We start from the raw sequence: 72,089 nt of genomic DNA, 5'->3' as shown, positions 1-72,089 counted from the left end.
ACGAGTAATGATGAGAGTTCAGAAGAAACGAGTTCTGTTGAGAGTTTAGATGAAATAAGTAAAGGTGAGAGTTCAGATGAAACGAGTAATGATGAGAGTTCAGATGAAACGAGTAATGATGAGAATTCAGATGAAACGAGTTCTGATGAAAGTTCAGATCAAACGAGTTCTGATGATAGTTCAGATGAAACAAGTAATGATGAGAGTTCAGATGAAAAGAGTTTTGATGAGAGTTCAAATGGAATGGGTTCTGATGATATTCCAGATGAAACGAGTAATGATGAGAGTTCGGATGAAACGAGTAATGTTAAGATTTCAGATGAAACGAGTAGTGATGAGAGTTCAGATGAAAAGAGTTTTGATGAAAGTTCAGATCAAACGAGTTCTGATGAGAGTTCAGATGAAACAAGTAATGATGAGAGATCAGATGATACGAGTAATGATGAGAGTACAGATGAAACGAGTAATGATGAGAGTTCAGATGAAACAATTAATGATGAGAGATCAGATGATACGAGTATTGATGAGAGTTCAGATGAAAAGAGTTTTGATGAGAGTTCAAATGGAATGGGTTCTGATGATATTCCAGATGAAACGAGTAATGATGAGAGTTCGGATGAAACGAGTAATGTTAAGATTTCAGATGAAACGAGTAGTGATGAGAGTTCAGATGAAAAGAGTTCTGATGAAAGTTCAGATCAAACGAGTTCTGATGAGAGTTCAGATGAAACAAGTAATGATGAGAGATCAGATGATACGAGTAATGATGAGAGTACAGATGAAACGAGTAATGATGAGAGTTCAGATGAAACAATTAATGATGAGAGATCAAATGATACGAGTAATGATGAGAGTTCAAATAGAATGGGTTCTGATGATATTCCAGATGAAACGAGTAATGATGAGAGTTCGGATGAAACGAGTAATGTTAAGATTTCAGATGAAACGAGTAGTGATGAGAGTTCAGATGAAAAGAGTTCTGATGAAAGTTCAGATCAAACGAGTTCTGATGAGAGTTCAGATGAAACAAGTAATGATGAGAGATCAGATGATACGAGTAATGATGAGAGTACAGATGAAACGAGTAATGATGAGAGTTCAGATGAAACAATTAATGATGAGAGTCCAGATGAAAAGAGTAATGATGAGAGTTCAGATGAAACGAGTAATGATGAGAGTTCAGACGAAACGAGTAATGTTAAGAGTTCAGATGAAAAGAGTAGTGATGAGAGTTCAGATGAAACGAGTTCTAATGAGAGTTTAGATAAAACGAGTAATGATGAGAGTTCAGATGAAACGAGTAATGATGAGAGTTCAGATGAAACGAGTTCTGATGAAAGTTCAGATGAAACGAGTTCTGATGAGAGTTCAGATGAAACGAGTAATGGTGAGATTTGAGATGAAACGAGTAATGTTGAGATTTCAGATGAAACGAGTAATGGTGAGATTTGAGATGAAACGAGTAATGTTGAGAGTTCAGATGAAACGAGTAATGATGAGAGTTCAGATGAAACGAGTAATGATGAGAGTTCAGACGAAACGAGTTCTGATGAAAGTTCAGATGAAACGAGTAATGATGAGAGTTCAGATGAAATAAGTTCTGATTAGAGTTCTGATGAGAGTTCAGATGAAACGAGTGATGATGAGAGTTCATATGAAACGAGTAATAGTGAAGGTTTAGACGAAAAGAGTAATAATGAGAGTTCAGACGAAACGAATAATGATGAGAGTTCAGATGAAACGATGATGATAAGAGTTCAGATGAAACGAGTAATGATGAGAGTTCAGATGAAATTAGTAATGATGAAAGTTCAGATGAAACGTGTAATGATGAGTATTTAGATGTAACGAGTAATGCTGAGAGTTCAGAAGAAACGAGTAATGATGAGAGTTGAGATGAAACGAGTAATGATGAAAGTTCAGACGAAACGAGTAATGATGAGAGTTCAGACGAAACGATTAATGATGAGAGTTTAGATGTAACGAGTAATGATAAGAGTTCAGATGAAACGATTAATGATGAGAGCTCAGACGAAAAAAGTAATGATGAGAGTTCAGATGAAACGAGTAATGATGAGAGTTCAGATGAAACGAGTAGTGATGAGAGTTCAGATGAAACGAGTAATGGTGAGATTTCATATGAAACAAGTAATGTTGAGAGTTCAGATGAAACGAGTAATGGTGAGAGTTCAGATGAAACGAGTAATGATGAGAGTTCAGATGAAACGAGTAATGATGAGAGCTTAGATGAAATGATTTCTGATGAGAGTTCAGACGAAACGAGTAATCATGAGAGTTCAGATGAAACGAGTAATGATGAGAGTTCAGATGAAACGAGTTCTGATGAGAGTTCAGACGAAACGAGTAATAATGATAGTTCAGATGAAACGAGTAGTGATGAGAGTTTAGATGAAACAAGTAACGATGAGAGTTCAGACGAAACGAGTAATCATGAGAGTTGAGATGAAACGAGTAATGATGAGAGTTCAGATGAAACGAGTAATGATGAGAGTTCAGAAGAAACGAGTTCTGTTGAGAGTTCAGATGAAATAAGTAAAGGTGAGAGTTCAGATGAAACGAGTAATGATGAGAGATCAGATGATACGAGTAATGATGAGAGTTCAGATGAAAAGAGTTTTGATGAGAGTTCAGATGATACGAGTAATGATGAGAATTCAGACGAAAGAGTTCTGATGAGAATTCATATGAAACGAGTAATGATGAGAGTTCAGATGAAAAGAGTTTTGATGAGAGTTCAAATGGAATGGGTTCTGATGAGATTCCAGATGAAATGAGTAATGATGAGAGTTCAGATGAAACGAGTTCTGATTAGAGTTCAGACGAAATAAGTTCTAATGAGAGTTCAGATGAAACGAGTAATGATGAGAGTTCAGATGTAACAAGTAATTATGAGAGTTCATATGAAAAGAGTTCTGGTGATAGTTCAGATGAAACGAGTAATGATGAGAGTTTAGATGAAAAGAGTAATGATGAGAGTTCAGAAGAAAAGAGTTCTGATGAGAGTTCAGATGAAAAGAGTTCTAATGAGAATTCGAATGAAAAAAGTAATGATGAGAGTTCAGATAAAACGAGTAATGATGAGAGTTCAGAAGAAACGAGTTATGATGAGAGTTCAGACGAAACAAGTTCTGATGAGAGTTCAGATGAAAAGAGTAATGATGAGAGTTCAGATGAAAAGAGTAATGATGAGAGATCAGATGATACGAGTAATGATGAGAGTTCAGATGAAACGAGTAATGATGAGAGTTCAGATAAACCGAGTAATGATGAGAGTTCAGATGAAACGAGTAATGATGAGAGTTCAGATGAAACGAGTAATGATGAGAGTTCAGATGAAACGAATAATGATGAGAGTTCAGATGAAACGAATAATGATGAGAGTTCAGATGAAACGTGTAGTGATAAGAGTTCAGATGAAACAAGTAATGATGAGAGTTCAGATGAAACAAGTAATGATGAGAGTTCAGATGAAACGAGTAATGATGAGAGTTCAGATGGAAAGAGTTTTTATTAGAGTTCAGATTAAACAAGTAATGATGAGAGTTCAGATGAAACGAGTAATTATGATTGTTCAGATGAAACGAGTTCTGATGAGAGTTCAGGTTAAACGAGTTCTTATTGTAGTTCAGATTAAACGAGTATTGATGAGAGTTCAGATGAAACGAGTAGTGATAAGAGTTCAGATGAAACGAGTAATGATGAGAGTTCAGACTAAACGAGTAATGATGACAGTTCAGATGAAACGAGTTCTGTTGAGAGTTCAGATGAAATAAGTAAAGGTGAGAGTTCAGATGAAACGAGTAATGATGAGAGTTCAGATGAAACGAGTAATGATGAGAGTTCAGATGAAACGAGTAATGATGAGAGTTCAGAAGAGACGAGTAATGATGAGAGTTCAGATGAAACGAGTAATGGTAAGAGTTCAGATGAAACGATTTGTGATGAGAGTTCAGACAAAACGAGTAATGATGAGAGTTTAGATGAAACGAGTAATAGTGAGACTTCAGATGAAACGAGTAATGATGAGAGTTCAGATGAAACGAGTAATGATGACATTTTAGATTAAACGAGTAATGATGAGAGTTCAGATTAAACGAGTAATGATGAGAGTTCAGATGAAATAAGTTCTGATGAGAGTTCAGATGAAACGAGTTCTGATGAGAGTTCAGATTAAAAGAGATCTGATTAGAGTTCAGATGAAACGAGTAATGATGAGAGTTCAGATGAAAAGAATTCTGATAAGAGTTCAGATGAAACGAGTGATGATGAGAGTTATGATGAAACGAGTAATGATGAGAGTTCAGATGAAAAGAGTTCTGATGAGAGTTCAGATGAAACGAGTAAAGATGACAGTTCAGATCAGAGTACAGATGAAACCAGTTCTGATTAGAGTTCAGACGAAATAAGTTCTAATGAGAGTTCAGATGAAACGAGTAATGATGAGAGTTCAGATTAAACAAGTAATGATGAGAGCTTAGATGAAATGATTTCTGATAAGAGTTCAGACGAAACGAGTAATCATGAGAGTTCAGATGAAACGAGTAATGATGAGAGTTCAGATGAAACGAGTTCTGATGAGAGTTCAGACGAAACGAGTAATAATGATAGTTCAGATGAAACGAGTAGTGATGAGAGTTTAGATGAAACAAGTAACGATGAGAGTTCAGACGAAACGAGTAATCATGAGAGTTGAGATGAAACGAGTAATGATGAGAGTTTAGATGAAACGAGTAATGATGAGAGTTCAGATGAAAAGAGTTTTGATGAGAGTTCAGATGAAACGAGTAATGATGAGAGTTCAGAAGAAACGAGTTCTGTTGAGAGTTTAGATGAAATAAGTAAAGGTGAGAGTTCAGATGAAACGAGTAATGATGAGAGTTCAGATGAAACGAGTAATGATGAGAATTCAGATGAAACGAGTTCTGATGAAAGTTCAGATCAAACGAGTTCTGATGATAGTTCAGATGAAACAAGTAATGATGAGAGTTCAGATGAAAAGAGTTTTGATGAGAGTTCAAATGGAATGGGTTCTGATGATATTCCAGATGAAACGAGTAATGATGAGAGTTCGGATGAAACGAGTAATGTTAAGATTTCAGATGAAACGAGTAGTGATGAGAGTTCAGATGAAAAGAGTTCTGATGAAAGTTCAGATCAAACGAGTTCTGATGAGAGTTCAGATGAAACAAGTAATGATGAGAGATCAGATGATACGAGTAATGATGAGAGTACAGATGAAACGAGTAATGATGAGAGTTCAGATGAAACAATTAATGATGAGAGATCAGATGATACGAGTAATGATGAGAGTTCAGATGAAACGAGTAATGATGAGAGTTGAGAAGAAACGAGTTCTGTTGAGAGTTTAGATGAAACAAGTAACGATGAGAGTTCAGACGAAACGAGTAATCATGAGAGTTGAGATGAAACGAGTAATGATGAGAGATCAGATGATACGAGTAATGATGAGAGTTCAGACGAAAGAGTTCTGATGAGAATTCATATGAAACGAGTAATGATGAGAGTTCAGATGAAAAGAGTTTTGATGAGAGTTCAAATGGAATGGGTTCTGATGATATTCCAGATGAAACGAGTAATGATGAGAGTTCGGATGAAACGAGTAATGTTAAGATTTCAGATGAAACGAGTAGTGATGAGAGTTCAGATGAAAAGAGTTCTGATGAAAGTTCAGATCAAACGAGTTCTGATGAGAGTTCAGATGAAACAAGTAATGATGAGAGATCAGATGATACGAGTAATGATGAGAGTACAGATGAAACGAGTAATGATGAGAGTTCAGATGAAACAATTAATGATGAGAGTCCAGATGAAAAGAGTAATGATGAGAGTTCAGATGAAACGAGTAATGATGAGAGTTCAGACGAAACGAGTAATGTTAAGAGTTCAGATGAAAAGAGTAGTGATGAGAGTTCAGATGAAACGAGTTCTAATGAGAGTTTAGATAAAACGAGTAATGATGAGAGTTCAGATGAAACGAGTAATGATGAGAGTTCAGATGAAACGAGTTCTGATGAAAGTTCAGATGAAACGAGTTCTGATGAGAGTTCAGATGAAACGAGTAATGGTGAGATTTGAGATGAAACGAGTAATGTTGAGATTTCAGATGAAACGAGTAATGTTGAGATTTGAGATGAAACGAGTAATGTTGAGAGTTCAGATGAAACGAGTAATGATGAGAGTTCAGATGAAACGAGTAATGATGAGAGTTCAGACGAAACGAGTTCTGATGAAAGTTCAGATGAAACGAGTAATGATGAGAGTTCAGATGAAATAAGTTCTGATTAGAGTTCTGATGAGAGTTCAGATGAAACGAGTGATGATGAGAGATCATATGAAACAAGTAATAGTGAAGGTTTAGACGAAAAGAGTAATAATGAGAGTTCAGACGAAACGAATAATGATGAGAGTTCAGATGAAACGATGATGATAAGAGTTCAGATGAAACGAGTAATGATGAGAGTTCAGATGAAATTAGTAATGATGAGAGTTCAGATGAAACGAGTAATGATGAGAGTTCAGATGAAACGAGTAATGATGAGAGTTCAGATGAAACGAGTAATGATGATAGTTCAGATGAAACGAGTTCTGATTAGAGTTCAGATGAAAAGAGTTCTGATGAGAGTTCAGACGAAACGAGTAATGATGAGAGTTCAGACGAAACGATTAATGATGAGAGTTCAGATGTAACGAGTAATGATAAGAGTTCAGATGAAACGATTAATGATGAGAGCTCAGACGAAAAAAGTAATGATGAGAGTTCAGATGAAACGAGTAATGATGAGAGTTCAGATGAAACGAGTAGTGATGAGAGTTCAGATGAAACGAGTAATGGTGAGATTTCATATGAAACAAGTAATGTTGAGAGTTCAGATGAAACGAGTAATGGTGAGAGTTCAGATGAAACGAGTAATGATGAGAGTTCAGATGAAACGAGTAATGATGAGAGCTTAGATGAAATGATTTCTGATGAGAGTTCAGACGAAACGAGTAATCATGAGAGTTCAGATGAAACGAGTAATGATGAGAGTTCAGATGAAACGAGTTCTGATGAGAGTTCAGACGAAACGAGTAATAATGATAGTTCAGATGAAACGAGTAGTGATGAGAGTTTAGATGAAACAAGTAACGATGAGAGTTCAGACGAAACGAGTAATCATGAGAGTTGAGATGAAACGAGTAATGATGAGAGTTCAGATGAAACGAGTAATGATGAGAGTTCAGAAGAAACGAGTTCTGTTGAGAGTTCAGATGAAATAAGTAAAGGTGAGAGTTCAGATGAAACGAGTAATGATGAGAGATCAGATGATACGAGTAATGATGAGAGTTCAGATGAAAAGAGTTTTGATGAGAGTTCAGATGATACGAGTAATGATGAGAATTCAGACGAAAGAGTTCTGATGAGAATTCATATGAAACGAGTAATGATGAGAGTTCAGATGAAAAGAGTTTTGATGAGAGTTCAAATGGAATGGGTTCTGATGAGATTCCAGATGAAATGAGTAATGATGAGAGTTCGGATGAAACGAGTAATGTTAAGATTTCAGATGAAACGAGTAGTGATGAGAGTTCAGATGAAAAGAGTTCTGATGAAAGTTCAGATCAAACGAGTTCTGATGAGAGTTCAGATGAAACAAGTAATTATGAGAGATCAGATGATACGAGTAATGATGAGAGTTCAGATGAAACGAGTAATGATGAGAGTTCAGATGAAACAATTAATGATGAGAGTCCAGATGAAAAGAGTAATGATGAGAGTTCAGATGAAACGAGTAATGATGAGAGTTCAGAAGAAACGAGTAATGTTAAGAGTTCAGATGAAAAGAGTAGTGATGAGAGTTCAGATGAAACGAGTTCTAATGAGAGTTTAGATAAAACGAGTAATGATGAGAGTTCAGATGAAACGAGTTCTGGTGAGAGTTTAGATGAAACGAGTAATGATGAGAGTTCAGACAAAACGAGTTCTGATGAAAGTTCAGATGAAACGAGTTCTGATGAGAGTTCAGATGAAACGAGTAATGGTTAGATTTGAGATGAAACGAGTAATGTTGAGAGTTCAGATGAAACGAGTAATGGTGAGAGTTCAGATGAAACGAGTAATGATGAGAGTTCAGATGAAACGAGTAATGATGAGAGTTCAGATAAAACGAGTAATGATGAGAGTTCAGACGAAACGAGTTCTGATGAAAGTTCAGATGAAACGAGTAATGATGAGAGTTCAGATTAAATAAGTTCTGATTAGAGTTCAGATGAAACGAGTGATGATGAGAGTTCATATGAAACGAGTAATAGTGAAGGTTTAGACGAAAAGAGTAATAATGAGAGTTCAGACGAAACGAATAATGATGAGAGTTCAGACGAAATCAGTATTGATGAGAGTTCAGATGAAACGAGTTATGATGAGAGTTCAGATGAAAAGAGTTCTGATGAGATTTCAGATGAAACGAGTAATGATGAGAGTTCAGATAAAACGAGTAATGATGAGAGTTCAGATAAAACGAGTAATGATGAGATTTGATGGAAAGAGTTCTGATGAGAGTTCAGACAAAACGAGTAATGATGAGAGTTAAGATGAAACGAGTAATGATAAGAGTTCAGATAAAACGAGTAATGATGAGAGTTCAGACAAAACGAGTAATGATGAGAGTTCTGTAAAGAGAATAATGGTGAAAGTTTAGATGAAACGAGTAATGATGAGAGTTCAGATGAAAAGAGTAATGATGAGAGTTCAGATGAAACTAGTGATGATGAGAGTTCAGACGAAACGAGTAATGATGAGAGTTCAAACGAAACATGTAATGATGAAAGTTCAGACGAAACGAGTAATGATGAGAGTTCAGATGAAAAAAGTTCTGATGAGAGTTCAGATGAAAAGAATTCTGATGAGAGTTCAGATGAAACGAGTAATGATGAGAGTTCAGACGTAGTGAGTAATGATGAGAGTTCAGATGAAACTAGTGATGATGAGAGTTCAGACGAAACGAGTAATGATGAGAGTTCAAACGAAACATGTAATGATGAAAGTTCAGACGAAACGAGTAATGATGAGAGTTCAGATGAAAAAAGTTCTGATGAGAGTTCAGATGAAAAGAATTCTGATGAGAGTTCAGATGAAACGAGTAATGATGAGAGTTCAGACGTAGTGAGTAATGATGAGAGTTTAGATGAAACGAGTAATAATGAGAGTTCAGATGAAACGAGTAATGATAAAAGTTCAGACGAAACAAGTAATGATGAGAGTTCAGATGAAAAAAGTTCTGATGAGAGTTCAGATAAAAAGAATTCTGATGAGAGTTCAGATGAAACGAGTAATGATGAGAGTTCAGACGTAGTGAGTAATGATGAGAGTTTAGATGAAACGAGTAATGATGAGAGTTCAGATTAAACGAGTTCTGATGAGACTTCAGATGAAACGAGTAATGATGAGAGTTCAGATGAAAAAAGTTCTGATGATAGTTCAGACAAAACGAGTAATGATGAGAGTTCTGTAAAGAGAATAATTATGAAAGTTTAGATGAAACGAGTAATGATGAGAGTTCAGATGAAATAAGTAATGATGAGAGTTCAGATGAAACGAGTAATGATGAGAGTTCAGATGAAACGAGTAATGATGATAGTTCAGATGAAACGAGTTCTGATTAGAGTTCAGATGAAAAGAGTTCTGATGAGAGTTCAGACGAAACGAGTGATGAGGAGAGTTCAGATGTAACGAGTAATGATAAGAGTTCAGATGAAACGATTAATGATGAGAGCTCAGACGAAAAAAATAATGATGAGAGAACAGATGAAACGAGTAATGATGAGAGTTCAGATGAAAGGAGTAGTGATGAGAGTTCAGATGAAACGAGTAATGGTGAGATTTCAGATGAAACAAGTAATGTTGAGAGTTCAGATGAAACGAGTAATGGTGAGAGTTCAGATGAAACGAGTAATGATGAGAGTTCAGATGAAACGAGTAATGATGAGAGTTCAGATGAAACGAGTAATGATGAGAGTTCAGACGAAACGAGTTCTGATGAAAGTCCAGATGAAACGAGTAATGATGAGAGTTCAGATAAAATGAGTTCTGATTAGAGTTCTGATGAGAGTTCAGATGAAACGAGTGATGATGAGAGTTCATATGAAACGAGTAATAATGAAGATTTAGACGAAAAGAGTAATAATGAGAGTTCAGACGAAACGAATAATGATGAGAGATCAGATGAAACGAGTAATGATAAGAGTTCAGATGAAACGAGTAATGATGAGAGTTCAGATGAAATGAGTAATGATGAGAGTTCAGATGAAACGAGTAATGATGATAGTTCACATGAAAAAAGTAATGATGAGAGTTCAGATGAAATTAGTAATGATGAGAGTTCAGACGATACGAGTAATGATGAGATTTCAGATGAAAAGAATAATGATGAGAGTTCAGATGAAACGAGTAATGATGAGAGTTCAGATGTAACGAATAATGATGAGAGTTCAGATGAAACGAGTTCTGATTAGAGTTCAGATGAAAAGAGTTCTGATGAGAGTTCAGATGAAACGAGTGATGATGAGAGTTCAGATGAAACGAGTAATTATGAGAGTTTAGATAAAACGAGTTAGGATAAGAGTTCTGATGAAACGAGTTCTGATGAGAGTTCAGATGAAACGAGTAATGATGAGAGTTCAGATAAAAGGAGTAATGATGAGAGTTCAGTAGAAACGAATTCTGATGAGAGTTCAGATGAAAAGAGTAATGATGAGAGTTCAGATATAACGAGTAATGATGAGAGTTCAGACGAAACGAGTAATGATGAGAGTTTAGATGAAAAGAGTAATGATGAGAGTTCAGATGAAAAGAGTAATGATGAGAGTTCAGACGAAACGAGTTCTGATGAGAGTTAAGATGAAAAGAGTTCTGATGAAAGTTCAGATAAAACGAGTAATGAAGAGAGTTCAGATCAGAGTTGAGATGAAACGAGTTCTGATTAGAGTTCAGACGAAATAAGTTCTAATGAGAGTTCAGATGAAACGAGTAATGATGAGAGTTCAGATGAAACGAGTAATGATGAGAGCTTAGATGAAAAAAGTAATGATGAGAGTTCAGACGAAACGAGTAATAATCATAGTTCAGATGAAACGAGTAGTGATTAGGGTTTAGAAGAAACAAGTAACGATGAGAGTTCAGACATAATGTGTAATCGTGAGGGTTCAGATTAAACGAGTAATGATGAGAGTTCAGATGAAACGAGTAATGATGAGAGTTCAGATTAAACGAGTAACGATGAGAGTTTAGACGAAACGAGTAACGATGAGAGTTCAGACGAAACGAGTAATGATGAGAATTCAGATGAAACGAGTAATGATAAGAGTTTAGATGAAACGAGTTATGATGAGAGTTCAGATGAAACGAGTAATGATGAGAGTTCAGGAGAAACTAGTTATGATGAGAGTTCTGATGAAAAGAGTTATGATGAGAATTCAGAAAAAATAAGATCTGATGAGAGTTCAGATGAAACAAGTAATGATGAGAATTCAGACGAAACTAGTAATGATGAGATTTCAGATGAAACGAGTTCTGATGAGAGTTTAGACGAAACGAGTGATGATGAGATTTCAGACGAAACGAGTAATGATGAGAGTTCAGATGAAAAGAGTAATGATGAGACTTTAGACGAAACGAGTAGTGATGAGAGTTCAGATAAAAAGAGTAATGATGAGAGTTCAGATGAAACGAGTTCTGATGAGAGTTCAGATGAAAAGAGTAATGATGAGAGTTCAGGCAAAAAGAGTAATGATGAGAGTTGAGATGAAACGAGTAATGATGAGAGTTCGGATGAAACGACTGATGATGAGAGTTCAGATGAAACGATAAATGATGAGAGTTCAGATGAAACGGGTAATGAAGAGAGTTCAGATGAAACGAGTAATGGTAAGAGTTCAGATAAAACGAGTTGTGATGAGAGTTCAGACGAAACGAGTAATGATGAGAGTTCAGATGAAACGAGTAATGATGAGAGTTCAGATGAAACGGGTAATGAAGAGAGTTCAGATGAAACGAGTAATGGTAAGAGTTCAGATAAAACGAGTTGTGATGAGAGTTCAGACGAAACGAGTAATGATGAGAGTTCAGATGAAACGAGTAATGATGAGAGTTCAGATGAAACGAGTAATGATGAGAGTTCAGATGAAAAGAGTAATGATGAGACTTAAGATGAAACGAGTGATGATGAGAGTTCAGATGAAACGAGTAATGCTGAGAGTTCAGATGAAACGAGTAATGATTAGAGTTCAAATGAAAAGATTAATGATGAGAGTTCAGATGAAACGAGTGATGATGAGAGTTCAGATGAAACGAGTGATGATGAGAGTTCAGATGAAACGACTAATGGTGAGAGTTTAGATGAAATGAGTAATGGTGAGAGTTCAGATGAAACGTGTAATGATGAGAGTTCAGATGAAACGAGTAATGAAGAGAGTTCAGATGAAACGAGTAATGGTAAGAGTTCAGAAGATTATTTTGTGAGAAATCATAACTTTTAGATATTGTCGTAATCCGTATCAACCTGTTTTTTTTTAGCAGTTCATGTCAATATTAAAAAAACTAAGTGAAGGTATAAAACTAAAACAATAATTGAACATTAATTTTTGCTTTAGTTTTAAATCAATAAAAATATTTGTTTTAATATTTTCATGCGAATAAAAATAGTCGTTCAAACACTATTTTTAATTAAAGTCAAACACTATTAAACTAGATTAAATGATTTTATATAATATATTATATAATTCTAAATAATCTATTTTATCTGTATAAACAATTAATTCACACTTTTTGTTGGCGACCATTTTAATCTAAATTTAATTTAAGTAAAAATATACATAACTTTTGTCTAGTTAGGCTTTTAGCTTAGTATTATCTTTTTTATGTAACAGTACTAATTTTTTAATTAAATAAGCTTATCTCTATACTATAGTTAAAGGTTTTACTTTATATTTGTTAATTGTTAAACTAAGTTAGAATTTCTATAAGAACAATTATTTATGTTGTTATAAGATACTATTTGAAATCAATGTAGCTTAATCAGTAAGTAAACAAGTTCCAGTTAATAAATATAAAAGTAAATAAACAAAACGATTGTTGTTGACATTTACACATAAATGTAAACACTTTTTAACTGTACAACTAAAAAACAATAAACCATAATTTAACAGTGCAACAAACCAAATACTTAAGTCATACCACATAAACCTTGTTAAAACTAAATAATTTAAATTGAAAAAATGAAAACAACATAGTGTTCTAAACTTTTTATACATAATTCACACATTTTGAAAAGGTTTATTAATTAATTTCGTTTAACGCATCCTCTGAATAATCTTTTTAAAAACTGATAATATTATAAAGTAGTTTGTAGCAAGATTACTCTGAGGATGCGCTAAACGAATTTTATTAATAAACCTTTAAAAATCGAGTGACTTGTGCTCAATTCTTTTAGTAAAATTTAGTACCAAAACCAAACTATTCAAAAACTTTTTATACTAATTAGTACTATACTATTTTAAATAATTTTCTTATTGTATTCAAATTGAATATACCTTTATTGTATAAATCATTAGCAAATCTAGGCTTTTTAAAATGTTTATCACAGACCTCAATTATATTATGAAACAACGTTTAGTAACTTTTAATAATTATATTTTTTAAATAAAATTAAGTATAAACTAATTTATTAGAACTATTGAATAGTTAAGAAATGATATTTATATAACATTTAATAAATTTTCATCTTAAAATAATATTATTTTATTGAACGTTTTGGTGTAAATAAGAAATAATGCGTCAATTAAAACAAAAAAGTAGTTTTAACTCTCATGATATTTCAAAAAAAATTGCGCTAGTTACAAACACAACATTTAGTTTTTTAAGTTAAATAAAAACTAAATCAAAGAAAATAGTATGTGTAAAATTGCTAAATTTTACAGTTTTATTTAAAAATATTTTATTTTTAACTTTCTTCAGAAAACAGTTAAACAGCCCCTGTTTTATACAATAAAATCTTACAATTCTTCGTTTTTACTTAACAAGCTATTATTTGTTTTACACAAACATCAATTATTAAGTACTCAGAGTTGTTTTAATTTGACTGCTTTCAGTTTAATTTACTTGGGATATTTTTAGCCTATTATAAAAACACTTATTAAATGATTATATAAACTGGTCGGTTCTTCAATTTTTAAATTTTATTATTGTTAGATTAAAAAGATACTGATGTACTTAACTTTATCGAGGAAATGAAAATAACTTAAGCTATTTTGAATCAACTAAAAATATAAACTAAAGTTTTACTACCTTACTTAAAAGTTCTAAACCCTGATATTAAATTTTACAATACGGTAATCACTAGGGATATGTTATAAAGGATTTTCAACTTTTGTATTTCAAGTTTAAACGCTTTTATTTGGTATTTGAAAAAATTCAGCAGAAACTGTAAAAATGTGAGATTTTCTACTCTCAATAACAAGTTAAACCAAATACAAGGTCATAATATTTTTATTACAAATAATTTAAAATAAACTTACTTAAATAAAAAAAAAATCTTGAATTTAAATAAAAAATCACTTGTAAATTTTAAATTACTGAGAAGTAATCACCTGACAAGTAATTTCTTTTATAGAAGAAAATTTTTAATAAATCATAAATGAAAATAAGAAACAAACAGTGTGCAAAAAATCTAAAACTTTAATTCAACAAATTTGATTGATTTTTAAAACTTGGTGGCGTTTATTCTCTTGAAACAATACAGTTAATTAAACAGTTCATGAATAAAACAAGTTCTCATGAATTTGTTAGTCAGAGAGCTTGAATTACGTTTTGATCAACCTACAATGAGACGGTGTGCTCGCTTATGTTGAGAACATTTTTATAAAACTAAAACACTAATTTTACTTTAAATATTTTTCAACGTAATATAGCATTTTAAAATTAGCTATTATAACAAAATTATTAAATTATTTAAAATTGCTAAAACACATTTGTTACCTATTGATATTAACACTTTTTTTTTGTTAAAGTCAAAATGAGCAATTTAAAATAACATAAGAAATAACTACAATAGAAATTTATATTTACAATGAACAAAGAAAGAAAAATACTAATAAACTTTATTTATCCAATTAAAAAAATAATTAGTTCTGAAAAAAAAAAGATTTTCAAATTTTATAACATTTGAAAAAACTTATTATTTTAATGCTTATTTAATACAAATTTAGTAATAACATTAAATTTAAGGTTACATATATTCTTAAATATTAAAAATTAACATTTTGCATAAAGTACAAACTGCTATCTTAAATTTGATCAAATTGATGTAGATAATAAAATTCAATTGAAGAAACTATTGAAACATACATTAAGACTGTTATAGAAACTTTTTTTGCTACTTAAAGACAGAATTTTTCTATATACAAATATAAGCTTATTTCTAAATAAATTTTTCAGATATTATTCTTGCTAAGTATTCAAGTGACGTCATATTTTTACACACAATACATGCGTTCGCATGAGAGTATATAGATAAAATTTAATTTCAGTTTTGTGCTTGTCTAATATCGTAGTATCCTCTACAATTTTTGAATGAGTTGTAAAGCTCACAAATTAAATTTTTTTAAAAAAATATAACTTAAAATTTTTTCCTCATTTAAAGATTAAATATATTTAGTAAGAATTTAAATTAATAGAATAAACAAGAAACTAATATTTTATTTAAAATAGAAAATATAATTTTACCCTTAAATGTAGTTGTTTAGTATTTATAGTAGTTTAAATCATAATAATTATAAAAAAAGTAACTGCTAACATGTTTTTTCTTAACACTCGTTGTGTTTTTTTTTTTCAATATATTTATCTAAATATGTGGAAACAAATGCTTTTTCTTTCTATTAGCTTATATAACTTAAACACTTTAATATTATCTAAATATTTAAATAAATAATCAATGTTTTAATATAATCAATAGTGTAACTTTTTAACTTTTCTATGTAGTAATCGGAACAAAACTAATCAAATTATTCAAAAAATTAAGTCTTAAACATACATATCTTATTATAAAATTTATTCAAAAATAAACGTTTGACGTTTTTACAAAAAGAGCTTCTACTGAAGTATATTTTAAATATAAAGAAATTATTTTATTTTAAAAATAGATAGAAAACTATTTACTTTTTTTTTTAATTAAAAAAAGTTCTTCTAAACTAAAAGTTACTATAATTTGATGAAACCAAACTTTGGTATTAATGAAAAGTTTTACTAAATCTTCTTGTCGGTAAAGCAAACATAAGTTAGTGCAGTATGCAGGAAATAGTTTGAACTCGACTTAAACGTATTATGAAATCTAGTTAATCTTACAGTGGCTTCCAAAAATTTAAGAACAACAATTTGATAATAATTTAAAAAATATCTAATAAATTTAAGATTCCACTGGTGTGAATTCACAAAGCTTTTGGCTTTACGATTTTTTTGTAATACTTCTTACTACCATCTTTACATAAAGCAAATAATTGAGCTTGTACCATTAAACAATTGTATCTTTTAGTTCTAATACTAGTTTTACTAAACAATAAAACTATGCCTATACAAAATATAATTTTTATATTGAAATGTGTTAATAAAAATTTCAATAAAAACAAAACTCGGAATCAGTTTTAAACTCTCTTTTATTAGTAATATAATTTTAACTGCAACTAAAAATTATTTGTAACTACCATTGTTTGCTTTTATTTAACAATATTTACCAATTTAAAGCATCATATTAAAACAAGTTTTTTTTATATGCCTGCAAAAAATGTTTTCAATATCGCCTTAAAACAACTTCAGAGTTTTGTAGTGTTTTAAAGCTAATATAACTTTTAAAATTAAATTTTTTTTTTTACGTCCTGCTGATATCATTAGTATATTATTACAAACTCTCAACAATGAAGTTTATTCTTAGCAAAAGTAATACTACGTAATAAATTCATCAATTATTCTTATAGGAAAAAATTTACTGACATAAGTCAGTTTACTTTAGACACTAAATACAAGTATTTGGTCAGTAGAAAATTTAAACAAGGAAAAATAGTGTATTTAGTTAAATTTTGCTAGCTATTAGACATATGTATAAAGTGTTTGAATATATATCATATATATTTAGAGTTAAATGTGTATATAGTATATGTAAAACTTATTTTTTTAATCAAGTTTTTTGTTAATTCATTTTATAGCTATTATCAAACGCATACTGCTTTGGTTTTCTAAATTGTAAACTGATAAAACCAACTTTTGTTATCCTTATAAATTTTTCGTTCTTAGAATGATTTTTAATATTCTAAAATAGGTTTCTCAAATTTGAGATGATTAAATAAAAAATTATACATATATTTTAATTTTTATGGTTGTCGCATGTGAGAAAAAATCTAAACTTTTTATTGTCTAAAAAACTTTTCAAAATGTTAAATAAACTTTGTTAAATACATAACTTTTTACTGTTACCTTATAAAATGATAGATGATTATTAAGTAATTAATTTTTTTTTGTTTTAGTATGTTGAATAACAGTTGAAACTATAAAGAACGAAAACAATTTCGCAAATCTTAAAAAAATTAAGTATTTATTAATATGTTTCAAATGCTGGTTTTAATTTTTGACAGCAAAAACTTAAATCGAAGATTCGTCTTATGTGAAAAATTTAGCTAGTTTTTTTTAACTAAGAACTTTATCATAAAGTAAATTTTAAAGTCCTAACATTATAAAACAGTTCAATAAAATCTAAAACTTTTAGTCAAAACAATTTAAGGAAGTATATTTCAAACCAAAAATAGCTAAAAATCAAACTAGATTGACAGAAAATTTTAATGTAAAAACATATTAAAAATATTTCAAATAAAATAATAACGCTCAATTCTATAAATATTACACTCAATAATGTATTACACTCAATGAGTTTTTTCTTTTATCTTTGGTGTTTTAACAAACAGACTCTAAGTAAATTAGGATACAAAACAACAACAATTACAATATTATTTTAATTTTGTTGTCAGTTTACTCACTAAAAAACGAAACGTATACTAGTTTTCAGTATATGTTTAAGTCAAAAAAGACACCAAGTTTATAATATAATATCAGAAAATTAAGTCTAGTAAAGTTGTACAGGTAGTTTTTAAAACTATTCAGATAGCTTTTTCTTCGGCTTTGTGAAATATTTATATATTTTTTTAAACTAACATAACGATTGACTAACAAATTATAACAAACATATGCTTTTTAAAAATATTTTTAATACCATAGTGCAGTATATTAAATGACAAAAAAGACACTCAGAATACTTAGTCCTCAGACCTGGTACAAGAAGAAGCTTTTCAGTTATCAAGTCGCGGATACAACGGATACCTTTTAAACGTCTTTTTCAGGACGCAATAATATGTTATCCTTTACCGGAGAAATGATAATTTTTCTCCTATCATTTACTGATTACTTATAACGCTTGTATTTTTTACCTAATCATATCTAAACCAGTCACTTCTAACACGAGCATATTTAATCCGATCACTTCTAACCCGATTATAAATAACGCAATACGAAAGTTTTGTTTATTTTTAAAGTTTTTTAATTAGAAACAATTTTTTTTAATAAAAATTACATACAGTAAGCGAAAAAAATTCTGAAACTTTAACCCGGCGAAGAAAAATGACTGAACTGAAAAGTAATCTGTTTTCTAAAAGGAAAAAAAAAATTTAAGTGTTCCGGTAACAAATAATATAACACACAGCATGCGAAAAAAACTAAAACCAAAGTGCGACAAAAAAATCAAGCAAAATTTTGAAACCTCGTTGACTTCACTTCAAGTCACACAATGTGTAGTTTTATAAAATAATTAGTAACTAAATAAGTTTTGCTTTAATATAATAGAATGCACTTATACTATTTTTGTTTTTATAACGAGACGGTGGGTGTGCTTGTTTTCAAAAAATATTACAAACGAGTCAATTTGTTAAAATTTTATGAATTATGTTTACATATTTTTAACAAAGGTTACAACGAAGGTAACATTTTTAAGGGAAAATTTTTAACGAAATTGATTACATACTATGAGTTATTAACTGATATTTTTATCTAACACATAAGCACACTTTTTCTTAATAACAAAAATCTTTGGCATTAAAAACGCATTTTAATTTTATTTTCTTCATAAACCAAACTTTAAGTACTTTATTTATAATGTGCAATTTTTATTTTGATTAAATTTTTTTTTTAATTGTTAACTATTTCGTTAGCTGGCAAACAAAGTACACCCCATTTTTTAAATATTTTCTTTATCTGCTAATATACTTCATTATCTTTTTATTAAAGATTAATTCTAATCATATAAGTGTTAATTGAAATTTAAATATAGTTCATTTTCTATTTTAACTTCAAAACTTTCTACTAACATTTGTTTACTTTAATAACAACAAACTTTTATAAAGTTTTTTATTTTATTTATTACATAAGATACAGCAAACGTTTCTATATGAAATACAAGTGTTAAGAACTTTAAAGTCAGCAAGAAACAAATTCATTTTAAGTTTAAAACTAGTAAAAATAATGTTTAGCATTGATATACATATTTTTCTATTTGAATTTGCATTTCCTATATATTTAAACTTGTATAACCACCAAATAAGTAATATCACAATATTAAGATATCATTATTAGTAAAATAATTAATATAGTAGTATGATAACAATTTTATATACCTGTCATAATTGTAAGTATTTTAAACTAAGTTTGCTTTTTAATTTTGTTGAAACTTTTTTAACAGTATGGTGACCTTTAAAAATTATTAATTAAGTTTTTCTCCTAAGGTGTAAAATGTCTTTTTGCACAAATGCAAAAAAAAAAAACTATGTTGTAATTATTTTATCTCAGTTAACTGCTCATTACGTCATAATTAGCTTCACAGTACAAGCTTTTCTAAAAACTCAAGTAGTTTAACTTCTTTGTAAAATAATAAAGGTTTTTTAACTAAGTACGTTATATTAAATAAATGTTTATGATTTAATGCAACTCATCAAAGATAATTTAATTTTCTCCACTAAAATTCTTGTACGTTTTGAACTTTGATTTTAAAGAACTTGTAATAAATACAAACACGTTTTAGAAGAGTTTTTTTTTACAACTATAAAATTTGTACTAATGAGTCATATCATATATTTTATAAATCTAAATAGATTTAAGTCACGTAAAATCGGTATTTATTTAGAACTGCGTCATGTAGAAAGTTCAGCTAATTTTTAATTCTTATGATAAATAAACTTAATAATAAATGATTGTAATTTTATGTTAATGTAATAAAAGTAACATACTTTTTAGTGTTATTGAGAAATTATAAATTAATCGTTAAAGCTTATCAAAATATTAGCTAATTTAAGATGATTTTAAGTAACAAAAATACTTATAGATTTGATTATTTTATTTTTAACTTCTTTAAACTGATATATTTTGTATAGATATTTTCTAACTAATTTTAATAAAACAATCAAGAGACACTATAATGCATTTACTGTAAAACAAAACAATACATTTACATATAAATACAACAGAAGTTAAAATCTTAAGTATAAATTTTAAGTAATTTTTAGAAGCGTGAATACTACTTAATTAAAACCGAAATTTATATCAGAAGTTGAATGATACGACATAATAATTCAATAACCTGTTTACCAAAAATTTGTAGTTACTTTTAAAATATAAGTTAATTTTAATAGAATATCATAAACAGTTTTATTCGAACGCCACTTAATTAAGCGTGAGGAAATTATTAAAATTTGGTAGCATTCTGATAAAAAAGTAGAAAATTTTTAAATAAAAACTTTACAAAAAGTTAAAGCGATTCAGTAACCTTGATAATAATAATAACTTCTTGTATATACTGTATGATTTTGCATTTAACTTAAAGGCTGCAGCGGTTTTTAATTTTTTTTTGGTTTATATACATATACTTTGTCTTTCTATTTTTTTGTATAAAAACTAAAATCTAACTTTGTTTTTTTTTTCTATTTAAACGTAGTTAATTTGCATTCGTTTTTTTAATTAAATATTTATTATGTTATGTAGCCTAATTTATGACTTATTAAAATTTTTATCTTTGAAGATTCATAAATATCTAGACAGTTCTGTATAGTGTTTTGTTTTCGTTTGTATTTTTATACTTCTCTTAGTTTCGAACATTAAATTTTGGAAAATTCTAACCACGTTTAATTAAAACAATAAAATAAGTAAAGTAAAAATGTATAGATTAAGTAGTTTACCAGATTTAGCTAAAATAGTTGTTATACTTTAGTGCTTCAACATTTTAAAAAAATAAAAAAATATTTTTTTAATCTGACACTTAATCCACAATAACGATTTTTAAACAGTATGTTTATAATATTAATATAGTTAAGTAAATATTAAACATTATGACTTTGTCTATTTTTATATCATAAAATAATTAAAAAATAAGTTTATCAATATCAACTTTATACAATATCATAAACCTTAATAAATTGATAATTATTGTCTCTATTATGATTTACAAATTAAAGTTTCTTTAAATAAAAAGATAGCTAGTTTACACCTACTTCAATAAAAAAAAAAATTTTTTTATAAATTTTCATGTATGATAAAATTTTCAATAAAATTTCCTAAAGTACAATTTTTATAATCTCATTGGTATTTTAACCACTTGACATTTTGATGAGAAGATTTTAGTTTTAATTATTTGCGACTCTTTTTTAAAAGTACCTGAAGTCTTTATATATAAATTAAATTTTAATGTTTGTAGTAATACGTTAAGTTAATATCAGTTATTTTCGAAATATATTACGTTAACGTAATTCAAAATTCGTAAGTATGACTAATGGGGATATTTTCAACTGTTTAAAAATAAGTTTATTTTCTCACAAGATAATTTTGAATATAAGAGTCTACATAATAAAATAATATTCAAAGTATTTAAAAATGCAGATAGTAAGATGAAACTATTAAAAAAAAAGTCAGTTTACGGTAGCTTTAACTAAAATAACTTATTTATTTGTTATAATGATGAATAATGAAGTGATCAAAGTTACTGAAGGCAAAAAGCTGTCTAAAAATATACAAGATTTATATATCTCAGTATCAAATAAAACTATATTTTTATATATTATAATTAAATGCAGTTAATTTCAGATAGATTATTTTTTCTTAAACTAGCAAATAATTTGACAATTAAGTGTAATTATCATAAAAAAACAAAATTTTTTATCAAACAAACTTTTCAGTTTTTTAAGAGGCTAATATCATTTATTTGGTTAGAAATAAACATCAAAAAAACATTGTTACTTTGCAAAAGAAAACATATCGATACTGTTTTGTATACTCATCAAATTAGTCATAACACGTACTTTTTGTTACACCTAAATTACAAAATAGATTGTTTACTTGATTTTGTAAAAAAAATATAACATGTTGTATACATTAAAATCATATAATATACAAGTCATTATTATAAAAATAAATTAATTACTATCGAGCTTTGAAGAGTGCATCACGTTGTTGAAGTTAAAATTTTTGAGGTTGAAATTATTCTAAAACGCTACAAAGTAAAACAAGAATCGAAATTTTGTATTTTGCTCAAAACTTAAAGAATCCAATATTCAGAGTTATTTTTTTAGGGACAGTGCTCAAAAGAATTTGTCCAAGAATCTATAGTACAAAAAACCTTTTACTTATATGAAATTCGGTTTCCAGTTGTCTTATTAATAAGAAAAGTAGTATTTTGGTTTAAATTAAAAGTTAGCAGTTTAAGTAAATAAGTCTTTTTAAAGTTTAGAAACTATTAATATTATTTTTTGATATATGTTTTAATCAGTAATAAAATGTTTAACATTCAAAAAACATGTTAGTTGTTTTAATAAAAGTTGTATCGGATTATGAAAAGATTTTTTGAATGAATATTAAAGTTTCACATTTAATATTTTAGTTTCCTAACTATATTTCAAATTAATATAAAAGTTATTATAAAAACTTTTTTAGTTCTTATAATAACTTATTTGTTTGTTTGTGATTGTTTTATTAAATAGCTTTTAAACCTAGCAAGCTTATATAAGAAGTATAAATATTAAACTTAAGATATTCATTTATGTTTTTGTAAACTATTTATCTTCTAAAACACGAAATAATACTTAATTAAAAGTCGACTAACATGAAATTCTTTTAATAAAGTTAATTAAAATAATCTTAACAAGACTCTGATGCCCTGAAATATGTTCACGAATAAAACTTCAAAAGCTTTTATTTCGATTGCATACATTGTATTTATAATTTGGATAACAAAATCCAACTCCTGCAAAATTGATGATATAAAGAATGTAGCAAAAGGGTCTGTAGCAATACAATTCAAATCAACTAAAAATTTCTTACATCGCACTCTTAGAGAGAAGCCAAAGCCATTAGAATGGACAAAAATCATGTTTTTTGATGGACACTTTATGCTTGGTTTTCAAAGAAGTTGCAAGATTTTAATGTTAGAAGATAAAGTGCTTAAGATGATTAAATATAACGAAAACTTGATTAAGAATGATAGCAACAAATTTTATTTGAATCACGAAGGAAAACTTGTTCATAAATCAACTAATAAAACAATTTGCATTGGAAAAAATAAAAAGATAGCGTTGTGTGATGTAAGACTTGGAAAAAAATTTAAAATAGTTTAAATGCATAATAAAATTTAATTTATTTAAAAATTTATTTTTAAAGGCTTAAAACCGTTTTTCTAGAATAAGCAATCTTTTAAGGTTAATATTACTTTTGTTTTTTTTATTAGTATAAGTATGAAAGTTTATTGTTTCTATAAATAATTTTATTACCTTCAATATAAACCGTTTTTTTGTTAGCTGTTCTATACTTTTGTTATTATATTACTAAATTATTAAAAATTCTACACTATTAACTAACTCTTAGTTTGTCTTATATAAAGTGTCTAACAGTTTAATAATTCACTTAAAAAATTTGATTTTCGTACCTTATAAACTGTTAACTTAATATTTCAACTGTTGATAGGACTTTAGTTAATAAACATATTGGTATTTATGTTTATAACATAGTTTGTTACTAGAGCTAAGTATCTTATTGATTACTTAATTGCTAACCGTTTTTCTACTGCTTTATAAGTTTTAAAACTCCTTTGTTTAATTTAAAAATGTTGTGTTAAAGTTAATTATTAGTAAAATAAGTTCATTTTAACTTATAATAAGATTACAAAAAAACATTTATTAAACCTACTGAGTATGAACTTAAGTGAGAAATAAATAAAACTCGTAACTGCAATTAGTAAAGTTTTGATTTTTTATTTTTTTAACTAATATATTTTATATTTTAACTGATTTCCTATTTTTTTTATTCTTTTATATTAACAGTAAAAGGCTATTTCTAAAGTTTTTACTAGAAAATTTGTTCTAATATAAAAATCTGTAAATAAGAAGTAAATTTTTTAAGCAAAAAAAATGATGTAAAATTGATAACTGTTATAAGCTAAAAGTTAAGTTGTGAAACATTTTATATATATTTATTTTAAATATTTAAAAAAAATGTTCAATCAAAGAACAATTTTAACAAATACTAAATAAATTTTTTTTATTTGAAATATGTTAAAAAATAAAACAATTTAAATTCTTAACAATTTTTAATACCATACAACTTCTCAATAAATAAAACTAAGTAAATATAGCTAGTTGTTTCAAAACTGAACTTAAGTTGTTATTTTTGAATAAATAGATTAAGCAGTAGTCTATGAAACTTACACTTCATTTAACTTCTACATAATTTCAAAACTATGTTTAAAACATAAAATTAATTATACTTTTTAAAACTTCAGTTAACAACATACTAATTAAACTTATTAAATTTCATTGAAGTTTTTTTCGTTGTTTTTGACATTAAATCTAAAATATTATATTACTACAATAGTATGTGAAAAATTTTAACTGTTTTGTAAATATTCAAAGTTTACAAGTATTTGACACAAAAGCTAGTTATTTAGACCATAAGTAAAATTATAATTAAATATAAGAATTAATATACAAACAGAAAATGCTTATTGTATAAAATTTAGTTATCAGACTATATTTAAAAGGTTACTTTTTATCATAACAATAAGCAATGTTTTACAAATTTGTGAGTCATTTAATGTTGAAAAATTATACTCATTCAAAACGATTTTTAAGTGCATTTTTAACTCTGTACTGCAGCTTTGTTAATTACTGTAAACGTTTTTTAATATAAAACTAATCATTAGCTTAAATATTAATTTATTTCAAACTTATTAACAAACATTTATAAGGTTTTAGTTTTTTACAGTTCCTTTAAAGCTTATAGTTTTGTTAAATAAAGCAAAAATCAGCACTATTTATGTTTTAATAAGATTAATTAAAATTATGAAAAATAAAAATTTTTTTATGATCCATGGGTTTAGGAAAATCTGTTAAAGTTCGCAAAGTGAATATTTTAAACAATAAATGATCTTAATTTTTCAGAAATATTCAGATGTAAATATTGTAGATGTTGTTACGTAACAATAATACGCTGATAGCGCAAAAATTGCATTTTTTTGAAAACTTCAGATGAAACAAACATTCATTTAATGTTGTTATTACATAATAATGTAACTACTGATGTAAACTGGTTTCATAAACTTGAAACAATGTTAACTAATTGATAGATTCCATTTGGATAATCAGTTGAAGGTTTTAGTTTCGTTTTTTAATATAGAAATATAGGAGTTAATTTGATTTAAGTTTTTCAAAGCTATCCTGACTATTATCTAATCGAAAATAACTTATTATAACTTTAAAGAATAAAGTTTTATAGGTTAAAAGAAGTTATAAACTACCTTAACCACAAATAACTAGTTTTTTTGTTTATTTAAGTGATATCAATAAGTTGTAAATAAACTTTACCTTAAAATAAAACTATTTATTATAAATTTTTTGATAAATACTCTATTTCTTAGAATTTTGCTAGTTTTTTAAAAGCAAATAAGTACAATTATTTACTAATTATAAAACTTCAGTTAAACATTAGAAATAAGACATTTGTTTAATCTAACTAAATCATTCCCTTTAAAAAATAAATAAGTTTGTAAATTTACTTTGTTCGAGCGACATTGAATGAAAACAGTGCCTGAGTTATATGCAAGACTCATATTTCGCTAGTTTTTGTTGATGAAAAAGCTACAAAAATATAAATTGCTGTTTGAGAATGGTTTAACTTATAAAGTTTCTCGTATGCTGTATAAATTATTATTACTAGTAGTTAAAGTTACTAAATTAAAATAATATCTAATATGCATTAATTTTATTCTTTTATTATTATTATTTACACTTAAGTTTCGCTTCACTGGACAAGACTTTAGAACGTATTTAAAAGATGTCCGACTTGATAACAAAAAGATTCTTCGTACAAAAAGGTCCTAGGAATTAATACTTTGAGCGTTTTTCCTATCGGTCAATGAACTAATAAGATATAAACAAAATGCTTTAGAGTGTGAGAAAATATTTTTAGATTTATATAAAAATTATTAAAAGTCAAAATTATTCAAAAGTCACCAATGACAAAACTCATAAGATTAAGGAATCATTACTAGTTATCTATTAATAGTGTCATTTTTCATTGTTGTATTTCTATTTTTGACTGCTTGGACAGAAGAGAGCTTGATAGAAAATTATAAAAACTTAAATTTCTCCGTGTAGAAAAGATTGCACTTAGTTTTTAAATTTTGGTAATTGTTTATGTAATGTAATAATTTTAAAAGAAAAAACTTCTAGAAGGTTATGCTGTCTTAAGTTAAACAAAATATTACTTTATTCATGATCAACTATTTGTTGTTTTGAAATGAATAGTTTAACTTTTTTTTTTTGGCAGTTACAGACGTAATAATTATAAACTAATGGTAAATTAAAATTTTAAAATTTTTTATTATTTTAATAAAGTTATATTATTTAATGTCTAAAAAACTTGTATCATGTCTCAAACTTTATCATCAAAGAAATTTTTATAATCTTAAAAATCTATAACAGTTTTATAGGGTAATTTATTAAACTTTTTCTTACGCATAAATCTTAGAAGAAGTAAATATATATTTAATAAACAAGAACGAAATAACAATTAAAACTAATAAAATTAATTTTCAAAAATTTATACCTTTTAATTTTTTGTTTAGTAGGTGAAAAAATGTATTAATAATAATTATATCATAAAATTAAGTTATGTATAAAATATTTATATAGTGACTTATATTAAGCTTTTACAAAAACATTAGCCGTCAATTCGTAAAATATTATTTATCAAGTTGTGTGTTAAAAACTTTTTTCATAATATATCTTAATTTCTAAAGTACTATTTTTAGTATTAAAAGTAAGCCTTAAAAGTATCGAAATACTTAAACTTTAAACTTTTATTTACAGAACAGCATAGTTTTAAATGCTATAAAATACTTTAAAAATACTTATTAACAAGAACTTGATTTTCTACAGCACAAATTATTATATCTATAAATGTTCTTGAACCTTGAATTAACAAGATTACATGTAAAAATAAGTTAAAAGCTATATTAAAGCTGTTTTAAGTTTATTATAAAAGATGGTTACTTATATTACCTCCTATTAATAAAGTTTATGATAAAAGATTATGAGGGCAGTACAAGCGAGAACATTAAAAAAAATAGTTACTCAATAAAAAAGATTCTAAATACACTTTGTGCAAATAAATAAATCTTATAAATGTTTTTCTCTCAAAGTAGAAATATTAGACTGTATTCAAATTTTTTCAAAACGTATTTATCGAAAGTTTATAATTTGTTTAAAACTACTTCTTAATAATAAGTTTCTTTTTTCTTTCAATGAACTTATGTTTAACATAATTTATAAATGACTTTAAAATAAATTAATGAAACACTTTACAGTAAATAAAATAACTAATAATTATTCAACGTTAGTAGCGTTCGAAAACATTCATTTAGTTTCAAAAATTAAAAAGTGTTTTCGAAGAATAATGAAAAATATGTGAATATTCTAGTTCACTAGAATTTTTTAGATGTTTTTATACAAGTTTTCAATTAAACTAATTTGTTTTAAATATTAAACTTTATGTTTATATGTTTCTTTATGAATATTAAAGTATTATTCTACCTTTAAAAAAATACATAATTAACAAAGACTTTTTTCGTCCAACTTTGTCTTAAAATAAATAATTTTTAGTATTAATGTTGTCAATTATTGTCGTGTTTTTTAATGTACTTTTTATTTAATGTTGTTATAGGTGAAATTTCTACTATCTTAAATGCTTTTGTTTTAAACAGTTTTGTTTTACAAACAACATTAATTCTAAGTAAAACTCAACTCTAGTTTAAACTTAAAAACAGACTTTTATGTTTTATAACGTAACAATTTCTAGCTAGGTATTTCAAACTAATGTTTATAACTTAATTTACACTAAAATATTATTAATTTTAAGCAAGTTTATTCTGATGATAAGCTAAACGATTTCTTTTTATTGAAACAATTTGTTAGAAATATTTATACTTAACACAAAAGGTTAGACTTTTTAATTATTTAAAATTATTCCAACGTTTTTAATTGGCATTTTTTATTTTTGTACATACAGTATATTATATTTTATTTTAATATAATAAATATATAACTGTTAATTGTTGAACTTTGATAAAAACTTTTAAATCGAATTGAATATGATTATCAAATATTTGTTTAGCTTTTTTGACAATTTAGTAATACTTAGAAATTGTATTCTCATAGTCATAACATTTCTATATACAATACTTTTATTAATTATTAATTAATTAAATTAACATACTATTACTTAATACACATAACTTATATCACAAGGACTATACAATTAAGTTAGTTAGTTTTACAGTGCTATTTTTATAAAGTGAAATTCTTTTGAAGTTTCTTAAGTGGGTATGCTAACATAATCAATTAAATGTAAATTTTAGCATTTTTATTATCAGCACTAACAAAATAATCATGTATTGAACAAAAAGTTCAAATAACATCAATAAAACTTATTTTTTTATCACAAGTAATCAAATGTTTTGTTGGATACAAATGTGAGTGTTTTAAAAGAATTTATATTTTTTTTTTACTTGATAGTAAGTCAACAGTTGGTATTCAAAATCTTTTTAAACTGAAGATGTTAAGAGTAAACAATGAACTTTACCGCAAGATCAACAACAACTGCACCCGAGACAATCCTACGACCAGTTTCGTCCTTATTAAGACTCATCAGGCAGGAATAGTCGCGAGAAACCGCTATTGTGATCTTAAACAAGCGGGCTTAAGTACAATGTACTGAAGCGACCGTTTGTGAGTAAAGTTGAAAAAATGACACAGTTTAATCATTCACAGCTCAACGTCTCAGACATTGTCAGCTTGTTGTAAGATTATAGTCTGCGCTCGTTTGTTGTTGATCTTGCGGTAAAGTTCATTGTTTATTATCGATGGCATAAAACATCTCAACTTGTTGATGATGGCCGAAATAAATACTGGCTAGATGTTAGTAGTAGTAACTATATTGTATGCAAAAACAAAAGAAAAATTATTTAAACTTTTAGTATATAGAAATTTTTTGTAGGTCAGTCTAGATTAAAGTAAATTTGTACCAAATCAATCTTAAGTCTTGAGAAATACTGTTTAAAACAAGTTAACAGTGTTGTGATTTTAAAGTATTATCAAGAGATTTTAAGAAATCTTACTTTTAAGAAACAAATTAATGTTGTTGTTTATTTTAAATAACTTTATAAAAAAAATTTAAACTTATTTATACCATATTTTTAAATTTTTAATCAATATTGTTAAACTATTATCAATCTAATTACAACTACTATCATGAATTAAAGAAAAATATCAAATATATTTGATGATTTAGTTCAAATGCGTTATAGTATAACAATAAAAGTTGACTTTTTATAATCAAAGAAAAATAATAAGTTTTGTTTATCAACAGTTTTGTTCTTTTACTTGTGTTTCTCAATATAAAAAAATAATTTTTAAATATCAATACAGTACGATTGTTTATTTAAAAGTGAGCTACAGTTTATTTAACTAAAGTCAACACACGTAATCTTTCAGATTATTTTCAATTCATTAACTTCATAACAAACACCAACATAAACATGCAATTTTATTTCAACGGGAATCCTAACAACAGTGAAGAGGAAAACGACAAAGACGAAACGAGTAATGATAAGAGTTCAGATGAAACGAGTAGTGATGAGAGTTCAGATGAAACGAGTAATGGTAAGAGTTCATATGAAACGAGTAATGATGAGAGTTCAGATGAAAAAATTCTTGATGAGAGTTCAGACGAAACGAGTAATGATGAGAGTTCAAATGAAACGATTAATAATGAGAGTTCAGATGAAACGAGTAATGATGAGAGTTCAGATGAAACGAATAATGATGAGAGTTCAGATGAAACGAGTTCTGATAAAAATTCAGATGAAATGAGTTCTGATGAGAGTTCAGATGAAAAGAGTAATGATGAGAGTTCAGATGAAACGAGTAATGATGAGAGTTCAGATGAAACGAGTAATAATGAGAGTTCAGATGAAATGAGTTCTGATGAGAGTTCAGACGAAATGAGTTTTGATGAGAGTTCAGATGAAAAGAGTAATGATGAGAGTTCAGTTGAAACGAGTAATGATGAGAGTTCAGATGAAACGAGTAATTATGAGAGTTTAGATGAAAAGAGTAATGATAAGAGTTCAGATGAAAAGAGTTCTGATGAGAGTTCAGACGAAATCAGTATTGATGAGAGTTCAGATGAAACGAGTTCTGATGAGAGTTCAGATGAAAAGAGTTCTGATGAGATTTCAGATGAAACGAGTAATGATGAGAGTTCATATAAAACGAGTAATGATGAGAGTTCATATGAAACGAGTAATGATGAGATTTGATGGAAAGAGTTCTGATGAGAGTTCAGACAAAACGAGTAATGATGAGAGTTAAGATGAAACGAGTAATGATGAGAGTTCAGATAAAACGAGTAATGATGAGAGTTCAGACAAAACGAGTAATGATGAGAGTTCTGTAAAGAGAGTAATGGTGAAAGTTTAGATGAAAAGAGTAATGATGAGAGTTCAGTTGAAACTAGTGATGATGAGAGTTCAGACGAAACGAGTAATGATGAGAGTTCAAACGAAACATATAATGATGAAAGTTCAGACGAAACGAGTAATGATGAGAGTTCAGATGACATGAGTTCTGATGAGAATTCAGATGAAAAGAGTAATGATGAGAGTTCAGATGAAACTAGTAATGATGAGAGTTCAGATGAAACGAGTATTGATAAGAGTTTAGACTAAACGAGTAATGGTAAGAGTTCAGATGAAAAGAGTTCTGATGAGAGCTCAGATGAAACGAGTAATGATGAGAGTTCAGATGAAATGAGTAATGATGAGAGTTCAGACGTAGTGAGTAATGATGAGAGTTCAGATGAAACGAGTAATGATGAGAGTTCAGATGAAACGAGTAATGATGAGAGTTCAGATTAAACGAGTTCTGATGAGACTTCAGATGAAACGAGTATTGATGAGAGTTCAGATGAAAAGAATTCTGATGAGAGTTCAGATGAAACGATTAATGATGAGAGTTCAGATGAAATGAGTAATGATGAGAGTTCAGACGTAGTGAGTAATGATAAGAGTTCAGATGAAACAAGTAATGATGAGAGTTCAGATGAAACGAGTGATGATGAGAGTTCAGATTAAACGAGTTCTGTTGAGACTTCAGATGAAACGAGTATTGATGAGAGTTCAGATGAAAAGAATTCTGATGAGAGTTCAGATGAAACGATTAATGATGAGAGTTCAGATGAAATGAGTAATGATGAGAGTTCAGACGTAATGAGTAATGATGAGAGTTCAGATGAAACAAGTAATGATGAGAGTTCAGACGAAACGAGTAATGATGAGAGTTCAGATTAAAAGAGTTCTGATGAGATTTGATGGAAAGAGTTCTGATGAGAGTTCAGACAAAACGAGTAATAATGAGAGTTAAGATGAAACGAGTAATGATGAGAGTTTAGATCAAACGAGTAATGATGAGAGTTCTGACAAAACGAGTAATGATGAGAGTTCTGTAAAGAGAGTAATGGTGAAAGTTTAGATGAAACGAGTAATGATGAGAGTTCAGATGAAAAGAGTAATGATGAGAGTTCAGTTGAAACTAGTGATGATGAGAGTTCAGACGAAACGAGTAATGATGAGAGTTCAGATGAAACGAGTAATGAGGTGAGCGTTAACTGACCTTGTCAAATAAATTCAAAACAGTAAATAACATTTAGACATTGGCAGTAATGTGAATCTGAACTCATTCATGCGTAAAAACGTAAACACTAATTATTCAAATTTTAATGAAAAATGCATAATTAGGTGAACTTAATATTGGTATTAATTAGTAAAAATGAAATTTTTTTAAAAAAACTTAATGCATATTAAAAAATATAATAACATAGCATGAATAATATAATAAAGTAAATGTCTGAATGTAAGTTTGAAACAAAACTTTGTTTGATTTATTTTAAAAGGAGTATTTTTGCTGAAAAATGTTTTGCAAAATGCAAGTTATTGCTCTGTGGCCTGCTGTCCGAAGTGTACTGATCCTTGTTATTCTAACTGGTAGAGTATATTAAGAACTACAGCACTTTGCACTATCGTTTTGCAATTAATTGATAAATGATAATTTGGAAATTTATTTTTTATACTGAAAAATTAGCTATTGTTCGTTCAAATTATTTGAATGCTATTCTCAACATATGCCTATGCTACTCAAACGACTAAAAAATATTTTTCTTAACTACTTACCTTATCAGTTAGCTGGACATTTTGTACACTCAAACTTCATGAAATTAAAAAAAAAACTTTATTGTGATTGTTTTTCAAAATATTAAAATAGCTTATACAACTTAAATAAAACTAAAAAATTAATAAAATTACAATTTATTAGGCGAAAAAATTCATAAAAAATCATGCGAGTTGTTATGTTCGAGCAAAAACAGTTCATCTATATATTTCATTACAAAATGAAGCCTTAAATCCAAAGTATCTAAACAATCAGAGGCCGTTAAACAAAAAAAAACTGTTTTTTTTATGCAAACCTTTATGTACGAAACAACTTATTGACTGACGGTTAAACGCTGTTTTAAAATTTCTAGTATGTATATAGCAAGTTATATAATATAGTAACGAAGTCAGTCAATAAAGTATTTACACAAAAAAAAGTGGTTGTTTATAAATTATGAATTCCAAACGTAAGCGCTAAAATAAATGATTTGCGGAAACCTGATGTGTATAGTTACTACAGTTGAGAGTTTTTTTTTTGTTAATTAGCATGTAATTTGCATATGCACTAACAAATTTACTCTAAGCTGATGCAATTATGCTCATGTGTTTATTTTTTGCCTCTGATGTTTCGGGATGGCAATCTTCGCATACATATTAGTCTGTACGTGGAACGAAAGTAGTCATGGAAGTCGATGGATCAATAGGTGACATAGGAACCGCTGGATCAAAAGTTGGCATAGGAGGCAATTGAGCGTAAGTAGGCATATGAGGCAATGGAACGTAAGCAGGCATATGAGCCAATGGAACGGAAGCAGGAATATGAGCCAATGGAACGTATGGAGGCATATAAGGCAATGGAACGTTAGTATGCATAGCAGGCAATGGAACGTTAGTATGCATAGCAGGCAATGGAACGTTAGTATGCATAGCAGGCAATGGAACGTTAGTATGCATAGCAGGCAATGGAACGTTAGTATGCATAGAAGGCAATGGAAAGTTAGTATGCATAGCAGGAAATGGAACGTTAGTATGCATAGCAGGAAATGGAACGTTAGTATGCATAGCAGGCAATGGAACGTTAGTATGCATAGCAGGCAATGGAACGTTAGTATGCATAGCAGGCAATGGAACGTTAGTATGCATTGCAGGCAATGGAACGTTAGTATGCATAGCAGGCAATGGAACGTTAGTATGCATAGCAGGCAATGGAACGTTAGTATGCATATGAGGCAATGGAACGTAAGCAGGCATATGAGGCAATGGAACATGTAAAGTTTTATCTGTAATCATTTCAGAGTCAACTTCTGTGTTTTTGAATTTATTCAAAAAATCTGGTGTAGGACCAATTACAATTAAGTATCTCGGAACTACAAGACTTTCGTCTGCTACATATTCATCATCTTCACTAAAATTACTCACTGCAATGTTTCTGTATTTTCTCCCAAAAGAATCTTCCTTGTAATCACTTTTAGTTGGTTGCTGGCTTCCCTCAAAATAATGTTTTTCAAATGAGTACTCCGGTTTGAAATTGAATTCCCCCATCTTTTTATCTTTGTTGTGTTTGAATGTTTTTAGGTTATCTGACTCTAGAACTTCGTTGACAAATATATACATCTTACGATCATGAAGATTACTGTACACTGAGGCAGTTCTTGAACAGTCTGTCATATACACACCCCTTCCAAACCAACCTTTTTTAGAGTTTATAAAACCTTTTGTTAATATTCCTTCAACTCCTCTATTACTTGTGCCGTGAAATAACATTAAATTGTTGCGTCTTTCTTTCAATGGATTTATCGGATTGCTTTCCAGAATCTTGTAGACATTAAAATCAGCTGAATTCTTCAAACATGTTGAATTGACATATGTTTTGTCAAAGAAGTCTTTTACAATAATGTGTTCATCTGAATAATAACGAAGCTTTTCATACTTGTATTTGTAATCATTTTTCATGTTATTTGTAAGTGTATTCATTATTTTAAGATATTTACTGTAAATATTAAGTACATTTATATAATAAAATGTTTTAGTATACATAAAATATTTAATTTCAATTTAAAAACTAAACAGATTAAAATAACATTTTGTTACCTCAATTTTTTTAGCACTTTTTAGTTGTACAGTCTATGGCGATAATTTTTTAAAATTAGAAAAATAATTAAAAAGTAAATCTATATAATAGAACGTATTGTTTCTACATAAAAAAATTTTACACAATAAAATAAATCTTTATTTAAATCCGTTGAGTTTGTTAGTAGTTACAGTGAAGCTTAAACATTTTATTTTATAAAATGTTACACTTTAAAAATAAAATTTGTTTATTTTGTTTATTAAAGGCGCGTTACTAGGCTATTTTAAAAACTTTAGGGTATCCCTCACTGTTTTTGTAAATAAAATTATTTAATTTAAGTCATGTAATTTAATAATTTTAGTTTTAGTAATACACAGTAAGTATTTTTATGTTTTTGTTTATTAAGTGTTTACATCAACAATTAAACTTTGATAAACTATTTTTAAAAAGTTAATCAAGTTTATTTTTATTTTATATGTTCAATACAATTTAAAACTTTGGTTACTTTGGTTACAAGTATAAATTTTACTTGTTCACTAATACATTTTGGAAATAGTATCATAAAAAAATCATATAAAAAACTGATTAAAGCATATTGTTTTTAGGCAACGACAAAAAATGAAGCATAGATTTTTTGAGTCATATCAAGATTTTACTGCTTAAATAATGTTAAAATTGTTAAAAATTCCAGGTTGTTTCAGGTGTTAAGGTGTTTTAGCAACCCTGCACAGATAGTCAATACCAAAAAGCATACTAAAACTACTTGTTCAAGTAGTGTAGTTGTTCAATACTTTAAAAGAAAATACTTGCAATTTTGTAATATTTTTTTATTAATTTATACCAGATGAAGGCATTGGAAATTTTTTGTAAACTTCTAGGAAAATTTGGCAATATTAGTATTACATAAGGATTTTAAGTTGATTTTAACCATTTGAAGGTTTTGGAAAGTAAGAAATTTCTAACTTTTTCTTAAACTTTGTTAAATTTCCTGACCTTTTTTCAACAAACCCCATTTAACCCTGACTTACTTTGACTTTTGCTATTTTTTTTAGTTTTTTCTGACTTTTCCTGATTACCTGACCTTGTATTAACCCTGTTAGATTTTTCGTGTCAATTAAACATTTAACTATATACATGTAAAAACTGTTTAAAGTTATAGGCTTGCCAGGTTGTTTTGTAATTAAGTTTAAATTCAAAGTTTTTTTAGGATAAGTTGTTACATTCCAGGGTTTTCCAGGATTTCAGGTTTTGTTGAAAAACTGATTATATTTGATTTAATATAATTTCAGTTAACTACATGTAAATATTTTAAAATGTTTAAATCATAGTAGAATCTAGGTTTTTTTTCTTTATTGTCAAGAACAGACCACACTTATACACTTATATTTTAAAACAAAACTCAGTAAGATGTTTTTTTTTATTAAATAGTTTTAATATGAACTGATACATCTTGAATTTTGTTTAACACCAATATAACTAGATATTGGAATATTCTTATCAAAATTCCGTTATATTTGTTGGTGATCATTATATGCAATCAACTTTATAAATAAAGTATTATAATACTGTGAAAATTGGTGGTTAATATTTTTATGCTTCACAACAAAACTAAATAAGAAAAAAAGAAACAATTAATTGCAAAATAGAAAAACTAAAGATTCAAAAAAGACAAGGCAGGTAACTTTTTTAACATATAATTAATCAATTATAACTTAACAATGACAAAATGTAATGAAGTTTTTTAAATTATAGTTATTTTATCTAAATTAGAAATGATGTTTAATTTAAACTGATAAAACTAATAACATCTTTAAAAATACTTCAACCACTTTTGTCATGTTCAAAATCTGATACATGTTCAAAATCTGATACATGAAACACGTATTTATCAAGGTACACTAATAAATTTTATTTTAAATTGCTGATTTTTTAAGACAATAAAACTATGATTTTTATTTTTACCTGGCTTCAGAAAACAACTGTATAGTGTCTGCAACACACAAATTACAATTTTAAAAAAAAAAATTTCTTACCAAGAGTTTTAGTACTTTACACGAACATCAAATGATGATCTGCTTATCACAAAATCATAGAATAATGTGAAACAAACAGCTTCAGTTAATTATTTGCAAAATAAAGAACTAAAATGAAGGTTAGAATTTCTTTAGCAGAAAACTTGGGTGAAATAAACTAACTTTAGTCAATCTGAGTTAATTAAAGCTTTAATAGTTTAAGATCTACAAAAGTAGTTATCCATTAAACTGTCTTCACAGGTATTTACATATAAACAATAAAACATATTTTTCTGATAAAATGCATGAAAAACTTCTTTACAACAAATAGTATAGTATTAATACACACAGGGATTTCATATATTTTTATAGTTTTACATACCATGTTATAACAAAATCTTTTTACAGGAACTTTTATAAGTTTTATTAAATGTCAACTATACAAAGCAGGGATGTAAGAGTTCAAAAAAAAAGTTTTGAATACTGAACAAATACATGAATGATTTACATAAAAACAACTGAAAATTTGGCAATTTTTTTATATAAACTTGGCAATTATGCTACTAGATTTGAAACTTCTTATGATAATTTAACAATTACTTTAAAAAAATTTCTTAAATATGTTTTATATGTTTTTTAAAAATAAAAAAATTTGTTTGTTAAAATCTATGAAAAAAGAGACTATTAAACTTTAAAACATTAAATATTTGTATAAACACAAACATAAAGAAATAATATTTTATGTTAGTCTCCAACATTATACACACATAAAATATATATTTAATTCTACGTTAAAAGGTAAAGTATTAACCTGAAATGTTATCAAATTTAAAATTTGTCAATAACTTTAACAGATAGTTTAACATGTATATGTCTCAAAAAATATAAAAACATTAATTTATAAAATTTTAATATTAGAAAAGCTTAATAACTTGGATACTAATATCAACTTATTTCAATTTATAAAGTAACTAACTATAATAAAAGAGCTATAACATTTAAAGAGGTACAACATTTAAAAATTGAAACTACAATATTCAAAAAATAGATAATGTTAATGATTAAAAATAATAACATGTAAATTAATATAAATTAAAATATTTATAATTAGATTTATTTTAAACTAGCCTGAAATATGCTAGAGCTAGGGAACTCAAATCAACTTGGATCAACTAGCAAGAGCTTTTTAATAAAGTTCAAACTAGACTAAATGTGTAACAACACTGTATTTATTCTTCAAATATATTTCTCCCTAATTTACTTTATTATTTATTTGTTTTAAGTAAATTCCAAGGACATTTAAAGTTGTATAAATAATAGAATCATCAAAAAAAAAATTCTTGAAACAATATTTAAGTAAGTTATGTTTGTAATTAATTCTGTAAATATGTTACACTTAAAACTTAAAGTATTTGGTTAAAATACATTTGTCAATTAACAATAATTACTTATAATACTTTTAATGATGCTTGATACCTAAAAATCTTAGATAATTATAATATAATTTCCTATAAACTAATAAGAAGAAAACATTATAGTTAAAAAAATGGCTAGATATTTTAAAAATACATTGAGTGAAGCTAAAATTATGAAAAAAATTAATATCAGCCTCAGTCAGAGTGAATTTTTGTAAAAATTCTAAATTAAACTAAGTTGATCTGACTGCTTTTACAAAGTCTAACTGTAAAAAAAGTAAAAATACCATGAAACAAAACTAATTTAGAAATAATTTAAAACTTGAATTTAAACACTGTCATGTTTGTATTAAAAAAAACTTAAATTGCTATTAAAAAGGTTGCCAGATGTTTACGGCATAACTTTCAAGAGGCTTTCAAAATTACCCCTAGTTTTCAAAAGTACAAACTTATGAGTATATTTTTATTTAAAGTAAAGAAAGTAAAAAACCGTGTTAAATAGTATAAAAACATTAAAAAACCAATTCAAATTTTTTTTTTTTATGATAAAAAATTGATAATGAAAAAAATTTTTGATGGTGAAAAAAAATTGATGATAACAAAACTTTATGGTACATTTTTTATGTCAAATAGCATTTTTCTACCTAACTAGTAGAAATTGTTCAAAATTCAGGTATTCTAGTTTTTTTTGTTCAAAATTTCTCAAATATCCGATTTTAAGCCTTATTTGTCAAACTCCAGGTTTTTCCAGGTTTACAAGTTTATAGGCAACCCTGTAAAACTCATTATTTTCAAGGCCAACAATGCTCAGTAGAGTAAAGCAAAAACTCTTTTTCATTGACCAAGTAAAAGTTTAACAATTCATCTTTTATATTTAAATTAGTAGAGCAAAAATTATATCTTCAAAATAACTATAATAGAAAAATATTTGTAAAAACAAGTTAAAAAAGTCATTTTTGTCTTGAAAAAAAGTTTTAGAAACTAGCCTGAATTTTGAGAGAAGTTACCAATACTAGCAAAAATTTTCCTAGAGACTTGAATTCAATTTTGGTCAACCAGAGTTTTAGTATTTACTATTTGAAAACAATTTTTGACACTATTACATATTAATTATTCTTTGCGTCAGAAATCAAGCTAGATTTAATATCAAGTAACAAGCTAGCTTTTGAGAGTGGTATATATAAACAAAAAACTAATTTATATTAAAATAAAACTTAGACAGTTATAGATCCAATTTTTTTCAAATATTAATAATTAAATACAAACTAAAATATTTCAAGAAAAGAAACAGTAATAAATTTTAAACTCAAAATAAACTTAAGATTTTCAAGTAATTTATAACTAGTCTCAATTATGCTAAAGTTTTGTAAATATATTAAAACTAGTTGATCTAGGTTTTTTATGATTTAAAACTAGACTTAGTTAATCTTAGAAAGCTAAGTATGTGACAGCCCTTATCTTATTGACCATTCTATACTTTAATTTCATTATAAGTATACTAAAATAATTTTTTTTGGCCTAACTAATTTTTTGTTCAAATATCAGTTGAATAAGCTGAGTAGTATAGTGATTTTTGATCTAGCAAAATGCTTTTAAACAATAAGAGTGAACAATATTTAACTTTAATAAATACTAACCGTATTATTTTGTTTTTTTAAAACATAAATGACTTCCTCACTTCAGTTTATCTTTGGGCGACTAAGGGTGGAAGAATTTTTACATATTGTAAGAGAAAATAACTAGGAAAGTCCAAAAATGGTCTTTTATTAATAACAACGTGGACAGTAAGATATCAAGGTTGAATATGTCTTAAATGTAAAGAGAATTAGAAAAACACAACTTTTATATGGTTTCTGCGCAAAAAAAATAATGTTTCTTAAAATAAGTTTCATGGACCCTGAAAGTCTGGTGCAATCTAAAAAAAGTTCTAGTGTGAACTAGTGTCTACGAGTGTACACCGTGAAAACCACTAGAAAAGAAAATTTAAAGATTTATTAAATTAACAGTTTTATTTTGTAGATTTTAGCAGTAGTAAAACTGATTAATTAAAACAGTTTTTAAATATTAGTAACACTTTCCTTAATGTATAGTTCTAAACCGTTTTGGCACCTTTTTCAACAACTTTTAGATTTGTAAGTGAAAATTTTCGACTGATCAATCTAGAGTAACATTTTATGTTAAACAAACAAACCTTTGATCGATATTCAGAAACATTTCTTTTTTTAATTATGTCAATTATTTTTATGCAAAGCTAATAATCTCGAATTTTCATGAAAATTAATCGTTATAAAATGTTTACTCTTTTGGCAACAAAAACTATTTAAAACTGTTACTAGGGTATTTATTTTTTTATACCACTAGAATAACGTTATACCTAAACTATGGCAAGTGTTTGGTCAATAAATTAAAGTATTAATCAAATAAATAAACTAACTTTTGTTTTAGTAAAATATGATATAAATTTTCAGTATTAATTCGTATTTATAGTAGTAATCCCTAGTTAATTGGTTGGTAATATAATAAAAAGTATGAAAATATTTAATTAAGACGAATTAATAAGACATAGTTAAATCTTAAGTTTTAATTTTTGTTTCGACAAATAATCTTGAGTTTCAAATGTTTAGATGATAATATTATTGTGATTAATTAATATAAAAGTACAAATTATAGACTGGTACAAACATATATTAATAAATTGGAAAAGTTAAGCTCACTAAAAAACTATTTTGCTATGTATTTTTTGCTTGCCAAAAAAAATTACTTTCAATTTCTTAAGTTAAAATCACTAAAATGTTTGAGATTAGTTGACTAAAAAAATGTCATATATAGGAAAGAATTAATACTAAGTTTAAAATAAATTTAATCAAGCGGTTTTTGACACTTAAATAAAATATTTGGTGTAAACATTCTTAAATTTTAGCCTTCAAACTGTAAATAATTGTTAATGTTTTGAGTTACAAACTTTAAAACTTTTTAATGGAAGAACTTAATTTTATCATTGTATGACAGTTTACTTATTTACTAACTTGTAATGTCGAACATTCTTGATAAGTATTTTTATATTGAAGATTGTTTGATCAAGTAATAGCACTTTAATATTGTTCTTAATTAATGCTGTAGATTTTATTTTTGATTTGATATCTTCCTGTTTTCTCTGTATAAAATTAGAATACTACCTAATTGTAATGTTCTAAGTAGTTAAAGTAATTTTAGATAATAAGTTGCAAATAATAGTTTTGTACCTGTGAAAATACTTTTCAAATAAGAGTTTTGTACCTGTGAAAATACTTTTCAAATAAGAGTTTTGTACCTGTGAAAATACTTTTTAAATAAGAGTTTTGTACCTGTGAAAATACTTTTCAAGGCAGCTTGTATTAAAACAAGTAGCATTGCTTATATACAGTTAAATTTACAGAGTGACAAATTTTTTAGAAAACCCTGCTAGTTTTAAGATAAAGTATCTAAGATATTTAGTCTAAAATATGCAGTTCACTAAGTGTTACTCGTGTTTTTTGCTGTAATTTTTTCTGCATTCTAAACATATATGTTTCCTATATATAACTTTAAATCAATATCTTCCATAAATAATTTTTTTTTTCAGATTTATACAGTGATGCCACAGACTTGGGATATTCAGGAAACTTAAGATTACTCGGAATATTTTGAAGTTTTAAAAAACTTCGGACAAACCAATTAATTTTAACTTTTTTTTAATGCAGGTCAACTCAAGATAATTTTATTATTTAAAAGAAATAAAAAACTCAGGTGAAAGTTTGTTTTTTTTTTTTTGAGTGAGGTTTAGTTGATATACTTTTAATATTTTGTTATTTAATAACCAGTTAAGCCAAGGTTTTTATTGAGTTTTAAACTAAAAATTAAAAAGTTTGAGAATTTCAAGTATCTCATGACTGGAGACAGTTTGTGGTCACTCAGGACACTTTTTTTTTTTGAGATTGGCAACCCTGTTTTTATTAGTTTTAGGCAAGTTTCATGTAATTATCAAAACTGAATATCTTAGTATAACCAACAAAAAGAACTTATTTCGAGCTAATATTTCTTACCAATTTCAGTATGACTGTTTAATAGTTTTAGTTTTAGAATTGAATGGCGAAGGATAAGCAAGCGTATATAAGATGTACTAAATAGATCAAAAGAATCAAATTAGCAACTTGCATGTTTAAAAGAAGTATTTTTAAATTAGTTTATAAGTAAAGTCTTTAGGGAGCTGTGATTTTACAAATTGTTGACATTGTTTAAACTAAATAAGAATTTTCTGATTTTATTGGCAATAGTTTCTTAGAACTTTTTAGTAAGTATTAAAATTTCTCTCCATAAATTGAACTACATTTCAAAAAGAAATAAAAAATAATTGTATTTATATTTGTCAAGTTCTTTTCATGATATTTTTAATTATTTTGCTTATCATATATATAAAAAGTGCCAGAAAATTTTTGTAGTGATTATTGTTGTTTATTGGAACTTTTATATATTTATATTAAGAATATCAAAAAACATGTATCATTTTTATCAACTTTTTTTTTATTGGAGCTAAGAAAAAATTTATAAAAAAAATCATTTTTTCTTAGGGGCCCACTAAAAGACAAGCCGAGTTTAAACGAGTGTGAAGTTAGCTTGATAACTTTTTTCAAGAATTTTAAAAAATATCCAAACTTTAGATCTAATTATTTCCCCTATCTTAATAGCTAAATATTTTTTTTTAAGAACGATCCTTTCTCTTTAATTTAAAAAGACATCCTTTGGGTGGACTTTTAGAGTGGGGCCCCTTAGAAAAAAATTAATTTTTTTATGAATTTTTATTAAGTTGAAATAATAAAAAAATTGTTGATAAAATTGGTATATATTTATTTTAATATTCATATTTATTTGTCAACTAATTCTGTACAACACTTTATTTTTTCGAACTGCTAATATTTTGTACTATTTCGCCTTATTCCAGATTTCTTAATTCCGAAATAACGTCAAATAAAGAAAAACATCAACAGTTGCTAAAAATTAAATTTGTATAGCATTAAAAAATATATATATAAACATTCAAAAAAAAAAATTATCTAACTTTTAATTTTTTGATTCAAGCTAAGTAAAAATATAAACTAAACTCATACTTCGTACTACTTGGAATTATTCTGGAATTATGAATTCTAGAATAAAGTTAAATAGTACAAAATATTAACAGTTGGAAAAAATAAAGTGTTGTACAGAATTGTTTGCTGATAAATATGAATATTAAAAGGACTTAAATAATTTAATCACCTTTTTTTTAATTTGAGCTTAGCAAAAATTGATAAAAAAACTTAATATTTTTATTGGCCCCACACTTAAAGTCAAGCCCCAACCCAATGGATTTTTTTTTAATTAAAGATAAAGGACCGTTCTTTTAACTAAAAAAAAATTCTTAAGCTTATAAGATAAAGAAAATAATTGGATCTAAAGTTTGGAATTTTTTTTTAATTTTTGAAAAACGTTACAAGCTAACTTGGCACTCGTATAGTTTAAGTTGTAATGAGCTTACTAGTTTATCATTAATTTGCAATTAAATTGTTTGTGTAAACTAATTTAAATCATTTAAAAAATTATTTAATAGTAGAAATTAAAATAAAGTTTCATCGGATATTTTAAAAGTATTACCGTATTATTTTTCAATAAAAGATTTTTTTTTTCTTTGTTTAAAATAAAATACAACGAAAAAGTATATCAAATAGTTTACTAAAAAGTTAAAATCTGAATAAGTATTTACTACATTTTATATGATACAAACTACTAGCCTAATGATTTAATTGATTAAAGTTGATAATTTGAATAGTATAAATGCTTGTTAGAAATATCTTAATGTTTTTGAGCTTACTAGTATATTAAAGAAAAATATTAGTTTAATATGACCAAAATTTGTATTGTTTTTAATTAGAAATTTTATTGAACATACAACAATACAAATACAGAAAGTTTTATACTTCTAAAAATATTTAGTTCATTAAAAAAACTTCTATGTAATTCTTTTAAATTAAATAATATATTTAAATAAGATAAACAATCTGATTAAGTAAAATTTGTATAGCTTGAAATAGCTTTTTAGCTTTGTTAGGTAGAACTATTTTAATAGCGGTATGGTCAATGACTTAGTTTAAGTAATATACTTGCATAACCTATATACTTGTTATTTAATTGATTTATTTTTCAGATTTATTTAAAAAAGAAAACACAATGAGTGAATACATATCTTTAGACATACGGAAATATAACTTCGATGCAAATATTGAATTTATAAGTAAGCACATAAAAGATGTGCATAATTTGTATATTGCAATTGTATGTTATAACTTAAATTTCTTCTATTATAGTGCTTGGTAAACATTTTTTAGTACGCTAATTAATTAGATACTAAAATACAAACTTAGCGTAATAATTTTAATACAATCTAGTTAGTAAAGTATTACTTTTATTTTCAGATAAATTATCTGATTGATAAATAATAATCTTAATTAATGTTTGAAATATAACAATAATAAAGAATGTAGAACTTTCATTAATAGACTTGATTTATTTCTCTAAGGATACCGAATATCCTGGGTCCCCACTAGGTGATGATCAACAATATAGAACGAGTAACAGAGGTACTCAATTGAACGAAGGTCACCTGAAAACAAATGTGGATATCTCAAATGTAATAAGCGTTGGACTTTCAATAATTGATCCTAATGGATATTTTCCACCTCTTAACATAAGATTCAACATTCAGTGGGATAAAAGGTTAAGATTTTATTTTATACGCTGTATTTTCTAACAAATTAGTTTTAATAAAAGTGTTTAATTTATTGTGTCAAAAAAGTATATTAAACTTAATAAAATACACTTTTCGAAAAACCTTTTGATGTGATGTATTTAAATGTTATTTAATGAACTATTTGGACTATTTTAATTTTTTTAAGTATATATTCAACTGTTACAATGCACTTGTTTTATGTTGACTAATAAGTTACAAGCTTACTGGTAAAAATATCTGAACAGTCATATTATTCTATAAATAATGATTAACAAAAACTAATTATTCAAAAAATTGTTACTAAAAAAATATTAATTTAAAAGTATTAAAACTACTTAACCAACTTAACTATGCAGTAGTGAAGAAAAAAATGATGGTTCAATTGATTTCCTTGAAGAAAACGGAGTTGATTTATCATTGTATCAACAAAATGTAATCCCTAGAGACATTTTCGGTTCAAAATTTTTGCAACTTGGTTTAATGGGGAACCCAAATTTCAATTGGATAACATTTCATGGGCTCGTTTGAGACTTATTATATTAAGCTAAATTGATTTACTTGTAACTTGTGTACAATCAAAATTAAACAAAAAAGTATTTAACAATATTGAATATATTATTTAGATGATAAACTAAATTTACAACATAGTAAAATTAAACATACTTTATGAGATATTTTCAAATTGTAACTAACTATGTAACTAATAAATTATATATAAATTTCCATCAAAACTACTTATACATTAAATTCAGATTTAAAACATAACAAAACAATGTTGACTTTTTGTTTGATCCAAAATACTTAGAAACTATTGTTTTTTTTTTGTGCTTGAAATTTTTGTTTTAATAAATTTTGTTTAGAAAGTAAAAGTATTATGAAATAATATATATATAAATTTTTGAAATATAAAAGGCCTAGGTAAACGAAAAGATCTCTTAGCATGTAATGTACGAATCGATCATAAATTCTAATTTAAAAAATCAAAACAGGTTGTTTGATTTTGCATATCTAGTAAAGCTAGTTGATAGACCACAACTTCCTGAAAGCTTACGAAAATTCAAAGAAGTATTAGAAAATTACTTTCCAAACTACATTGATATGAAATACTAGGTCAAAAATAGTTCTCATTTTAAAAAAGAAGTTAGAATTTGTCTTATATAGTTTAATTAAAGTTGAATTGTAGTAACATAATCGTTTTTCAATTATAATTAAAATACATCTTTTTCTGTAAGTTTTGATAGATGAAATATATAGTACTAAGTAAATAGTTGACAGCTTTAGTAGTTCTGAAAATTACTTTTATTATGTTAGAAGTTGCATCTTTTATAAGTTTAAATGTATATGTGACCTAGATACCCAACATATTGGAGAAACGGAGCGACGAAAGTTTATCAGAGTTAAACAATATACAAAGCCCACCAATAATGCAGTTTTTTTTAATTAAGTACAATTTAAAGTCTGTCAAAGTCACGACAACATTTTTAATTGTTTTGAGCAAATTTTATTTTATAAAAATCAAAACTCTTTACTAGCAGTAAAGGCAATTATAACTAAAAAAATAAATCTAAACTAAATTATTTGTTTGGTTTTGATAAAGGATATAGAACTACATTTAACGTTTTTAAATAGTCCACTTTTGATCAGTTTTATTTTTTAGATTTTGTAATTAGTTTGATTAGTATTTTTAGTTTACTCGTTTTTTTTTTTGATTAATTACTTTTAAGAGTATTTATTTAATTTAAAATTTTTTTCGAATTCTCTTTTTTCCTGTTGTTTACAAGCAGGTTTTGAATAACTTGTGTCACATGAGATTAGACAAAACAACTGCACGAGCTGCAACGGAGCCTACAAATCACTGCGTGCTCTTCATGAACCCAACAAGCGGAGTCGCACGTCAAGAGGACCAAAACCATCATTCCGGGGGCTGGTCGCGCCGCTGTCGTCGTTAAGACTGTCAAAGTAGATAAATGTTAAACTAAGGCCGATATATTTTTTTATTTAGCTTTGATTCAAACTTACAACTTACTAAGCTTGCAAAAAACCACAGATAAAAATTTTTACGCTACACATGGTATTTATATTATATTGATTTAATTATATGATACAATTAAAAATTCCACATTTTTGTAGTTAAAATTCAAAATCCATTAAGACACAACACTTTTTATACTTTCTTAAATCTATATTCAGAAAAAATAAAGATTTTTCTTCGTTAATATAATTGTCGTCTTATAATAGAAAAAATATAATTTATTCTTAAGTTATTTCATTGGTAATTTGATCAGTTTCTGTTTTTTAAAAACGTTAAAAATTATGCATTTTCGAAGTAGAAATATTTCTAAGGTTATAAATTCTAGTTAAAATGTTCTGTGCTCATAATTAAATTATGGCTATGTATCAAATTGTTATTACATAGATGTCAGGTAATAAAATTAATCATTGTTCAGTAATACACATATGCTCGACATTGATACTTATAATACGTTAAATTAATTAAGTTTTTTATTTACTAAACACTACTCTTTATGAAATAAATTATAACATTAATTTTTTACTATTATAAATATAACTTTTATAAAGATTAATTTACTTTTTTGTAAAATAATTTAAGTTTAAAAATTAAATAACTAAAAAACATTTACAAACACTTTGCTCAAACAAATGGTTTCTGTCTTTTACAATAAATGTTGAACAATATACCTAAAATTAAATTAATATTAATTTAATTTGAAATAAAATTAATACAAAAATTAAATCAAAAACCAATTTTGAATAACGTTAAAGTATTTCAAGACTTATCTTAAATTAGTATATGGTTACATTTAAGCTAAAAACATTCATAAGAAAATTAAATTATAACCAAATTTTGAATATAAAAGTAATTGTTTAAGACATAAAATGAAATATACACTAACCTTGAAATATAAAATGAGTATATTAAGACAAAACTTAACGTAAAAACAAAATTATAAATATTTATTTTAACTATACAACACTATTAAAAAAAAAAATTCTAAACCTTTATATTAAAAACTTTTTTTTTTTGCAATTTTTTAGTGATTTGAAACGAAATCAGTTAAATGTAATTGTATTTAACTAAAACAAGACAATTATTAAAAGTATGGAGTTTAAAAAATAAAAATATTTAGTATAATCTTTACTTTCAAATTTTAAATTAAAACATTAATGATACATTTAAAAGCATATTAAACTTTAATTTTTTTTTTAACTCTTGTTATTTACTTTAAAATTTTTAATATTTTACTTAAACGTTAGTTTAAAATCTTTAATTAAGATTGAAATGACGCAAGTAGACTTATTGAATAAGTTTTATTTTTATCTTCATTCGTTTATAATTTAAACTTTAATTAAAATTTTAGCGTTTACCTTTTAGTTAATTTTTTGTCAAAAAATGTGACTAGTAAAAATTCAAATTCTTTTCGAATATATTTTAAAAAAAGCATAGTTTTAACGGTTAGTTCGCTTAAAACATAGCAAAAATTTAATCTAAATTTAATTTCTACAAATAACAAAATGTTTTAAAAACTGGATTAAGATTAATATAAAGCCATACTTTTGTAAGTTTAAACACGCACCTAAAATTGTTGAGCAAATAATTTCAATTTATTAGGGATTGTTATTTTTTAATTTATTTTAATTAAAATTTTTTATCTAAATATGAAATTTAAACATAATTTAGTGACGTCATTTTGCATTACCGGTGAACGTTGTTTAAATTTAAAGTAATAAATTAAAGTCAGGATATTAACTTCTACCTTCGAAAACTCCAATCTATTTTTACCACATGTATGTGGCTCATAACAATCATTAAAAAAACTTCTCGGAAATTTTTTTTCTCAGAAAAGTTTTCTTAAATTGGTATAAAAATACTAAAAGTATTAGCACCAAGTTATTTTGTAGTCGTAGTCAAATAAAGTCTTAAACTTTTGGAATAATAATTTTCAGTTAGGTATTTTTTGGTATAAAAACCATTAACCAATATGATATTTATAAAGTGTCAAAAAATTAATAGAAATACAAGTCTGTCCAGATTCTCGGACAACCTAATTATTGGCTATATATTTCGAAACTACTTTAACATTGGTTTGTGTTTAACAACAAACTTAATAATTTTCTATTCAAAATACAGCTACAAGAAACTCTCAACTATTTTAAAATTACTTGACAGAAGGCTAGAGCTTAACAAAAATAAAATACTAAAAAAAAAAACAATAATATTTGCTTGGAATAAAAAACTAAAAAAAATGTAGTAGTTGACTTCTCAGAAGCATTTTTGAATCGTTTTTTATTTGACTCTAAATATTTTAAGTAAGTAACAGCTTTACTTCATATAGATACATTTTTAACTTTTAATTATCATAAATGATTTAGGTTTTAGAAGTAGACAAACTCGTTTTGTTAGATACAATTTACAAACAAACATATATAAACGTCAAAGAAACTGGTACTTTTATATAAATTTTATTTTTCTAGATGTAGTCAAATATTCCTACAATATATACTATTTCATCGGTTTTCAATCAATAGATCAAAAATAGCTTGATGTTATTATATTTATTAACGTGATTCAAAAAAGTTTGGAAAACTTAGATTCTAACGATAAATATGAATTTAGATTATTTTAGTATAACAGAAATTAAATGTTTAAGTTTTCGTTAGCCAATATCCTAGAGTTTTCTGTAAACATGTTGTATAAGCTAACACACTTTTTATCTAAAAATGTTTTCATAAACATAACATACAAAGTTTATATTAAAAACAGAAAAATTATTGAGTAAATGTTAAAATATTTTTTTTCCTGGCTTTCTTGTTTAAATTCATGTGTTAATTGTATTTATTATAAAAAACTTATTTTTTGATAAATTGTAAAACTTCTAAAAAAAATAAAATAGGTATCAAAACACATTAAAAATTATAAAAACATTTTTTTATATTTTATTTTGATTAAGCTTTTTTGACTACTAAAAATCTACCTTAATCAAACTTTATGAAAATAATTTTAAGATGATAATTTTTAAGTTTTATTTAATCTAATTTTTTACATAATTTTTATTTAATCTAATTATAACATGACGTCGTATAGATTTTCATCGAAAACTTTTAACAATTTTTTAGGAATTTATTAAACATAGCTTAAAAATGTTACAATTGACAACTGTTGTTTGAATTTGTAGCACAAAAATGATATATATAAGTTTTTTTTATTAATAAAAACTTGATTGGTACATTATTAAAATAGTTAAGCTAATAAGTACCATAATAATATTTTGATAGCTTGGGTTCTTTTTTACGATCTTTTACGTTGTTAACTGTAGAAATAACAAAGGCTAGTTCAAAAAAGTACTTATTTATTTTATTACTTTCGTAATAATGATTAACTAAGCGACAATGATAATCTTAAATAAAAGATAGTAAAAGAAATTTTATTTTCCTAATTTACGAATTCTTTTTATTTAGATAAATACATATAGATTTGGTCACGTAACGTAACCTAAAAACTTACCATAATTGAAATGACGTCATTGATTAACAAGCACAACCTTTGTATAATAAGTTGTAAATTTAATGTTGTTTTTCTAAAACTATGTCACATTTATGACGTTATAAACTAACTTCATAAATATTGTACGATGTTTAATTAGTAGTACATACTATACATATTTTATGTATTTCATTCAAGTCTAAACAATTACAATATTTATCTATTTATAGTTGATACAACTTTAAAAGGTGTTAAGTCATAAGTATTTAAACAAGTAAAGCATTTATGAAAAAAAAGTGTTTTGCACGCAAATGTTTTATTAGACTAATAATTGAAATAATAACCGGTATTCAACGCACTTAATATAGAATTTAAGTAGGGAAATGCTTGTATTATTTTGTAATATGTACATACTTTAAACATTTTTCAATGTTAACTAACAAAGTTTGAAGTTATAAAAAAATAAATAGTTGCTAATAAATACGTATGAATTTTAATAATATGACTAGTTTTCAATTTTAAGTTAAGAACGTTTTTTTTAGTAATTTTATTTTTAACTACATTTTAAATCGTTAGTACGTCATTGACATTTGAACAATTAACTTAAATTTTGTTTAAAGGTATAAATAAATATGATTTGAAACATTATGAGTGGATTTGTAAACTTGTATTTTTAGTTACAAAATGTGATAAAATTTTCATGTACTATTCAAATATTTTTTAAATGCTTTGCAGTTTTTTGTTTGCTTGGTTTAAAAGCTATTATTTATTTTTTTATCTTGTTTTGAGTTTTTTCAAAAGAGCAAATTACTTTTGTTATAGTTATTTTTTACACAAGTGTAACTCAGATATTCAACTTGTCTTATAAAAAGCTACAATTTTAGGAAATAAATTTAATAGTTTATTTAACACAAACACAACTAAAAGTACTTGCTGACTATAATCGTCAAATTTGGTTTCTTGTTTATTCTAATATTCCATTAAATTATATTTTTTTAAATAAATGTTTTTTTTTCCGGATTAATCAATGCTTTTTTCCGATTAAATTTTTTATTGTAAGTATAAATTCAAATAAACTTATTGCAATGTAATGAGCTGCTGCAATTACGTGCATTGTTCATTGTTGAGCTTAGTTGAACTTTAAAAAACATTTAGAGCTTGCTGCAGTTATGAGTAATAAGGCTTTAAATTAATAATGCATTATTTCATCAAAATATAACAAATTCAGTTTTATGTGTGCAGTTAGTGTGTTTAAGTGTAGGTGATAGAAGGAACTACTGAACTTATCTTGAACTTTTTTCTATTTGCTTGTTGTAGATATTGTTTAAATATAGAGTTGATAATTTGAATCGCATGTTAAAACCTTTAATTAAATAATATAATTTAAATGTTTAATAGTTTATTTAGCATTTTGTAGTAAATTGCCCTCAAAAACTTTTATTTAAATTTTAGTTAATTACTTGAGTCCTTTGAAATAGATTTATAAACTAACCAGTTATTTAAATATTTAATGGTTTACTTCACTAAGCTTTGTTTATCATTAAGTTTGCACTTTTGCTAAGTAATTTATAAGTTTAAAAAGTAAATTATATTTTTGCGACAAAGATTTTGTAATAGTTGTTCTCTTTTTCTATTTAATGGATACATTGCTTAAACTGTCTTGTCTGATTTATATAATTTAGTCTAAAATAGTGTTAAGTGTTAAAAGATACAATTACTTAATAAGTTATAATATACCATATACTATTTGTAGTTTTTATGTCCAACTTAAGTAATATATATATACGAACCTACCTGTAGAGGGTCTTAAGCATAAACTTGTTAGAAATTTTGATTTCTATTATAAAAATTTGTTATTTTGATTTCTATCATAAAAAATAATAATACAATTTAGAGTAGTTTAAACTTCATATTTTTATTGAAACATTTTTATTTTTTACTTAAGAAAAATATAATAGTTTAAATTGTTTTTAGTAAGGAATATCATAACATAACATTGACTCAAGTTAACACACCATGGGTTATTTATTTATTCTTATTTATTTATAAATTAAACTTTCATTGAAAATGAATAAGCTTTTACCATTTAGTTAATCAAAAGTCACAAAAATGTGTCTATCAAAAAGTTAACGCTTTTTACAGAACATAGTTAAATCAAAAAGTATACTTTTAACGCCTATGTCATTTGAAAGAGTAAAAAAATAATAAAAATTCATTTCTATAAATAACAGAACGTTTTAGAACTCATTTTAGATTAATGTAAAATCGTACTTTTATTAATACAGATACTTAAAACGCATTACAGTAATGTAGAATTGTATTTTTAAATTGTTTATTACAAAAAAATGTTGAGTTACTCATTAACTTATATTCCAATTTATTTTTTAGGAATTGTTAGTGAAAACAATAGTAAATTACTTTTTTCATTACAAAATATATTTTTCTAAGTATTAAGTAAACTATACAATAGTATTCCATTAAAAGTTTTAGTTCTATACAAAACAATTACACGATTAAGTGAACTAGTATTTATTTCGGCCATCGTCAACAAGTTGAGATGTTTTATGCCATCGAATATAAACAATGAACTTCACCGCACGATCTACAACAACAGCATCCGAGACAATCCTACGACCGGTTTCGTCCTTATTAGGACTCATCAGGCAGGAATAGTCGCGTGAAACCGCTGTTGTGATCTAACCAAGCGGGCTTAAGTACGAAGTTAGTTAATTGGTTAGATCACAACAGCGGTTTCACGCGACTATTCCTGCCTGATGAGTCCTAATAAGGACGAAACCGGTCGTAGGATTGTCTCGGATGCTGTTGTTGTAGATCGTGCGGTGAAGTTCATTGTTTATATTCGATGGCATAAAACATCTCAACTTGTTGACGATGGCCGAAATAAATACTGGCTAAAACTGATCAAAACGAGCGTAGAGAGTAAAATCTCACAACAAGCTGACAATGTCTGAGACGTTGAGCTGTGAATGATATAGCTGTGTCAATTTTTCGGACTTTACCCACAAACGTTCGCTTCAGTACTTCGTACTTAAGCCCGCTTGGTTGGATCACAACAGCGGTTTCACGCGACTATTCCTGCCTGATGAGTCGTAATAAGGACGAAACCGGTCGTAGGATTGTCTCGGGTGCAGTTGTTGTAGATCGTGCGGTGAAGTTCATTGATAAGTAATTTCAATCATGTCAAAAATAAAGGACACAATTTATTTTCACTAATTATCAAAATATTTTAAAAACTTGATTAATATTGAAGTACAGCCACACTTTTTAACCTTAAAATATATTAAACCCACAAGATTTGAGTAAGTCATTTTATTTTATATTTTAAGGACTATCAGTGAAACCAATCACTTTTGATAGCTTAAAACAGATTATCAGTTAATAAATATAAGTAGAGATTATGAAATGTTTTACCTTAACCGTGTTTGCTTTAAACAAAATGAATGCACCGTTTAGTGAATATAAAATATTCTAACATATTTTATTTAATTTATCAAAGTTGGTCTCACGTTATTATGTATAACAAAATCCTTACAGTGAAGCAATTTGAAACAAGTCGAAATTTGTATTATAATTAAATTTTTTAAGTATTTAATGACTGTATATATACTTAAACTAGCCACACGGTTATAGCTTAAAATTCTGGCTGCGGAAGCTTATGATAATTTATTAATTTAAGTTGTATTTGTTGTTTAATTTAAAGTTAAAATTTGTTCATAAAAATAATATGACGTCCCTATTATATGTAGTATATTTTTATTTTTACTTCAAAAATGATAAAACATAGTAGAATTCTAAAAATGCAATATGTTCTAAAATATTTAGTTTATCTCACATTTGAAAGAAAAGTTTAACAAAGTTTATTATACGCAAGTTTGAATCAACTTTTGTTTGTCATTCTTCAATAAGGTTTACTATGCTACAAAAAACTGTGCTTAACAAACTTTTTTATATGTTTATAAGATAGAGTCTTCATATTTTTTTTTTTATGAACTGTAATTAAACTTTTAAATTAAGCTCGTTCTGAAATAAAAATGCGTGAAAAAATTATTATTAGGTTTCTAAAGTTTATTTACAGAACTTAAAAAAACAAAATATAATACCTTACGTTTTAGTATTTTTATTACAAGTTCTTAATGTAAACTTACAATCTTAAATTGGCTAAGCTGCAAGATGATAGCAATATAGTTTTATGGTAGTTTAAAGCAAAGAAGTTTGGCTAGTAATTACTAACATAAAGTTTTAAAACACTTTGTTCTTACAGTTCCATTTAAACTAATTAATTTTATTTTTAGGTCAAAAAACTTAGCAAAACCTTTTTTAGAGATACTTAAACACTTTCGTAATCATCACTGTTTAAAAGTATTTCTGTTTTTTTGTCTTAAATAAGTTGTTTGCTTAGATGTTTTTCTAAACTATCATACTAGGTAAACCATTGTTCTAAATCCATTTTCATTATAAAATTATAATTTAATTGACGTATAGATAGATTACAGTGATTTTATAGCCTGTTCTTATCTAACCTGTACTTTAATATTAAAACTAATTTAAACCAAATTTGATGGAAATGTTTTGATTGATAGTTAATCTGTAAAATAAGCGAAACTATAGTTTAAGCAAACTAAACCATATTTATTTAATATTTTTATAGAAAGTGGGTAAAAAATTTTAAAACGATTATATAGATATTACAAATTTATAGTGTAAAAATTAAAAAAAAAAATGAAATAAGCTTCGTTTTTTATAAATCTTTTATACAAAAAGTATGTTTAATAGAATCTAAGTGGCTTTGCATAGTTTTACCGACAAATTTATTAATTAATTTTGTATAATTTTAATACTGTAAAATTTTAAAGGTTTTGGTTAATATACTTATTAAAGTTTTTAGTCCACAAGTATTACAGATTTTTTAATAATATTGTTTATGATATTTGTAAATACAACTAATATAATTTACTTACGTTTCTTCACATAACTCTTTAATAAAAAACAGTGCAACTAAAAACTAAATAATCGTAATGTTGAAGTTTTTTTAAGAAAAAATAAATTTAAATAAGTCACTTTTTTAATTATATACAAACATACGTTAAGTTTAAAACTATACGTAGTTTATTTATGTAGTTAAACTGAAATAAGTTTTAACTGAAAAGCTTTTTTTAAGCTAAATTGTTTTAAAAACTCAACTGTTTTATATGCTAAGTCATATGCTTATTTGCCACATTTTTGTGACTAGAATTCGATTTCAAACAAAAACAGAACTTTTTAAGTTTTCTAATTTAAATATTTGAGAGGGTAAATATAATTTACTTCAGTTATCGTTTACATTTAAAAAAAAAACAAATACAATTTGTTTATAAATTATTTCTATGTTAAGCCTAACTAAACTCCGTTGCTTAAAAAAATTTGTTTTTACTTTTGTTTATGCTTTTTGGTTCATACTTCTGAAAGTTATAATTATGTTTCTTATAACTTTATATACTAATAAAAAACTAAATTAATTCCTTGTTCTAATTTAAAAATATTCTACGTAAATTGAGATTAGATATGTAAGGTATTTTTGTAAAATCATGCATATAATTTTATTTTAATTTGTTATTTTTATTTTACCGTAAGAATAAAGTAAAACATAAATAATAGTGCGTTTTTGTAGAACCGTAATCTTTGGTACTCTTAAAAAAGTTTCAACATAATAAAGTTTGCTGCAAATATTTTTTAAAATTTTATATTGTCATAGCATTTTGACCAATAACAACTGTTTATTTAATTAGTTATAAAAAATATAATTATGATTCCATGTGATGACTTTATTCCAAAAATATTTTCAACAAAACTATTTTATGCCTAACTTCTTTTCCCAAACATTTTAAAAGCTTCTAAAATAATAAATAAACGTAGAACTTGTTTTAATAAGTATTTTTTTTATTTTTTCAGTACAAATATAACGAAGTAAGGTTTTAAATAAGATTCTAAAATAAAAAATTAATTATGCTTTTTTTACTTTAACAAATGATAAAAATTGGTTAATTTTAAGTAGTTTTAAAATACTTCAACTCTCTTAGTGACGTCATAACATTTTTTAACAAGATATTCTTTATTTAAAAATATAAATCAAAAGTCACTTGATTAAATTTGAGTATTTTACAGACAAATATTTTAAATCACTGACATGTGGTTATCAAAACAAAATATAATATATAATAACAGAAATTAATAATGAAGTAACTGAGACATACTATTGAACCAAACTTATTAAAAGTGGATAAAAATAATAAAATTTTTGCTGCACTTTAACCTTCTAAACTATTAAAAGACAAAGACATGTCAGGAAATATAAACAAAAAATACTTTATAAGTCCCTTTATTTAAAGCTTATGATATATTGAATTTTGGCCTTATGCTTAGCTAATAGTATCTAAAATAATTAAAACATAAAAAAATTCAATTAAAAGCTAACTACTATTCTAATTTTATTAATTACTAATTTAGTTTTATAGAAACCCAAACATAATCTTAGTGACAATTTGCGCTACTTTTTATAAACAGATGGTAGTAAGAAAATTGAAAGCTCAGAATTGAAAAAAAAAATTATAAATTAGTAGTTAGAGTTTAACACTTTCAAAATTCTGATATAATTACAAACTTTTAGATTCAATATAATTAACAAAAATGAATGTGATGGCTTAGAATTTAACCGATTTAGTAAGCTTTACCAAAATGACTTCAATTATTTTATTTAAATTTGTGTTTATTTTATTAATTATTTCCATATAATGTTTACTTCAAAGTGTAAATAAATTAATTAGTACAAGTTTAAACTTTAACTTTTTATTTATATTAGTCATTAAATTTTTCATTGAGTCATCTTTTCTGATTCTTTTTTATTTTACCATACTAATGTGTAAGATAATTTTTGTATTAAATTCAAATTTTAGTTGGTATTCTTTTAACAATATAATAAATATTTTATTTTGTACCCAAATATTTTAAAAATTTATTTATCTAGTATTTCTAACCATTCTCATATTTTGTCCAAGTTTAGTTTACTTTATTGTAGTGGACTAAATGGTTTGAAAAATGAAAATATTTAAATCAGATTTTTCAGTGAAATAAAATAAAATGATGTTTTAAACAAAACCCGTTTACTGTTCATAGCTCAATATCTACTAAAATATTTCGATTAAATATAACAGAATGTGTAAGATAGTATTTAACTGTAGATAAGTGAAACAAAGTTCTTTAATTTCAAATAAAATAAAATGCAGCTCGTAATTGATAAAATATTTCTTTAAAATTTTAGGTACATTTTTTACCTAAACATTTTGTATTTGACTAATATAAGTAAATTGTGAATATTCAACAACTAAATGTTTAGAAAAAAATTTCACAATTTAAAATTCTAATGCAATTGGCCTAGATATTAAAATAATTTCAAAAGCAACAATTTTAACTTTACTAATTTTATTTTGAGGTAGTACACCATTACAACAAATTTTTTTGATACCAATAATAAAATTAATAATAATAAATTTTGCAAGAAAAATACGATTTTATATTTAGAGTTTTTAACTCACATGGCTTTTTATGCATACAATATACTACAAGTATACAAACTTCATATTTATGAGTCTTTTCTTTAGTGTGAGTTACCATGTGTTGTTTTAAATGATATTTTTAAGCAAACTTCTTCTGGCAATTATCACACTGAAAATTCTTCTTACCATTATGGAGTAATATGTTCAAAGAATCATAAAGTAATCACGAGACTAATAAAAGATAAAAGGAATTAGTAACAGTTAAAATCAAACAAGTTCACTTACGTTATAGCTAATCTACTGTAAAACTATATAAGGATTGTTTTCATAAATAATAACAAATTTTCGAAAATGAAGAAACAGTAAAGTCACAATAATTTTGCTTACATAAAACAGGTTTTTTTAACGAGATACATTTCAAATTGAGAACATTACTACAAGTTTTAATTATTTTAAATCTATTTATAATATAACTGTCTGGACAAGTTGAATTATCAACTAAATGTTCTGCAATAGATAAACGATTAGATGCGTTTAAAACTTTGACCGGTATACCATCTTTACTATCTGATAAGCAAAAATCTCTACACTTTTTGGTACATGTTCTTTGATTTTTTCTTTAGATACCTTGTCGTTAATCAAATAAAACTTGCTGTACAATAGCAGCTGTATTGGTAGATTACCATACTTCTATTTAAGTTAGTACTGGATCCTTGCCACCTGGTGTTAATAGTGGTTTAGAGGTATAAACAATTCTAGGGTTTGCTTCATTAAAAATATTTTTTAATAATTGTCTAATTTTTTTCTAACATCTCTCAGCTTTTATTCATAAATGGAGCTTTTAAAGTAACTACAATCAATTCCAGTCCTGTAGTCTTTATCAAAATTTTTCAAAAGTAAATGAACAGTTTTGTTAACAAATTATTGAGAATACCGTTTTTGTTTAATAATAACTTGATCTGTTTAACTTCACTTATTAGTAACTTTTGGGAATAAACTTTGTGTAAACGATGACACATAGTTCTAATTAGTTTGTTTTTCCTTTTTAAACTACAATTTGATTGAAAGTTTAAATTACATCCTGTAAAAGTTTTTTCTGTACACCGAAGTTAAAAGTCTTTTTTTTTTCGATTAACTTGTACGTCCAAAAAAAAACAAGTTAATATTGTTTTAATTAATTAAAAAAAATAATTAAAACAAGTGTATATAAAGTAGTAGTTTATAAATTTTTGAACAAACAAAAAGGTTTCTTACAATATTGATTGTTTTCCTTCGAATTATAAAAACTATTGTTGTTACTTATGAGTTTTCAAATGAATATTTCTACTTGAGTTTTTAGTAAATCTTCTTCCACAAACATCACATCCAAATGGTTTTTCTCCTGTATGAATTCTAATATGACAAACTAAAGTTGATTTTTGTGTAAATCTTCTACCACAAACATCACATCCAAATGGTCTATCATCAGTGTGAATTCTAAAAAGAACGTTTAAGTTACCTTTCAGTGAAAACTTCTTGCAAACTTCACATTCGTGGGGCTTATCTTTAGTATGCGTCAACATGTGCTGTTCTAGGAGAAATTTAAGAGCAAACTTTTTCTCACAAACTTTACACTGAAAATTTTTCTCACCACTATGTATTAACATGTGTGTATTTAAGCTATACTTTAGAGTAAAACACTTTTGACAATGTTCACATTTAAATGGTTTGTTATCAGTGTGAACTATGGCATGACGTTTTAATGTACTTTTGTGAAAAGCATCTTTTGCAAACATCACATTAATAAATCTTCATTCCAGAATGAGTAAGCTGATGTGTCTTCAAACTAATTTTCCGTGAAAAACTCTTGTCACATTTAATACAACTGTATGGTTTTTCTCCACTATGAACTCTTTTATGTCTAACCAATTCTGATTTTATTTAAAAAATTTACCAAAAGTTACACAAACATGCTTTTTATCATAAGTTGACATTTTCTTTGTATTACTAACGGTAAATAATCCTAAATCTTGTAAAAGTAAATTATCTAAAGAGTACTTTAAAATTATTGGAAATTAAATATTGTAACGCAGCTTAAATCGAAAAAAAAATTATTGCATTTTAATATTACTATAATATTTTAGCAAACTATTTTGCTCATAACTTTTGTTTACATACTTTTCAATAAAACAATTTTTTATTTCTTTTGATTAATTCAAACAAGTCAATTATAAAAAAAAAAATCTGAAATTAGTTTACATTGGTTATAAAATTTATTAGTTTTAATTTATTATTTTAGAACATTAATGAGCACATCACCATAAAATCGAAATCCGTTTAAGATAAACGTAACTGAAATGTTTAAACATAGTTACATATTAGTAAAGTTTTGTTTTAAATAATATTTTTATAAATTAAAAATAAATACTGTTCTACTTTTAGTTTTTACTTATTGTTTATTATACTAAGAAAAGTATGTAAAATGATTAATGTCACTATTTAATAAGTTCTTAAAACATAAATATAATGGTTACTTCTTTAGAGTTATCTACATATCAATTAAACATATTACAGTTATGAATACTAAAACTAAAATATTGAACTTGATAACAAAATATTTTCGTTTAGTAAATCAAAAATTAAGCAGAACGAGAAAATTATTAGCAAATGTAGTAACATAAAACCTATATTATTTTAATATAATTGTTTGTTAATTTATAATAGTTGCAATAACAACTAATTGGTTATGGTACTTTTAAAAAACATTAAAAAAATTATTCAGAATCAGAGAGAGTTTTTAATTTTACCACTAAATGGATCATCAATCAACAATTCTGTAACGAAAATACCAAGTTGACAAACTATGCAAAAACTACTGTAAAAAAAGCTAAACCATATGAAAAAGGTATAGCAAAACATGTTTTTTAAGTTTTAGTTATTATATGATGGGTAATTAGGTTTTATAAGTTTATATATAGGTTAGTTAGATTTTTTGAAAATTAGATAATCCAAACTTTATTGTATATTAATTAAAAACTTATTTGTTGTGGTTAAGCTTAGAATTGTATTACTGTTTATTACAAAAATGGCATCTTACAAAAAATGCATATTTCTATAAACGATTAGGTATATTAAACGTGATCATACTTCTTTGGTTAAATTTGATATTAATGTAGAAAAACTAACAATATATTGTATATAAGGTATAAATCAGTATAAGCTATAACTAATAAAACCACCAAATTAAAAAATACTTTTGTACTAATCAATATAAATAGTTTAATACTCGATTTGGGTAAAACACAACGCTTTTGGAGCTTTATATATTTGTAAAGTTTAAACCACTAAAAATCGTCTTAGTAATGCGGACATTTAAAAATAAGTCGTTTTTATTTATTTATAGATTTTATTTTATGATGTACCGCGTGAGCGGTAATTGTCTTTTTTTTACTTTCTTCTTTTTTCTCAAGCGATATAAATTGAACGTTCTCGAGTAATTGACAGTTCAGTTTTTCTAGTTTCTACTTCATTGAGCGGTCTGAACTCAGTGCAGCTTTTTGCTGCACTTAAGTTTTAATGGTTTCAATCTTGTTGAAGTGATTTCGATTTTAGAATGTTTTTTGACTTTGGTTTAAACATGTAGTGTTTAGTTTCTGTTATTCTAGTGTAATGTTGTGCAGTTTTTTATCATCTTTTCGTTTCGCAAATTCATTGTAAATATATTCATGATCACGAATTCGAACTCAGTTTAAATTAAGTAACTGATTAATTAAACATTTGGTAAATGGTAAGTAATTCATATTAGTTTAGTTAAGTCAATTATAATTTAAGCGTTATCTTGCGTTGATAGCGACAATGAAAAGGAATTTTCCAGGATGCATAGTTACATGTTATAATATATGGTTGGTGTTATTTTTTACACACAATTATAATTCATTCAAAATAGTATTTATCATTCTTTTCGTTTAGATTCCATAAGTTTTTTGATAATTATGTGTTAATTATGTGTGATAACTATCTGGCAACAACTAGCTTACTTACTTTTATTAAATTTGTTACTTTTTATTGTAAAAAGCAATTGAAGCATTCTGATCTTTCAACATTAATAAAATAATTTAACTCAAATCTAAACAAAATAAGTATTTTAGCATGTGTAATGAAGATTTTACACATTACTTATAAAAATTAAAATAATAGTACAATCATCCTTAAACAAACTAAAATATATTTTTTGTCTCGAAATATTTAAAACAAAATTTTTTATAGAGGAATTTAAAAAAAATGTTTTTTAAATATAATTTAGGAATTGATAGTTTTACTTTACATTCCGTATTCTAATAATCATTTCTAAAATAAAAGATTTTATATTTTTTATCTAAATAGAATACTGAAAAGTTTACAAATTGGCATACAGTTATACAAGTAAAAATACAAATTTTAATTGCTTTATATTTTTATTGACATTTACACATGTGCATTAATTTTTTTAAATGACTAGCAAAGTGTTTAAATTATTTTATAATTAGTTTAAGCTGTACTTTTTAAAATAAATATATTAAAAACTAACTTTAATGACTCTAATGTACCGCGGATAAACACTAAATAAGTTCTTTATAAATTCAGTATTCCTAGAAGATGAAAACAAAGAGATGTAAATATTGAAAAAAGTATTGTATTAAGTTAATTTAAGGAAGCATTTTGTTTTCCTAAAATTTTTTAGTTTTGCAAATGTAAAAACCTAATAAATATATTAACTAAAACTTAGTTAGTATGATTCATATATCATCTCACGAAATATTATATAGAGTAGCAATTTATAAATTTTCGATTAAGTAACAAACTTTTAACAATATTGATTTCGTTAAATAAATATCAAATCATTAAAAGTAAGCACTTTTGTCATTGTTTATGAATTCTCAAATGACTGTCTCTATGTGAACTTTGTGTGAATCTTCTTCCACAAACATCACATTCAAATGGTCTTTCTCCAGTATGAATTCTAATATGAGTGTTTAAATTTGATTTCTGAGAAAACGTCTTCTTACATGTTTTACATTTATGAGGCTTTTCTTTCGTGTGAGTCAACATGTGTTGATTTAGATGAAATTTTTGAGTAAACTTCTTTTTACAAAAATCACACTGAAAATTTTTCTTACCGCTATGTATCAACATGTGTCTTTTCAAGCTAGTATTTTGAGCAAAACTTTTGTCACACTGTTCACATTTAAATGGTTTATTATCAGTATGAATTACAGCATGGCGTTTTAGAATATGTCTATGCGAAAAGCATCTTTTGCAAACATTACATTTATAAATCTACAAACCAGAATGAGTAACCTGATGTGATTTCAAATTACTTTTCCGTGAAAAACTCTTGTCACAAACTTCACAACTTTCCACTATGAACTCTTTTGTGAATATCCAAGCCCGATTTAAACTTAAAATATTTCATACAAATTACACAAATATGCTTTTTATCATCAGCTGACATTTTATATGTATAACTAACGCTGAATTATTCGAAATCTTTTAAATAATATAATAACTACTAAAATTGATTATTGCTATTGCAGCTTTTACTCAAAGTAATAAGGTAGTTATTGTATTTAAAATTATTATAGTACTTTAAACTGTTTTGCATATAACGTTTGTTAAGGTATTTTTCTATAATATTTGTTTTTGTTTCTACGATTTATTCAAAGAAAGCAAAAATAATATAAAATAAATAGTTAGAATTTTTTTTTGACAATTATAAAATTTAATTGTTTTTATTTATTATCATAGAACTGTATTTTACTTATCAACATAAAACAAAAGTATTTTATGACACACTCTAATATATTGAACAAAAATATCCAAAAAGATTTATTAGTAAAATAATTTTGTTTTAAATACTCTTTTATTAAATTAAAAAAAAGTTATATTTCTTACCTACTACAAAATGTTTAATTTACTTAACAAAGTATGTAAAATAACAAAGGACACTAGTTTAATAAATTCTTTAGACATTTAATACAATTGTTACCTCACAAAGACATACCAACATAATCCTTCAACATAATATAGTTATGAATACTATAACTTAAATATTAAATTTGGTAACAAAAATAACTCCCATTTTCTTTTAGTAGAAAAGAAAATAAGCAGAAAAAAAAATAATGAAATCATAAAACTTATCTACGTTTCAATATGATTGTTTGTTATTTTATGACGCTCAAGTTTTACCGAAGTATAACGGTAACAAACAGTAAAAACAAATAAGTGTTTATAGTATTTTTTAAAAGCTTGAAAATCATTTAAATATATAGATATTCGTTTTATTTAATAATAAGACAAATTTAATATGCACTTTATACAATTGTATATACTTATAAAAGTGAAATTACGTGAAACAATGTTTAATATATATCTCAAAGCTAAAATTTAACTTAACTTAATTTCTAATAAGTAATTTAACTAAAATATTTTACTAAGCTGTTATGCTATTTGTGTATTTTCGGTTACAAAAGTGTGGCTATTTATTAATTTAAAATGAGTTTTAAAATCAGTATGTTTTTATAAAAAAAAAAATTATTTAATTTCTGATCTGTTTTATATGACTTCTATAAACAAACTAAATATTTTAAGATAAGTGTATTATACTCTTTAAATCATTCTGCTGTTTATACAAAATGAATTTTGGTTAACCTTTTTGAAAAGCTCAAATTTTCAAATTTTCTTTTTAACAGTTGTAAAACCGAAATACTATAAAAATATTTAAACTCTTATTTTGAAATGGAACTTATTAACTATTAGCTTGTAGAACTGCGTTTTCATTGTTTACTTTCGTAAATGTTGGCTTGAGTAGTTGTTTAAGCTATTTCCACACTATATATATGGCTTGTTTAAAATTTTGTGATATGTTATACCGTAAAGTTTACGTTACTAAGTTTTAATATAATTAAAAAAATTAAGAAAACTTTCAGTAAATAATCGTTTTAAAATTCTTATTTAAACTATATTTTATTTTAAAAATTAAGAGTAGTGTTATTTGTACATATGTTATGCTAGTAGTTATCACTAATAATAAAATAAGCGTCGTTTAAAACATTTTTATGATTTTTTTAATATATTCCAACTTGTATAAAACAATGTAATATTATTTAAATTAGTCTTACTTTTTAGTACAGACTCTTATTTAAGCTGAAATTAAAGCGTATTCGACAAGAGCTGTAGGCGAATAGATCGTTGAACACATTTTAGTAAGTTTATGAATGTATTTCAATAGTAATTTATTTGTTCTAATAATATGTATGTCTTATAGAACTGATTTGTTTTCGTGTAGTTTCGTAAAGTTTTCTACACAGTTTTGTAACATAAACTTGTTTTTGATATTAGAATTTATAAAATTCTTACTAGCTGAATTTCAAACAGCTTAAAAAGTTTAAAAAACAAATTGCTAATATCGAGCACTATTATAAACATTTAATGTTAGCTCATAGATAGTCTTTATAAAAAATGTTACCGAAATTTTGCATGTTACGTCACAGTATCTTTTTCGTGCACACGTTAAAGCGTGCTAGTTAAAATATTTAGTTAACACAAGTCTCGTACAAAAACTAAAATTATATAAATTTTTGAGTTAATTCATTTTTATCATGATAAATTATAGCATTCATCATAAATATATATCATTCACAAATTAAATGTGAATAAAACTTCTGCCTTTTTTTAGTTTTTTCAAGTGTTATAGATAAAAAATGTTACAAAGTTTAGTTTGTAGATTATTTTATTTCTTTTGTGGCTCACTTTTCAAGTATTTTATGCTATTTAATAGGACTTGAATACTAGTTTGTTAATTTTTGTTAATAACTTTAAAACAAAACGAAAATGTATGTGTACATATATATTAATTAAAACTGAATTTAGTATTTTAAAAAGACAATTTTAAAAGTTTACTTTTAATTCATTAAAATCAAAAATATTAAAAAATTGTTTCTTGTACTTCTATAAACCTTTTTGAACCTTAAAACGAAAGAATGAAAACTATTAATACTATTAATAAAGCAGTTTAATTCTAATCAAGGTATAATATTAATAAAAATAATTTACAAAAATCATTCAAATTTATTTACTACCTTGATTTCAAAAGTTTTATCTTTTTAAAACTGTTATGTGTTTTAAATTAGTGCAAATTACATTCATCTCTGATTAAAACAAACTGAACTGATAATCGAGTATACGGTAGGGTGATCATAGCATAAGTAATTTTTTTTTATTTAGCTAAAATAATAACTAACAAACTATATGTTATTATTGTATACAATTGAGTTTTAGTCGATAATTATCTAGAAAATAGTTGTAACCTAGCTAAATAACTTTTTAAAGTATTTATGTCTAAAAAATAGAATTATACTAATATCCTTGTTTTGTTAATTAATTAAAAAAAAATTAAAATTAAACTTAGAGTATTAAGGCTTTTTTTTTACTCAATATAGTGCAATACGATTGCAGAAACATTTGTTTAGCTTTAAAATAGGCCGTTTTTGAAATTTAAATTTATGATATTGTTTTACTTTTTGAATTCGTTTTTTTCTGTATTCGTTAAACTTATTTGAATTTAAAACAATATTTTTTGAAAAAATTTAAGTGCATTAGTTTAAGGTTTACAAATAAAAGTTCAAATATGTTAAACACTACAAATCGTATACCCTGTCTAAGGTTTAAAAAACAATAAATTAATAGTTTTTTCAAATTTCTTTAAGGTTTTTATCTTAATTTAAACAATTTTTTTATCTTATTTACACGATTCTTGGTTTTTATTAAAAACTTTTAGGAGTTTTACTACCCACAAAAGGCTTATATAACATAACACTTTTTATATACTAGCTTGAAAAAAAAACATGTAATCTATGTCTTACCAAATAACTGATTAGGTAACTTTAATAGCTAATACAAGCGAACCATTTAAAAAGGTTTTAACAAATTAAATTATTTTATAAAGAAAAATTTAAGCGTTTTGTCTTCGATTTTTGTTAAAGAATAAGCTTTATATATAAAAAAATTCTAGGTGTTATAAAATAAAGTGTACATGTGCTCGTATTAATTAATTCAACTTATAGCTTTTAATTAATGTTCATATACATATTATATGGTTTCAACAGGAGTAGAAATTAGTGATGGCAGTGATAAAAATCATTAATTTTTAGTTTTAAAATTAAGCTTAGCTAATAAAATTGCTTTATTTATAATATATTAAAAAATTTAAGTTTTCCTCGAGTTTTACTAGAACGAAATACAGTTAATAAATTATAAAAATGGGTGACTAGCTATTCTAAATTAAACGTTTTCTGTTTAAATTATTCTGTTAATTGCCACCTTTATATGTTTTTAAAGACAAATTTTGCAGCGGCTATTTAAACTAATTATGCTCAATTGGTTTAATTTACTGTTAAAAAAATATATAATCGAAATTATAATTTTACATAACTTATTAGAATTCTAGGTACAATCAACGGTGTGTCTCAATGATTTATTTTAATAAAAAAAAAATTAACACTTATAATGGAAAAATATCATTTCAAAAAAATATTTGAATACATTTATATATATTACAAAATAAACAATTTATGCAACACACTTTTTCATCACAAAAAATTTAATCAATTATTTAGAGTTTTTGTAATATAAGCATTTATAATTGTTTATAGATTTTCAAATGACTATTATTATGCTAACTTTGTCTAAACCTTAATCCAGTGGTCGGCACGCTAATTTGAATCCGTGAACCCTAAATTACAAAATTAAAAATCGGTGCACCCCAATTTCCATTCTTTAGCGCCGCTAGTGTTGAAGAATATGTAAATACTTTAAATCGATTTTTTTACTAATAATTCGGGAACACCCATTTAATTTTTACAAGATAACTTATAATTCTTCACTTTACCCTATCCATTTTAATAAACTTATATCGGTGATCTGATCTAATTTTTACAACAATATTTTACTTGTATCACCCAGGTCTAAAATACTAACTAGATTAATTTAATACATTGCCACAATCCTAATTAACAATCAGCAGTCTTGGTACTTTTTATTGCATGGTAAATTTAGTTATTTAGTTAACTTAACTTAATGATTTTTTATTAATCGACTACTATATGTGTTTAACAAATGAATTGCCACGAAAAAATTAAGGAAACAAAAATTACACCAAAAAGTAACGACAAAAAAGACATGAAAATATTATCCTAGCTAAATCCGTTTTGTTGATCGGGAACTGTATGTGTTGGTCTTGTTGCTTGCACGAATCTGATCAAACCTAAGATTAAGGTTTTAAAGTTAATGCTTAGTAATAATTCAGGTCTTAATGAGGTTTTTAAAAAAAAATTGCTCAAAAATTATTTTTTGTTGAAGGACCTGGATACACAAAAAGACCTCTCGGTCATCGAGTTGCATACCCAATTTTAATCAAATTTATAATGAGCTAAAAAATTATAAAAAAACTTAACCGTTAAAATCAAACTCTAAAACAAAAACTTTTTAAAATGAGACTATTAAAATTTAAAACATCAACTATTTTTTATGAACAAAAATATCAATAAAAAAAAATTATATGATAGTATGTAACATCATACACACATAAAATCTATTTTGAACTTTACATTAAAAGGTAAAGTTTTAACATGAAATGTTTTTAAGTCTAAAATTTATCAATAATTTAATCTTTTACATGTCTTTAAAAAATAATAATAAATATTTAAGTTTTAAAAAGTATGTTTAAGAATTTGGACTCTACTATTCAACTTATTAAAATAAGTAAGAATAAAAATGAGCTATAACATAAAGAAAATAAAACTACAATGTTCAAAAAAAAGCAAAACAAAGCTGTTACTAATAAAAACAAGTAATTTTTTAAACTAAATAAAATGTTTATGATTTCAAAAAAAAAGAAGTAAATTATGAAAATTAATTAAATTTACATATTAATAATTAGATTTTTCTCAAGAGTTATTAAGCACCTATAAAAATGAATAAATAATTTTTGTAAAATTTTACACTTTAATCAATATTAGTAGAAGAGACATTGACTTTTAATTTTTTTAGTGTAATATAAGAGACTAAAATACCAAGAGACCTATTATTCTAAAACTATCTTACCATAATGAGCTGTTTATTGGAACTGCTACTGGGTTGTGGTTTAACTTGTCAAGTAAGTTCTTCAATTGAGGTATAATGTCTCAGCAAAGTATCTTTTAAAAAGTTACTTTGTCTAAGTTTTCCAACCTTTAAAATAGCATAAGAGTTATCCAAAGTAGTTTGAGTGTGTGAAAATTTTATCAAAAATTAATGTCATTACTGATTTCTAATCTAGTTTAATCAATATTAAAAAAAAACTTTATAGCTTTAAAAAAATTGTGCTGATTTAACTTACAAAACTTTTTATATCTATAAAAAATATAAATAACCATCTCAAGTAAAACATTTGGTTTAAGATAAGTATTATGCAGTAAATTTGATATCTTACTGTAAATATTTAAAATTATTTTTGTGTTATATTTTTTTTAGCTTAGTTTAATAAAAGTTATATTTAAAGTCAAAGTTCTAGTAAGTAGAAGTTGTAAAATGCAAGAAAAAAGTCAAAAAGACAATCAATAATTCGCAAAGTAAAGAATTTAATTATATTAAGACCAGAGTTGCTTCTCTTTGAAACAAAAAACATTTTTTATTATGTCAAACATTTAAAGTAGATACTGTTGAATAAGTTTGACAGGATTGTAATCCTCTTGGTTAAAACTGATTTGACAGATCAAGACTGTCCTGAATGACTTTAAACTGAACTGTAGTCATCTAAGTTTTTTTCATTTTTTTATTTTCAAAGGCAAGAAAAACATATATCTTCAGCAAAAAATACTAAAAGTTACAAAATAAATTATTGGGACTATATTAACTATATCTCATTCAAAATGTAGAAAAAAAATGCCTGAAATCTTAAAACTATACTGAGATAAAAAAAACTATCTTGAGTCAGCCTGGGTTTAAAAAACAAATTCAAAATTTTCTAAGTTATCTTATGTCATACTGAGATTTTCAAAATTTTAAAGCATCCAGGATTATTCTGATTGTGTGGCAAACTTTTTGATAACCAGAAATATCAAATTTATAACAAACATACATTTTTAAACTATAGTTTTAGGGTAAAAAGGGTTGTTAATCAAAAATCAAAACCAGGCTCAAGCTCAGGAAAAACAATCTAACCTAAAATGGGTATTTTTTTAAATCCTTACTAGTCTGAGTTTTGATAAAGTATCATAATACCTTTAAACTGTCTATATTTTTGCATTTACATAATAAAAATACTGAAAAAGATATCAATTAACAGTATTTTTTCTTTCAAAATATTCAAATTAAGTAAAACAACTGAGGAACTGTACATCATTTTAAAACACTAAAAGAAAAAAAATTTTTCAAATAAGCACAACTAAAACAGAAAAAAACTAGCTTAACATTACACAAATAATAAATTTTTGGTTTTTAATATAAAATTATAAATTATTATAAAATTCTAAACAAAATTGTTTAGTCTTTTTTTAAATGTTTGGTAGGCATAAAGAAAGATTTACATCTTAGAAACACATACTATAACTCTTCTAACAAAACTATTAAATTACTGCTTAGTATAATTCATAAATTAAAGATCAAGCATTAGCACTGTTGTTACTCTTTGAGTTAAAAAACTATCCTGACTCTTTAACTTTGAAATTTTTATAAAACAACATATATAAATTTTCAATATAAATAAAGTTTAAAAAACAACTCAGGTTAATCATCAAAATTGGAATTAAAAAAAAAAAATGAAACTACAACAAAGAAATTTCATTTAATGAAATAGAAAATATTGGAACAAGATTCAAAAAACAAATTATCCTGAGAATTGTAAAATATTTATACTGTCCTGAGTTGCACTAAGTGTAGGACTCTGTATTAGTTACATAAAACTAGCCTTGGTCATTTTGAGTTTAATAAAGAAAAGAGAAAGCCAAAGCTCAAAAGTAGCAGTATACAATAATTAATATTTTGATAAATGACTAAATAAATTTTTTATATTTCAAAAAAAAAAATCATACATACATTCAAAGATTCTACACAAGTCCAAAACTAGACTAACTTTTGCAAGAAAAATAATATGCTTAATAAGACTTTATTTCTAATAAAAAAAACATTTAGGCTGAGTGTGTGGCATCCTTGAATCATACAACAGATACAACATATTTTGTTAAACCAACAGATCAAAATAGCTAGTAAATAAAATAATTAAGAGAATAAATTTTTCAACTTTTAAAGTCAATAAATTTAAGTAACAGGTAGTTTAATAAAAAGCATACCTAGCTAGCCTGAGATTAAGAAAAAAAACAGAAAAGTTCTAGCCATCTTGAGATTTTCAAAAACTTTTATAAAATTTAAACTATCCTCAGTGTGTGGCAACTCAATGTCAACTTAAGCCTATATTTTCTTCAAACTTTATATGTACTATTCAATTATGGATAGGTTATTTAATTAAATAATAAAATAAATTCTAAGGTATAATATTTACTTAACTTGTGTTATTCAAAATTTAACGCTGTTACTTAAAACTTGTTCATTACTACTGTTATGAATCTATTTAGAAAATTTTTTTAATATACTTTAACTGTTTTTATCTTATTTAAGTATTTTATATTGAACACAAATTCTTTAATTTTCCTTTAAGTATAAAAATATTATAATTATCATGTGAATATTTTTAAAGGAATTATTGTTTAGTTTTAAAAGTAGGTAGTATTAATAATTTATAAAAGAAACTTTCTTCACTAAGCAATATACTGTAATCTACTAATACTGTAAGTAAAAAGGAAAATA

At 25.6% G+C, this 72,089-nt stretch overlaps 2 protein-coding genes across 2 annotated transcripts; one reads left to right on the top strand and one right to left on the bottom strand.

Moving 5' to 3' along the window:
- Positions 1–44,620: 44,620 nt before the first annotated feature.
- LOC145832074 (CCR4-NOT transcription complex subunit 7-like) lies at positions 44,621–47,128 on the top strand. The gene is made up of 4 exons (XM_082939436.1): positions 44,621–44,725; positions 44,970–45,166; positions 45,536–45,701; positions 46,964–47,128. The coding sequence occupies exons 1-4, from the start codon at positions 44,621–44,623 to the stop codon at positions 47,126–47,128; spliced, it is 633 nt and encodes a 210-aa protein (XP_082795562.1).
- A 12,399-nt stretch (positions 47,129–59,527) lies between these two features.
- On the bottom strand, positions 59,528–63,702 carry LOC145832073 (uncharacterized). The gene is made up of 3 exons (XM_082939435.1): positions 63,605–63,702; positions 63,123–63,486; positions 59,528–59,896 (listed from the first exon to the last, which is right to left on the bottom strand). The coding sequence occupies exons 1-3, from the start codon at positions 63,700–63,702 to the stop codon at positions 59,528–59,530; spliced, it is 831 nt and encodes a 276-aa protein (XP_082795561.1).
- Between the last annotated feature and the right edge of the window lie 8,387 nt (positions 63,703–72,089).

This window comes from Thalia democratica, chromosome 3, assembly GCF_965202585.1.
Source record: "Thalia democratica chromosome 3, ktThaDemo2.hap1.1, whole genome shotgun sequence".
Taxonomy (NCBI): Eukaryota; Metazoa; Chordata; class Thaliacea; order Salpida; family Salpidae; genus Thalia; species Thalia democratica.
This window is presented reverse-complemented; position numbering and strand designations above follow the sequence as displayed.

Excerpts from the sequence above, each read along its gene's own strand:
- LOC145832074 (XM_082939436.1), top strand. The coding sequence starts at position 44,621 with ATGAGTGAATACATATCTTTAGACATACGGAAATATAACTTCGATGCA. Across the intron at positions 44,726-44,969 it reads ATAATTTGTATATTGCAATT|GATACCGAATATCCTGGGTC; the intron begins GTATGTTATAAC and ends TATTTCTCTAAG. Across the intron at positions 45,702-46,963 it reads GGATAACATTTCATGGGCTC|GTTTTGAATAACTTGTGTCA; the intron begins GTTTGAGACTTA and ends GTTTACAAGCAG.
- LOC145832073 (XM_082939435.1), bottom strand. The coding sequence starts at position 63,702 with ATGTCAGCTGATGATAAAAAGCATATTTGTGTAATTTGTATGAAATAT. Across the intron at positions 63,487-63,604 it reads AAAAGAGTTCATAGTGGAAA|ACATATTCTAAAACGCCATG; the intron begins GTTGTGAAGTTT and ends CTTTTCGCATAG. Across the intron at positions 59,897-63,122 it reads GAGACAGTCATTTGAGAATT|TATAGCTTAAATACACACAT; the intron begins CATAAACAATGA and ends TTTACTCTAAAG.